Below are 72089 nucleotides of genomic sequence, written 5' to 3'. Positions count from 1 at the left end.
GTGCGTCCTTAGTGTCCAGTGAAGTCATTGCAGGACGTGACGTCGGGTTTAGCGCTGTGCTGCCTGGGACTGGAGTACGTCACATTTTCAAAGCGCTTCCTGCCGGAGCTCATCAACTTCCTGGCTGGAACGCTGCACCTGGCCGTGAAGGACAAGACGTCTCTCGGTAGCCGCCCGCTCGTCCTGAACGACCCGTTTCATGGTGCCGGCGTTGGTACGGGGCTTTTTTTACGACTTTGACTTTGTGTTGCAGGCTACACGGTGGTGCCGCCCTTCAGGCCATCGGGGAAATGCAGTGACCTGCTGGTGCTGTCGGACTCCGAGTCCTGCAAGAGCTGGACAAAGAAAAGCCTTCCGTTGTCTACGACCCAACACCTGGAACTCAGAAGTGAGCTGGAAAGAGATCACCACAGGTAGGAGGGGAGAGGAGTCCACCTGCAGGGAAATGAGCTGGTCAAAGCCCTAACGTCTTTATTTAAAGGAATACATTTCATGGAAATATGCTTGTTTGCATTTCTTGCTGCGAGTTGGATAAGATGAATCGATCCCACTCATGGCTGTATATTTAAGATGAAGCTAAAGCAGGCACACGGTTATCTAAGCTTAGCATAACATGACGAAGAAGGTTTAACCCAATGCACATTTTAGCACTTCTAAAGCTCATTAATAAAGATGTTCATTAGCACATTAACCCCATAAAACCCCCACATGTCAGTGGTAGTCTTTGGTTGTTATACTGAATAAACTAGGTCATCTAACTCATTGAAAAATTAAAAAATAATGTTCCTTAATATGAAGCACATCTACAGTCATGATTACTATTAAACAATTCTAACTTGCATTAATGGATAGGGTCAAACATGTTCCGTGAGGAAATGCACAGGAGGAATGAACAATGGGAACAAATACTTTTAATGTAATATGGGCGAGTGAGTAATGTTTTGAGAGAGAAAATGAACCTCTTCGGACTTATCCGAAAACATTGGTTGACATTTCTTTTCTTTCGTCCATCTTTGTGTGTTCACCGTTCCATAACATATCTCTAACTGAGCGCCGAAGCCCTCCCCAGACACAGTTCTGTAAACCCCTCTGCAGACGAGGCATTCAGAAACAACAGATCTCACAATGCCTTAATTGGCCGTTCAGAATAGTGACGGTAACACCGCCCTGTAAAGACCGGAGAGAACACAAAGCCCAGCTGAGAGCCAGAGAGGGAGACCAAGTGTGAGAAAACGTTTTGTCTCCTCGCAGCTTCTCGTGTTCAGAATCCGACGACCAACAAATAGTAAGACATGAAGAAGAAGTCTGACTGGATATCTTTTTATAGAAATAACACACACTAATAATAATAAAAAAGACAATGGAAGCACACAAACCAGCACGCAGACGGGTCTTTTCTTTAACCCTTGTGTTGCCTTAGGGTCATTTTGACCCGAATCAATATTACACCCTCCCCCCGCCTTAGGATTCATTTGACCCCATTCAATGTTTAATGTCGGTGTTCTTTCGGTAGTCAACAAACAAACATAAAGTGCCTCACACTTAAACTTGGAAAACAATATTAATTCTAATAATTTTCTGGAGGTTTTAATTGCTGGCGTCAAATTGAACCCAAAGGGTAAAATATGTTAGTAAATATAAAGGTAACAGGAGGGTGAAACATTGAATCGGGTCAAAATGACCCAAAGGCGGGGGGAGGGTGTAATATTGATTCGGGTCAAAATGACCCTAAGGCAACACAAGGGTTAAGTGGCTTCACAACGTTTTATAAAGAATGCAGTGCTCATAAGGAATTAATGTCTTGGTGGATGTAGGAATATGAAACCTACGATGAGCTGATACATCCACTCTTGTGATTCTGATGAGTCGCCAGTGTGGTTTCACACATCAGCCGGTGTGTGGGCACAAAGCGAGGCTTATAAACAGGCTTCAGCGGCCCGTGGTTGTGCACGGGAGGTGAGAATATACACTTTTATTTGTACTCGACCAAAATGAATACTCATAACATGCCATAAACAGCAAACCGTTATGTTGGAGATAAATTAATTTTGATTTGATTGGTTGACTGCTTTTAAAGAAAATGAAATATACCTGGAAGTGACGAAGAACAAACACTCTAATATGTTTTGTCCCTAAGATCAGTTACGAGGATTTCAAATACAAAATTCTGAAGCATTGTTTTTTCTCTCCTTTTTTTCCTTTTCTTTTTTTCAATCATTTTATTTTAAGTTCTTTACAAGTTACACCAGACAACCAAAAACAACAACGAATAAATAAAAAATTACGTAACAGCATAACAACTATACAAACAATCAGACAAGGACAAAAATAAAAACACAAATCATTCTTCTTCTTTTGAAACCAGCAGCTGTTAAACGTTACTTAAATTCTTAATGACTCGTCGTCATCTTTAAACACCTCGCCTGGAGGTCCGCACGCTGTTCTGAGCACACAGCGCCGCATGTGACTCCTGCTCCTCACACCATTCTCATCTGCCTCGCTTCGGGCCTCAGGGTGACACACACCACACCAGCAGCCGTGTGTGACGAGTCCAGCATCTGGGCGGGGAAAGGAAAGTGTGTCTCGAAGTGCAGCAATTGCGAGTAACAGTTCCTCCTGGATGCAGTCGCAGCCCGGCTCCTAAATGTATCCCCACATGTACTTCCATACACACGGGGAGGTCTGCGGTCGGGTGTGTCGGTGGTTTTGAGTCCAGGTGGACCGAGGCCAGTGACCACCAGACCAATGTCAAACCATGAACGTGAGATCTCTCTCTGCAGGTTGACGTGTCTGTCCACCTGCCTGGACCTGGTGAAGCGATGCCGTCTGCTCTACAAAGACCTCACGTCCTTCGCCTGCATCTTTCAGCCAATCGGAACGCTGCTGTTCAAACACCTCTCGGCCCAAACACTACCAGAGCTTCTACAGGTTGGCGCCAAACAGAGTTTGATACACGGCGAGGTCTCTCTCTCGCTCTCAGTGTGTCCCTAATGGGGATGACTTTGGTTTTGTTGCAGGAGCTTCACGGTGAGATCCTGGAGAGCATCGGCAGCGTTCCCGCGAGTCGCAGCCGGCTGGTTTTAGAGCGGAAGAAGCCGATTCCGCTGAAGATGCTCACACCCAAGATAGTTGAAGTGTAAGATGTAATCCAATGTGCACTAAACTCTGCTAAAAGGACTTTCCTCACCTGGACACGGAGTGAAAGCGTGCGCATTTGCTGACGGTGCATTTTGCTTCACATATTTGACAGGTTGGACTACGGGAAGAAACGTGGCAGCACCAGAGAGGAGAGGGAGAAGGAGCGCCTGAAGCACAAGTACAAGAAGGAGTTCAAGGGCGCTCTGAGGGAGATCAGGAAGGACTCTCGCTTCCTGGCCAGAGTGAAGCTCAGCGAGGTCATGGACAGGTACGGATAACACGGCGCGTCCATGTGGGAGAAATGTTTCTGTGAAGAAGAAAAAAGGCGTTAACTGGTGGCATTTTCCTGTGTTTTCAGAGATTCAGAGCGAAAGAGGAAAGTGAGGGAGCTCTTTGGCAGCTTGGCCACGCAGGAGGGAGAGTGGAAGGCCCTGAAGAGGAGGAAGAAGAAGTGAAATGCAGAATCTCACTATCGTATCTTTCCATCATCCGTTTCCTGTCAAATGGACATCATCCAGATGTGGATAGCAGCCAGTATACGGTTGAAATCTGTGGAACTATGAGACGCTTTGTGGATTTATTTTTTAATCGCGAGATAGGACAAATTCAACTCTCGTCACAGCACGCTTTTTATGGTGTTTGTTAAATAGCTGTCAGAAATGCACACCAAATATTATGATGTAGGCGTTTGATGCGAATATCAGTGACTGTTGTTGGAAGTGTCAACACAGCAGTGAATACCACCAGAACCCATCACTACCATGTGCTTCAATACAAATAAATGACAGTTTCTTCCTGTTCTGTTTTCCATGCACGTTTTTACCGTCTAGGTCAGGAAGGAGTTCTAAGTTAAATATCCGAGAGGATTGGTTATATTACATAAAACTTGTGATCTGTTCAGTGGGTGTCTTTAGAGGGAGTGAATACAGTGTTCTAGTTTTTAGTTAGCATTTTTTTTTTTATGATAACTAAACCCCGGGGTTGTTGAAAAACATCCTGGATGTGTGAGGGGGAGACGTTATGAAGCCCTGAATGAAGTCAGAAGATGACAAAATGTTGCACGCTTTTTGGGGGGGAAATAAAATGCTCCCATCATTTCCCAGCTGTTGCGCTCTCTTTCGGTTTAATGCGGCTTGGAAGAAGGTTTCCACATATTTGGGCAGTGGATCATGACTTCAGCCCAAATTAAGGCGATCAAAACATACATGGCTGCAATGTTCCTCTCCAGACAAAGCCCTTTAATGTAAACATACATGATGTGCTGAGTTAAGAGGGTATTAAAGGGATTTATGTGCGTACATTATTACATTGCATATCATTTAGCCCACTCTTTTATCTAAATGCTATATTAGGGTTGTTGTATTGCAGAGGAGTAAATGTCTGCAGAAGCAACGGTAGCGATGCGAGGACACAAACTATCAGCCACGAAAGAAGCAAAAAGTAGAAAACAAACTCCGCGGTACCGTCTCTGCATGAGCGGGAACAACAGGGAGTCACCGGCAGCTGGCAGGTGTGGACCAGTGAACGCCTCTCTGCAGGATTCATCAATAAGAAATGGAAGTGAAGGGTAGAGAATGAAATGACTGTGTTCCTGGGATGCTTCACAAAAGCCCTGTTTAGATGAAATGTGGCTCAACATTTCCCTTGGGAGACAAATTCTGCTTCTGTAACCACTGCAGTGCTCTCAAAGTAGTGCGGTTGATTAGATGTCTTGCAGTGGTGGATAAATGTGCAGTGAGCAACACGGTGCACGTGGGACATCTGTCGTGGTGGAGCTGAACTTTCTCTCGGAGGGAACAGCGCTGGAGGACGGACCTTTGAGTGCACACCTGTCTCCTCTTTCTGCGGCTGACGGCACACAACCAAGACCAGCATGTTCTATTGCGTAATAACACACTGGCTGGTTCACTGGCTGCAGGCAGGATCATTACTGCCTTTAAGTGATCATTGGCAGCTCCAATCATTGCAAGCATTTTATAATTAAAAAAAAAATCTAAAACCTCAGATTGCACAATCCCTCCCAAACTGGGTGGAGCTTTCTCGTAGTTTGTCACCGCTATAATATTTGTAGACACTTTTACTATACGTCCTTTCTTTCCATAGACCATGCAGTGTGTGGAGAACGTATTTAGTCTGAGCCGATTGACAAAACTGCAGTCAGAGGCGGACAGTACCTCTGCCTCCCTGAAGGGGGCGTGCGAGAGCCAACGCGTTTACGCTCGTTCTGCTGTTGCTCTTCTACACTTCTGGAAATGGAAGATTCTATATATCTAAAAAGGTAAAAACATCACAAAACAGGGAATTATGACCAAATCAACCTCAAATCAACATCTGGAGAGGTGAAGTGAGCTCTTGTGCATGTGTTGTTCTCTTTATCCATCCGTGGTCATCACACAGGATCTCAAACTGGGTGGAGCAAGTAAACCAACCAAATGGCAAAAGACATGAATAAAGACATGAATATACCAGTATATGACATCATGAAGCACATTTGAATACCTTAAAACAGCGACCGGTTACTCATCCCCTGTCGTCCCCCACAATGACAAAACTAGAGAGCACACACATTTTCGTACTTATTTTTATTTAACACTTAACTCCAACTAAATTCATTGTGCAGACGAGTAGTTATACATTCTCTTGGTTTTCCAAAAGTCCATTCAGTATGAGATGTATTTGTCACAGCGGTGATAAATTAGAAAATACAATATGAATCCACGAACAGCTCCGCACTTTGAAGCCCACCGCAAAATACAGCGACGACACACAAAAGTAGAGAATATCATTACACGTCCATCTCAAACCGATCACTGTCAATTCTTCATTAATATCGAGACATTTAGGCGCTTGACGTGTTATATTTCAATGTTTGAGAATTAGCCACACAGGTGAATACAACATACACACACACACACACACACACACGTTTACTCACTGTAATTACTCACTTTCAGGACTGATGTGTAAAAGGCGCACACACACACACACACACACACACACACAATATATCTCTTTCTCGACAACATGTAATACTGTTCAGACATACGTAACAACGCAAACAGAAACACACACACACATAGATGTTGGGCACAGACTCCATAGAGGACCAAAACGAGGCACAACGGGACTTGGCAGAGCGACATGGAATGTTTGGGTCGTTGGTCTTCGACCGTGAGGTTCTCCCTCAGTTGTCATCGGTGTCGTCCTGAGAGAGAAGAGGGACAAGAGGCGGGCGGTGAGTTCACTGTCCTTGAAGGAAGCGTCGCCGTGCAGCATGAGGATTGACCAACCACATGAGGGGATGTAACACCTCATAAGATGAGTCTTATGTGGCTTTGCCCTCAACAAGCTAGAAATTAATTTGTTTTTCAGCTTTGGAAGATAATTAAACATTTAATACATATTCAGTATCAGTGCCACTAAATCCTATATAACTATTGCGATTAGATTTTGTACGATGTGTTTTCTTGCTGAATGCTCCAATGCTTCCCTTTTTATATTTCAGCTGATTTAGTTAAAGAGTTTTAGGCAGATGAGACAACAAAAAGCACAGAACATCCCCCCAGATGTATTCAGATCATAGTGGCATGAATTTTAAGGCTCTACAATAAATCCACTTCTGTCCGATACTGACTGCAAACTATATAACTCCTGTGCATCCTATGAAAACGTTGATCAGAGGACAAAGAAAATAGTGAAATGCACTATTTTGTAGCCGGGGCTCTAGATTGACAGCCTGGTGTGACAGAATGCATGATTTATGCTGTAAAGGCACCGGTAACAAGATGTGTGTTGTTTATGTGTTTCAATGGGGACATGTCAGGGTCTGAGTTTTTATAAGAGCTGTGGTTGAACCTCCAAAATAAAAACAACAAACATCCTTGTAAAAAATGAGTGTCACATCAACACAGATCAAATAATTGAGAACATATCGATCTTCTCTAATTCACGAACTGTTCCTTCTTTAACTTTGAAAAGCAGCTTCATCCTATCACATCCGACCTCTGCTTGGGGAGTCTTACCTCTGTAGCCTCAGACAGGTCGGCATCAACCGGTGACTCTGCCATGTCCTGTGCTGCTGAGGCTTCTTCACTCTGGGAAAAGACACAAAGGAAATCAATGACTAGGATCCATCAGCTATATTCACGATCTTATGGGAGTGACCGTATGCTACATGTGAAAACACGGTGACCGATTTGGGAAGCCTTTATATGAACTTTTTTAGAGGTTACAATTGATAAACAATAATTAGTGAATCTGAAATGAATAGTTAGTTGCAGCCCTGACCATCAGAACAACATCTGGATGCACTATATACCATTATGCCATATTCTATGACAAGTTTGAAGGTAAATGACTCACAGAATTCCTCCCATCTTTGCTTTGTCCCTTTATACACGAAGAGGCGCTGACAACAATCATGACGGTGGTCATTTAGATTGAGACGAGACATGGACCGCTAATGAAGAAGGGGAGGTGAGTGTGTGTGTGTGTGTGTGTGTGACTTCTCCCCTGTCTGGCTGAAAGGATGCCTTGATTACGTCATGCCATTGAACTGACCTTCCTTAATGGGGAGTGGTCACGGGGCGCTGACGCACGCACGTGTGTGTGTGTGTGTGACACACCGGCGGCTGACATAACCTTAAAGCCCTGACTGCACCTTCTACTCCATGCTGTTGCATTTGACACCGCCCATCGAGCCTCCATCTGGTCCCCACGCCGAGCCAGAGACATGTGTGCTCATGTAAACACACAGACACACACACACAGCTGGACTGCCAAACAGACACCACATCGTCTTTTTACTGTGGGCAGATCACACTTTGGTCAAAAGTGAAAGATTTGTTCGCTTTTCATGACAAATCCGACCTGATTATGTTGGTAAGCCGAAGCAACACCTGGCCTCCAATCTGTATTCTTTGAGCGTAGAAATTGCCTCCCGGGGACGGGAAATGTGGCAGCCTCTTTTTATTGCATGTTGCTAAAAAGATCTGAGCAATAAGGCGTGTTGTTGTTGTTGTTGTTGACCATTTTCCATTTCCTGCCAGGTCTCCTCCTCAGGTCCCCACCACACCACCGACCACACTCCATCTCATTTCACTTTCCCCTCTCCTTCTATACCTCTCTGGCTTTGGCTGCCTCCTGATGAATTGGAGAAACAACTAGATGTGGAGATTAATCAGACTCAGCATCCCGCCATCCTCTGCTGTGTGTGTGTGTGTGTGTGTGTGTGTGTGTGTGTGTGTGGGGGGGGGCTCTTTCAACCTGGCATCAATTTTTTAATCAAATCAATATTAATGCCGTTTAATGGCTGAGCCACCTGGGAATGATGGTTAAACGAGCACAAGCTGCCGCTGTCTGCATGTCAATCTCTCGCTGGGAAACCAGGATTCTCTCTTCATCTCTAAGCTTTGTGTTTATTCCTCTCAGGTTAACCACCATATCTCCATCAGTCAGCAGCCTCTGTGTCTGTTTGTCGGAGCCGCCTGCCAGTTGGGCGTCTCGTCCTCATAACGAGGTGATCTCAATCCAGGGCGAGCTCCGTCAGTATTTTATCCCTCAGGGTGAATATTAGCCATCGAGCTGCCTCAATGACACAACCCCCGACCAGGATGCAAGGATTCAACGGGATGTTGGTCGAAAATACCGCAAGCATCTTTTGATAATGAAATAAAATGCAGCAAATGTCAGCAATGAAGGATGTCACCACTAGTGGACAAATAATGTGATTGCCTCATGAAAAGAGTCGCTCGTAGGTGTCGGTGGTTGCCATTGGCGGGAAAATAACTTGACTTCTTCGGTATCGTATGTGTTTTGTATGGTACCTTTCACGGATCACAGCCAATAGAAGCAGAGCTAAAGACGTGTGTGTGTGTGTTTTGTTAGGTGTCGAAATTAGGCTAATTGGCTTATCATTTCCTGCAATACTCACGACGCTGTTATGAGAGAGGAGGTAATAACAGGCACATGGAGTCGTCCTCTCAGAATTACATATCACAATTCTAACAGCGTATTAATCCAGGTACAAACCACAGGGTAGCGTCACTGCGATGGTTAGAAACTAAAGAACAGTGTTTGTTTCAGTGTTGGGGAAAAAACGCAGCGCATGAACACGAAGGCCATCTGCTCCTCTGGGTAAGTCTGATGGGAGGAAGTGAAGATGGAGTGATGAAGGGATATCTGCTCAAAGGTTTGTGTTGACACTGTTTCTCACCAGAAGCCACAGCAGCTATCCTTGAGGTCTCACAAGCTTGTTGAATGTTCATGGAACAAACTTCTGTATTTTTAAATGTGCGCTGTTTACTTGCAATCTTCCTTTTGGTAAACAGTCACGCTTTTTTGTTGTTGCACTCAACCAATTGTCGATCGGAGTATTGTCATGAAGTTACCGCGTCTCCTCGGGCGTGTGCATCGGTAACACAACAGGTGGAAACATTGCTCCACAAAGAACTCAAAGAATGAGAAATAATATGAGAAACACTGAAGTCATGAGTTTAATTTCCCCTTCTTGACCCCCACCCCACGTTTTTTGGTAATTATGTGATTTTTTTTTGTGTACAGATTATTTTCTTAAATGTTAAATGACATTTTCTTTGAATAAATACATTCATATTGCTGAAATACCATCCATCCATTATCAATACCGCTTCATCCTCATTAGGGTCGCGGGGGCGCTGGAGCCGATCCCAGCTGACATAGGGCGAAGGCGGGGGACACCCTGGACAGGCCACCAGTCCATCGAGGGCACATATAGAGACATTCAACCATTCACTCTCACATTCACACCTATGGGCAATTTAGAGATCAATTAACCTGATGGCATGTCTTTGGACTGTGGGAGGAAGCCGGACAACCAGGAGGGAACCCACGCTGCCACGGGGAGAACACGCAAACTCCACACAGAAGGACCGCCCAGACCGGGAATTGAACCCACGGCCCTCTTGCTGTGAGGCGACAGTGCTAGCCACTACACCACCGTGCAGCCCTAGCTACGGCCCTCCACGAACAGAGAGGACAGGGCAAGACAGAAACGGAGGAAGGAAAACCATGTTTCATGTTTAACTTGTGTCTCTGCAGTAAATGGTTGGCTGCAGTAAACTCCCCTCCCCTCCCCTCCTCTTCCTCTTCCTCCTCCTCCTCCTCCTTTGGACAAACGATGGCCAGACTGACAAGACGAACAACGCTGGAAAGCTAACAACGTGTAACGGCTTTCATTTCAGAGACGAACGACAGGCAGTAGATATGAAAAGTGATGACAAATGACTCGAGGTGCGAAGGACGGCCACTGATGTGTTATCATATATCGGGATGTGTGATCAGACTCGCACAGGTTGCACTGAATTTATTATTGTCCTTTTTGCCGAAGGAACATTTAATTATTTCCCTATTCTGCAAGTGTATTTTAACATTTTTCATAAGAGAATAAAAAATAGTTTTGGAAATGTTTCTTGGGAAGGTCCACCCTGTCGCTGGTTAGCTGCTTATAGCTGTTGGATTAAAGTAATATTATCAACTATTATGTGCAGGACACAATTTTTTAAATATTAATCACAGATCAATGGGACTCCCAACGTGAGAGTAGTGCTGTAGAGGACGCTATAATAGACAGAAAAATAGATACAACTTCATCATGTTGGTACAATCTAATAGTTTAGATATTAATACTGATTTATCAAAAAGAAGAAAAAAAACATGACTAAATAAAAAGCGTCGTCCTTACTTTGGCCGGATCCTTCTTGACCAACCCGGTGGCAACGACAATGTTGCTTGCTCCCTCCACCGTTTTGTGGGCTACTGCGGTAACCCCGGTAACCACGGCTCCACCCACCTGTGATACTCCAGACACAGCTGGAGGGACCAAAAGAAGACGGGCATTTGAGGAGGGGCCATCTCTCCAGCAACTCAGTCTGTGAGGATTAGCGTGTAGAAAATGACACATCTCAAAATACATGAATCCAGTGATGGAAAGGATTTGTTGATATTAGTGAAATATATTGACAGGAAATAAAAATGACTGCTACCTTACTTCTATGCTTAACATCATAATGCATTGACTTAACACTAACACATCGTTTACATTGATCTGCTTAAGGAACAACCATAAAGGCAGGGAACCTAAAGTTCTTTATTTTTATTTTGGCACATGAATGTGCACAACCAATGCAACACAAATCCAACAATATGATTAAGATGTCATATGTTTATACAATAATCCAACCAGTTGATTTATCCGTGCTCGTTTCTTTTGCCACAAAACCCATACATATATTGAACACGTTTTATTTCTTATTAGTCTATTTCTAGAGAAATATTGTGCTCTTACATCCTTCAAAAAGTCAGATGTTATAAATAGTGGTATTGTATATTGTAACATTTTATATTCGGGTGACAGTTGTTCTTTCGAGAGCGAGGCTACACTTGGCATTACTGTACCTGGAGAAATGTTTCCAGTTGGAACGCCCTGCAACATGTTAAAGCCTGGATCGCCACCTGTTGTGTGGGTTACCTGAAAAACCTCAGGAACCGCCTGGAGGCCTTTTCCTTTCATGGCCTTCCCAGGGATTCAACCCGCCTCTTACTGTCTGAGCCAAGCGTTGTTGTGTAATGTGTCATTTTGTACATCTGATCTTGCGTGTCCTTCTCATGACTTTTATGAACTGTTTTGGAAAGGTGTTGTTCTGTAAATGTTCTTTTGATTCATTGAGGCGTAATTCTTAATTTAAGGTCAAAAAGGTCAATCAGTTTAGATATTCTCTTGATATATATCCATTCAGAACAAAGCTGCAGTCTGCAGGTGCTAAATGTATTTACATCAGTGGTTCCCAACCTGGGGGTCGGGGCCCTAACAAGGGTTCACAAGTTAAATTTGAGGGGACACGAGATCAACAGTATAACTCCAGAAAAAAAAAATCTGCATCCGATAACATGGGGTCACAAATAAATAGCTTTATTTTAGGGGGCAACAAGCCAAAAAGGTTGGGAACCGAATGCTCTGCACTGTATGGTGGAATGCATTTACTCATAATATGTGGACCTTCAAATGCAGATTATAGGATCATAGATCTGAATGTATGCTGCTTGGTACCACTGAGAAAAAAAAGATATCTTCCTGAGTGGCTAAAACCCTCTATATAACCACAGTTTAAAAAACACTCACTTTACTCGCGGCTATGTTACAACAATACAGGCATTTCCCTGGATGCCTATAACAGGAAGCCCCCCCCACCCCTCTATCTGCTTGTTATATGTATGAGGAATGGCAGGGCCTGGCCCTTTAGGGATTAGGCATGTTGTGTGGAGTAAGGTGGTGATATATGACACCTCTCTCTTACTGACCAGTGAGGTTAACCTTTCTGCTTTTACGTCAAAAAAAATAGCAGCTGAATTTACAAAATGTGTAAATGAATAGGCCTACACAAGGGATTTTTTTTTCAAACCAACAAGAGAAATGGAACAGATGCACTAGAACCTGAATTAATTAATACTTATTACCTGTTGTGACTCCATCCTTTGTTTTGTTACCTGGAGGTATACAGGTGAATCTTCATTAGTAACACAAATATTGAAAACCATTCAAAATAAATCAATCAAATGCACTCATTCATTCAACTGAGTGCACTAGTGAAGAGTGTAACACATTCATAAATCAAAATGAATTCCCAGCACCCACCGACAAACTTGACCCCGTCCTTCGTCATCTCCGCCGCTCCGGTCACTCCCTGCTTGGTTTTCTCCGCCGCCAACACGACCCCGTCTTTGGCTTTGGAGAAACCCTTCTTGAACATGTCCATGGCTGCTCGATTGACTCCCAAATGTAGCGCGTGCGCACAGCTGCGAAGAATGTCAAGAGCAGGCGCTAAATGAGGAGGCACACCCGGATCCACGCGTGCGACCAGACGCGCACACGGTGCCACCGCCCTACTTTCCTCCCGCGACGGGTTGGTCGAGCCGACTTGGTTACACAAGCAGCTCCGAGGCGGAGGAATATGAGCCACCTGTGGGAACTGGTTACAGCCCCACGGAGAAACCATGAATGGATGTAGCCTACTATTCATCTCAATTTAAAGAAACGGTTGTAACAATGCTTTGGCTGCTATTCTCTAAATGAAGGCTGTTAAAAATATATTTATATATATACACACATATAGTAGAATAAGAAATACACGCGGTCCACGCACCTGTTCGCTCCAACTTCCTTTAAGCCGAGAATGTGTTGAGTGTTACGGGATGACAGCGGCGCTTCCCCTGAAGGGCAGTAAAACCGGTTTAATCTCTCCAAACTACACTCCAAAACGCGGTGCTGTGTGTGTGTGTGTATGTGTGTGTGTGTGTGTGTGTGTCCTCACAGACAGACAGACGCTCCACAGGTTTGATAGACGCCTCCTACGCCTCGGTGATGGAGAAAGAGCGATTAGACCCCGTGATGCTGATGCGAGAGAAGAGATGCTCACACACACACAAACACACACACGCGGATTACGTAGCTCTTTCTGTACGTGGGTTGCCCACATGCAGCATGTTGGTGCAGCAGGCTCTTAACATCGTCAGTTGGCTGAATGCATCTACTAATTAGTGACAGTGTAATTATTATGCGAGAGAACACTCCACTGGGCTGACATGTGAGTAAGATGTTAACTGCAGCTGTGCAGCGAGCCCACGAGGGACAGTAGCCTGAATCAAAAACTCATGTTCGGAGTAATCAGACTGTTTAGATTTCACTCATTGGAGTCATTGTTTTCCACTTCAGGTTTTCATATACTATTTTGGATTTAAAGAACAATGACACACGTTTTGATATGCCTATAGTCATTAATCTGGATTATTTATGATTAAAAGCCTTTGTTAATGACCCAGCGTTATAATCCCATGACACCCATGAAAACCCATTTATATCTTTTATTATCAAAAAGAAATGATGAATACAACCGGACCCAAAGTGTTCTTATTGGCCGAGTTAAAACGCGTACACAACCAAGGAAGCAGTTATACATGTTACGTCATTAATAATGTTTGTTTAATAACCGTGTTGGCATTTGTAAATTGGTGATTAATGAATTTTGGTCCAGATTGTCTTTTTTTTATAGCTAAAAACAGCTTTGTAAGTAATGTATTTATTCACCATGACGTTACATATAAATCCTCTAGAACGTGGTACCATATCATCCATCTCTCATTTTCACCAAGTCAAAAGGTCCTGCATATTTGTGGTTATTTTTTTGTCACGTGTGTTTCATAAATCTAACCATTAAGGCAAACATGTAAATTCAATCACAGCAGTGGTGGAATAAGGTTTTTGTATTTTATTCGTAATGTGACAACAAAAAAACCCAGAAACATCCACCCCTCCTTTTTCAAAGTTTCTTTATGATTCATTTCTCACCGTATGGTACATCGACTGTGGTTAAGGCCTCTGTGGAGCCACGCAGCCACACTGAGCTGCTGGAGTGATGAGTCACTGCTTTCACATTCTGGACAGCGTTACGGGCTTCCAGCTTCATCCATACATTTTAAACGGGAACCTGCTGCATTCATTTCCTTTTATTTGATTTTTTTACATTTCTTTGAGGCTAAAATATCCCAACAGCTATTGGATGGATTCTGGTCCCCAGAGGAATCTGTGACTTTGTTGATCCTGTGGTGATTCATCGATTTTGTGTCCTTGACAACAACAGTGTCATTGGTGAGGCTGTACACCTTTACTCTGTATGACCCAATGTTCACTGATATTCAATGTGGCTTTATTGGCATGATAACAATAACGTGTTAAAATACAAAAGTACATTTACTATTTTTATTTTATTGCTTCTGATTAAAGTGGGTCACACATATTTCCCCGAGCATTTCCCTCTCCCGTTGTTTGGGCACTTTTCAACTTTCCACGGGAAGTGAGGATGTGTTTTGCTGCCTTTAAGTTAAATATAACTGTGGAGTTATAATTTGCTTTATTAATAAGATGGATACATGTGGGGGTGAATTGTTACAAATAGTTTTGGTTTAGTCGAATTCGGTAAATAGTTAGGATACACATTTGGTGGAACATAGACTCACCTCGGGATGGTTGGTTTGGGTTAATTGGCAGCACATGGTGTCTATAAAAGAGCTCACTTGTGTTTGGGAAGAGGGTGGAATGGGAACAAGTGGATGACGGTTTGCCACGTGGATGGAAGAACAAAATAAAATAAAATGTCTTCCTTATGTTGACTCTGGATCATTTCTTTAGCCTCCACGGCCGCTCGGGCGCCCTGACACAGGCCAGACGGCCGTGGCGCACGGGGAGAGAAAGAGTTTGTATGACCAGGGCACCGCTCCCCAGCATTACGACAGCAAAATATTTTTCTGCATGCTACATGGTCATGTGTCCAGGCGCTGCAATGTCGTGACAAATACCAATTAAGTGTGTCGGAAAAAAAGTGTGTCCACTCAAAGTGGTGTCACAACACAAAGTAGGATGAAATAAAGTATGAAATAAAAAAGTAACTGGTGCTAAAAACAAATACACAGCCGACTGTCCGAGAGGCTTGAATGACGAGCTGAAGGATTATTTACGAGAACATTTAGAGGAGAGTTGTGAACCTGTGGAACTAATGAAGGCTTTGCTTAATACACTTGAGAAGGTAAATATACTGAAGACAGCGTTTTCTTAATCATCCCCCTGATATAGCGAATTGGTGAAAGCACTAAAAAATCCATTTCTTCCTGAATGTTGTCCGTTGAACTCCGTGCTGGAGCTGGCATCTCCTTCTTGAGAAAGCAGATGGCAGCAACACTACCGGGCTGTAGCTCTAGTAGCCCATTCTCTCCAGTCGGAGCCCCAGTCCCTCTACAGTCTGTTGCTATGTTTCCTGCCTGTGAATCACCATCAATTATGAATATCCACAGCAAATACCATGGAAATGTGGCGAGTAGGCCCAGCTGCGAAATTAATAAACTGACAAACAGGTAGGCTACACTTAGACTGAGTGACAACCACGCCTTTCTTTTCTAAATAATTAGCCAATTGACCTAGAGACGGATAAAGAATGACATAAAAACATGATCATTGTTGTTATCTAATCATACGATGTAATGATGGTAGGCTAGTTAAAAACACACACACACACACACAGTGCCCGATTGTGGTAAAACAACACTGCGCGTGCTCAAAGCTGTTGGCAAGGAAAGATGTCACATATTTTTTGCCAGGTGTGATTGATTACTTACAACCTGTTGACACGCTGCCGCGTGATTGGCTGTTTGTTAAGTTCTGTTGTCGACCTTGAGGGAAAACCGTGACTGCTGTCACGATGCACAACGTGGATTAGTGTCAATCTGCGTTTTCTAAAAAGGTTGGCATTAAACTAGCCGAAAGATATTATTATAAACCATTATTAAAAAAACAATTTTCAGCTTTTACACCTAAAAGACCACATGAGATATCAAAGTCAGCTCATGGAATATGGAGACAGTTATGGTCTGTATGTGGGAGGCCTAGCGTGATACACTTATTGACAACACGCTTTAGCTTTCTGCAATACCAGATGTAGAAACTCGACAGTGTGACACAAAGGCCCGGGAGAGCTCCCGGACTATTCCATGCTGAGTTCAGCTGCAACACGGCAATCCAACGCACGTTCCCAAGAAGACCGCAGGAGTTACACGCGTCTCTCTTTGTACTTCATAACCTATAATCACGATATGATCTTGAGCACAGCGGAGTTGATGAGTTTTATTCTGTCAGACGAAGGTCAGCGCCGCGCGAGGTCATCGATGTTCTGCACATGCTCTTTAGAAGCAGGGCTATTTAAAGCCTGCTAAACATTTATTGATTTGCTGTTTGTAGCTTGCTATGTTGCAGTGCTCCTGATGTTTCAGCATTCAAGAAAACACAGACGATCGCTTACACTTGATGAATGATACACCTAAATAATGAAACCTGAGCATGAATCATTATCAGAGAGCAAAAGCGATCAGACAATCGACTATTGATTTGAACTATTCCTCGCTGCTGTCAAACCAACGTGTCTGATTCGTATGGAAACAAAATGCCCGCTACGTCTTAAAAGTACTCCCAATGTTACAGGACCGAGTCGTCACTGTGCTGTCAATCACAGTCTGGAGAGCCGGGTCGCCATGGCCCCGTGTCATTTATCACTCGCTGCGGGGGGACAAGCCGGCTCATTACTGAGTGTGCTGCTGGGCCCCGGGATCAGCCCACAGCCTCATTTACAGGACCTGATGGATTATAGTGGCAATGTAGCGTCAACCTTTCTTCAGATTAATGCATGTAGATCTCCTGCAATCCTCCCAGTGGGCCGGATGAGAGTTCAAATCCCACACGCAGGACATTTTACGCTGGCCTTGTCTCTAATTGTTGTTACTTGCGGTACTGGAGGAGGGGGATCACTCTTTTTGATTTTCTTTGTTGATATTGATGACATTCTGTAAGCTTGTTGACATTGGATAAACCCTGTGAGGCAGCAGGAAATTCAATCTCAAAATATGAAGTATTTCAATATTGTTTTGTTGAAATGTTTTTTCTGTACTGTACAAACAGAAGAACAGGGAGGAGACGGAAAGAGACACGCAGACAGACACATAGCTCTGGGAAATGGCTTGAGTAAGGTCACACGGCTCTAAAATCAGATATAGTACTGAGGAGATTGTTGTGGAATATATATTTAAAATGACCATAGCTCAAACATGATACACACACACACACACACACTCATCTGTGTACTGAAGCTGACAGATTGTTTCACATCTGTGGGGATTTCAAACCTTTTTTCTGTCAGAGCTCCAGACAACAACCTCCACCAACAACAACAAAATGTCACGTTTCAAACGTGTGTGTTTGAATTGATCTTAAACTGGATATAATCTGGTGGAAAGTGGATGTTTCAACACTCAATGTTTTCTTTTGTCAACCAGCTATTCATCACGTTTAGCTGGGAATTTAAACCATTTATAATATAGCTGTACTTTTAGCCAACAGTTTCAACCATTTGCTTCTCGGCCAACAAATTTATCTCGGCTATCTATTTTTGTCATTTAGTCATTACTTCTATTTCCACTGTTTCCCCCATTTATATTTGGCTTAGTTGCTTTTCACACAATCTTAGTTGCATCAAGGTGTTCTAGCTGACTCTCTGTGGCCATTTAAAACAAATAAAATGTGTATTTTTTATCAAATGTATAGAGCGGCTGCATCCATCTACATTTAAACTCCCTGTCAAACCAGCCAGACACTTAGATCATAACTTTGGGCTCACCGTATGCATATCTCCTGCCATGGCCGCTGTATATTACATCTCAGATATCGTTCATAAATGGTGGTTTTCAGCAGTTGGCAGCAAGAGTTTCTTCAGCGACACCTTTTACCACTTTATATAATTGTATTTAATAAAGCACTATTATTTAAATATTTAATACTTCCCCTCGTACATGTTATGCAACAATGACTGGCAATTCTCACAGATACAGGTATATCTTTTTCCATGTTTAGGTGGGATAGGGCAGGGGTCCCAATAGAAGCAACATAATCTATCTCACTGTCATCTGGACTGCAGATCGTTACGGCCGGCTCATTTTCTCCAACATGCCATAACACCATAAATCATTTTGATGATGAAAAATGATTGGTTGGTGACTGTAATCGTTGAGCAGTGGTCAATGTAGGAGCCGAAAGACTTTCATATCCACTGCTCAGCTGTGTCGTGTAACGGCAGTTTCTCGTATCAGCGCTGTCCATCAATAATCAGGAATCCATAACAACCTGCTGCTTGTTAGTCACAACAAGCCCACTTGAAAAATGAATGGAACGTCTTAATAATTGAAAATCCTACATCAGTTTTATTCAAAAGAAAAAAAAGGATCGTGAACAGCAGAAAGTGACTCATTCCTTTTTTTTCTCTCTCTTGTATTTCTCCCTGAATGACCAGCGACCACCCTCAATGCATCACCATTGTGACAACACAACGCGAGTCATAGAAATGGCTTCTCTTTCTGAATTTTTGGCTTTACAGAAGTTGCTTTTAAAGAAGGCTCTGCCAGGTCCATAACACGGTTTGCAGATGTGACAACTGTACACAGCTATCAGGGCTCTGCATGTGCTGCTGCACAGCAGCCAGGAGGCACAAGGAATATACGGAGAAAGACACATCAAGACCCACGTATGACTGTGCAGCTCTGCCCAGTCCCCAATGGTTCACACAGTAATTGGTGTATCTATTATGTGTGTTTTTGTGTGTGTATGTGTGTGTGTGTGCGTGTGCGTGTGGACGAGTGTGCATGGAGAACCAAACCAGAATGGTGTTGATGCAGCTAAACATTTATTATTATTTCATATTTGGCCTCATTAAATATGAACTGACAGAGCTAAAGTCGCCAAATCATCGAGGCTGAAAATAATACATATAATAAAACGAATAATACCCTTTTTATTAATACATTAAAATCAAATGGTTATGCTTTAGTGTCTACTTTCTGCGACTTATCATAACGCCAATGATGCAATTGCAAGTGTGCGTCACCAAACTACCATTCAAATGTATTGTATTATTATTATTGATGGTAAATGTAGGAAAAGTGTTTCATTATATGAGTTTATAACAAGTGACGTAGTGCCACCTACTGCAGGATGCGTGCTACAGCCGCCCGAACCCACTGACCCGGGGAAAACCAGAGATATTAAAAGCCATCGATATCTCACAAACAGAGAGACGGCATTTGAATCCCTTAAGAAGTGCACGTCGTCATATTCAGACCAGCGCTCTGAAGAGGTTGAGACATGTGATGAACATGCTTGTCATTCCTGTATCACTCTGTGTTCTCTGGCTCAACGAGCAGCAGATGAATCAACACAAACATCTGGGTGAGGACATCTCGAGGAGCCTCAGGCTGCCACGAAGAAACACAAATCAACAGCTGCTCGGGATATATTTTCTTCTTCTGTGGCTTCACACATGGAGCTTTAAAGGCGTCCATCTGAACACACATCGCTGCGTTGTCCTCTTCTACGATGCTGAGTCGTTGGTTTAGGATGGGACATTTTTATGTTTTTTCTGCTATAAATTTGATCTCAACAACACATTTAGTTTCTTTCTTTTGTCTCCATGGTGGCCCGTTCACTCCAATAAAGGCTCGCAGACTCTCGTTGCCACGGCATCTGTCTGGACCGTGTCCATATTTTGAATCATCAGACACGTTGCAGACCGTTGAGGAGAGATGACTGTTTGTGTGTTTGTCACGCCTTAGTTACGTTGATATATGTCATAGATCTGAAAGTAGGTGCAGCAATATGTGAAAAATTAATCATCTGTACATTGTAGATATGTAAGTCTCGGTCACCTTGAGAAAGATGATTGATGATTTGTATTTGTAGCCCTATGGTACATTTAAGTTAAATTCATTAACATGTTGAGAACTTGCTTATTAACACCATTTTCCACACACTTCAGTTTTGTTTATTTCTAAAAAACCTTTTAAGTACTGATAGGATGCAGCGAACACTTTATTGGTAACTGATCCATACAACCAACTCACACTGTTGTAGTTTTCCCTCATCTGAATTGATGGTCTCTGACGGACTGCCCACAGATGGTAAAGCCCACGTTGTAATTTTAAGCTGTATGTATAACATTCCCTTGATTTGATATTTTAAATGAAGTCACTGGTTTCACTAGTGAGAATCTCATGCAGTTATTATTTAATCCAGATGGTATTGCTTTACCAGCTGTATTGTTACATATCCCAGGAGAAGCCCTGGCTCTTACCACCTGGACGTTCTCAGCCTCACACATTATGTCAGCTCTAAAAACTGTAAGTGTAGGATGCCTGTGTTTTTTATTGCTTTGACCCAGTTTCCTATTGAGGTCAAATGGAAATATCTCTGTTTTACACGAGTCTGACATTTATTTCATGATGCATTGCTTTCCTTGTAACATGGCATTATAAACTGCCTGCCTATACAGATACACGCTCACTAGATGGCGCCACAAGATACAAAACCAGCAGATGTGAGAAGCGTGGCGCCACATGAAGTGATCTTTGGCCTGTTTGAGATGATTGTTTGACATGCACTTGTATTTGATTCAATTAAATTGACATTGTTTTACAAAGAAAATCCTGATAATGAATGAACACATCAGAGTAATGTTACATTCTTATGTTACATACGGCACAAGTCATTTTTCTGTTGAGTTTAAATTTTAAATAAAGCTGAAATGACGTATATAAAAGTTATTCCTCGGCCTGAAGGCTAATTTATTGAAGTTAACAAAGTAAGAACACATTATGTGATGATATGGCTGCAGAGAAGAAGCTCCATAAATGATCACTGAAACCTCCTAAATAGTTGTGAGTAAAGACGGGTCACCAGTGGTGGAAATCTGCTGGTTCACAACTTAGATTCCTAGCCAGGCAAACATTAGTGAGTAGCACTTATAACATGTATACAACCTTTAAATAACACACGGGTTACTCCACAAAAAACTAAAAAAGATTAATCATACAGGACTTATTTTTGTCTTGATTACTGGACTTTATATTTGGGGAATTAAAATCCAGTTCAGTGACTACCTGCAATATGCTTGTTTGCCACTGAGGGCTTTACCCAAACTCTCAAAAATGATCATACGCAACACCACATTATTAAGTGAAAGCATTTCACGCCCACTGAGAGGATGGTTGGTGAGAGGTAAACATCTTGGTATCCAGGTAACCGCTGGATGGGAAGTGAGAGTGCGATTGGGATCGCTGATGAAGCTCCACGTAAGTGTGTCTAGTCGTCCCTCAGCGAGAACCTTCACGGTGCATCTGATAAGACTGTTTGAGGCATCGGATCAGACGTGTGGGTCACATGCTGGTCGCAATTTAGTGCGTCTGTTGAAATCCAAACACACACAACTAGAAAAACCTGCAGAACCTCTGGGTGACTCATCTGACACGCACCTGTAAAAACAGCCACGGCGGAGGGTCAGATCGAAGCGATGGCTTTTCATGTAATCTGATGTGTTCTGTCCCTCCTGAACATGAACTTTGTGTCACCGGTGTTGTCGGATGTCCATCACCTGGATCCAGACGGAAATAATCTCATCAACTATGGGATGTATTGCCATGACATTCCCAAATGCCCCATGTTGAAAGCTATCGCGCCACCGTCACTATCGGATGAATTATGCTATTGGGTACGCACTTGTACCATTGTTATTATTTATGTGAGCCTCTTTCTTCATCTCGGACGCCATCATGAGACACTTTGGTGAATATAATAAAGAAATAAGGAAAGAAATACCCACAATATGTGCATACATTAATTTGTCTTTGGAGGTTATCACTATCACTTAAATTATTGTTTTTTTAAAGTTCATGATTAAATCCTTCAGCATGAGAACATTATTCTGTTCAGTTTCACATAAAGGAAAAAAAGTGACTTAAATTGAGAGGGAGATAACACAACTTTTCTCCAAATAAGCCGTTTTAGAGGAGAGCTTTATTCACCAGTCTGTGCTCCGGTTCAAAAGGCTTCACCACAATTCGGATGCTCTGTGATTAATAATCCATATATTCACTGTAAGAGGACGCATGGCGACCGTCAACTGTGTTGAGTCCACGATGACGGGTTCAAAGGGAAGTGGGACCCGCTTGATGGATGGTTGAACATACAGTGTTTACAACTGGGATCTCATTTCTCTTGGTCGGTGGAGCCCGGCAACTCGGATCAAGAGGACGACCTCGAAGACCTAATTAGTTTAGGATGTCTTCCTCGAAAAACAATTGCATGAAGAAGGAGAGAAGACACAGAAAAGAGAGGACGGTAGAAGAAGAGATCAAGTTCAAGTTACTGTCAGGGGATGAGTTCTTGAAAATATTTGGACATTTCTGAAATCCAAAGCATGTGGAGTTTCCATCGACTTTAGGTATATCTGAATGTGTGTGTGTGTGTGTGTGTGTGTGTGTTGGCCACCTGGAGTTTTGTTTGGCGGCCAAGTTCATCAAAAGGCTCGCTAACCAATTGTAACATGGCATGGCCTTCATCAGATGTTTATTATGTTGTTAGATTATTTAGATCGGTTATTATCGGTGCTCGAGGAAGGCCGACATGGCCCTCGGCCTCGGATCGCTGGTTTCCAAAACACATCTCTTGCGTCTCACTTTTGGCATGCCGCTACACAGCATCAGTGAGACCAGAGGCGAGACACATCGATCTCACAATCAGTGTGATGGAAAACCCTTAAAGAAACACTGTTAGGAGCTGTTATTTAATTTAAAACGTGATTATAAAAAAAATAGTTGCCAGAAAGTCCTACAGGTTATCACAATGTGCAGAACATCTGCCTCGGCCCCAGATGTATACATTTACGTCGAAAGATGAGGTGCGACAACTGCTGACACCCAATTCATGATATCATGTGAAGTGTGTGTGAGTGTGTGTGTACGTGTGTATACGTGTGCACTAGTGTTGCTGTTGGAGGGAATCCAGGCATGCAGATGGCTCTGGTTTGTGTATGCACTGAACGACTACAAGCCTCTCGCCTCCCTTGTGACCATGACAAACCATGTGCGCATGCAGACACACACACACACACACACACACACACACACACACACACTCTCTGTATCACGTCCAATGACTTATTAAAGGGTCAGCTACTTTGACGCTTCGGATGATTCTTTTACAGATCTGCGGTATTCTCTGTGGATGGCTCTACGTGATGAGGCGCACGTTTAAAACGACTGCTTGTGTTTTTATTCACAAACATTCACCTCGCGTGTTGGAACATCATTTCTATCTACGATACAAACATCACAGAATCTTTTGTGTGACTGCCCACGGTGGATACCGGTAGTGACGCCCTTCAGGTGTGGCTTTACGGCCGTTTATATAAAGACCGTGTGCTATTTCTATCGGGAGTATTAGTGGAAGGTAACAGGGAGACGTCAGTACAATAGGTGTACCTGCCCTCACCTGTACACACTCGCTGGCTGGCGGCCACTACTATAGCAACAACAACAACAACACACCAGGAAAGCCTTTTGGACTGGGAGATCCTCTGGTATGCCGGCTCCACTCCGGGCCAATGTTTGTCGACTGAGGAATGTTGCCTGGGCAACCGGAGGCCGTGAATAGGGAAACCTCTTGCATGCTGACGCTGTCGTTCAACTGTTGTCACGGTTCAAAGGCCTCTTGGGCACAGAAGACACGCAGACACACACACCTTAAAGGTTGGTGTATATACAGTATGTGTGTCACCATGGAGATACTGTTTGGGTGGAGCGTACGCTGCGCAGGGCATGAATGGCTGCATATCTGAGAGAGAGAAAGAGAGAGAGAGAGAAAGAGAAATAGGGCATCCCTTGACTTTGACTCAGAGCTGGTAAACTTACACTTTCAAGCGGGAACTCCGAAGACGTAGATTCATGAATGAGCTGAAGGCCGTCGGCTTGTTTATGTCGGTGAAAGACGGAGAGGGTTGGAGTTTCACACTGAGCACTGTGATCGCCTCCGTTTCTCCTCTGAGTTGTTGTGTTTGGTGTTTTGTTGATACGATTACAACTTTAGATCGGGCCTGTTTCTTTTTTTCTTCTTTTTTAAAAATTTGTTGCACAACACAGATAAATAAATGTTGGTGTTCAATGCTGATAAAATAATACATGTCATAACAGGGTCATCTAGAATTACATCAAATAGTGGGGCGTTGTGCAGTTTTTATATGAATCTTTTTTTATGATCTAACTAAATGCTCACATTGTTTGGCACGTTTCTCTATTTTATTTTCCTCCCGTCTATACAAACATGTACAGCAATGTGAATATTTAATCTCTATGGACAGCATGTTTTGAGTAAAATAATGTCAGTGAGATAAACATGGTTTAAATACACAGGGTAGGCGCAGGTGATTGGACACAGGTGTAAACAATCAGGGACAGGGCAGATAATCACAGGGACAGGACGTGCAGGGAAACAGAGGGCACGAGAGACGGGGACTTCAAAATAAAACATGACACAAGACACAAAAACTCCAAATCCTGACAAATAACACATTGGACCTGATATTTAAAGAGCTGCATGTTGCAGAAAACAAGTGGATGAGAAAACTGAAAAGCTTAACGGCTGGTTATCAAAATATCTGAAATGTCTTTCTTCACACATGGCGGCCGACCAAACCTGCACAGATGGTGCAGATTGTGTCACCGCTCCGGCGACACTTCAGTCAGCGCCGCTCATGAGTGCCATTGTCCTCAGTTGGCCACGTTGGCTCCGTGGACCACAAACTGAAAGGCTTTTCCTCGCATTCACAGCAATCCCGTTCAGCTGGAGGGAATTCTCCAACATATGCTTATTCATTTGGCTTGATCTTCCACATCTGAGACATTTTAGGATGGGAATTTCCAGACAAAGGGGCCATCGTAGTATTGTTACGCCTCAGATTAGCCGCTCAACGCATATGCAATGCATACGATTTTAATTCAACACAACAAAATCTGTCTTTCCCTCTCGGCCAAACAGATCCCTCGTCGACATGGATGCCTAATGACCGAGGAGTGAGTTGATAAACCATAAACGGCTCCTCGGCTCGACACTTTCTCATAGAATAATAAATACTCTTTAATGCTTGTGTTTCACTCCGTAACATCATCTTACCTCCTCCTACGTGCCAAATGGAGCATTAGACAGGAATCACACACCACTACGTGTTCATTAAAAACGCTACCCCTGCCAGGATGAATAATTTAATGCTCTGTTCTCAAATTGAATCAAATGTTGTATCAACTGTAGTCGATCGGACTCGGTGAGTGAACTTGCATCAGCCTGCAGTCTTGGAAAAGAAAGAGGGAGAAGATTTTGTCTTAATTTGTTGGCTCCAACTCGCATATTTTTGCTATCGGCGTATCAGAAACGAATTCCTGGCCCATCAGCGAAATAGCTGGTCTCGTGATGGCCGGCATGCTACAAGGCTTCCTGGAGACCACACAAAAACTATTCAGAATATCCATTCAGAATCTCACCAATAACCAAAGTAACATCTCTGTGAGGTTCAGGACTTGCTGCACTTCCTAAAACCCTGCAGGACACTGCACCAGCACCAACGGAGCCGTGGATTAACACAGCTGCAGGGGTGAGACGGGGTGAACTATGAGTCATCGAGCTCTGAATATAAAATGTATGTTTTTTTTGTTGATGTGATTTTCGATTTGAATGCAGCAGTTATGATGGTTTAACTCTTTCTTGATTCATTTTGTCCTTCTCAGGTTGGACACACACACACCCACACACACACAGAGACACACACACACACACACACACTGATGTTTTCTGTATTGTCTCCCTGAAGAGATGTGTCAACATTTACTTATGAATCATTAGTGATAAGCCAAGCTAAACCATCGATCAATACTACACCGTGTCTTCCTATGGACTCCTCAGGAAGAAACTCTGTTGACAGCCAAAAACATCAAGTGACCTTTCGTTTGACAAACAACATTTAAGGATGCAGGGACTCTTAATCAATTTGGATAATGTTAATATATGCGTTGAAATATTGATTAGGGATGATCTACCTCCTATGAGGAGAAGCTCGTTAAAAAACATAATCCCCTGAGCATCCAGCCAGCAGAAAAAGATCAGACGGGGGTGTTTATGCTGAAGTTGACCTGCTGAATTAAAGATCAACAAAAAAAAATCAAATGTACCCTTAAATGAGCATCAATGATTTATGCCTGAATCCTAAATTTAAAAACATGTATTTTCTTAATATATTTATTTTTCAATGGAGGTGTGTATTTGACAACTGTGGCCGGAAATGTTGAGCATTTTCTTCCATACTTTTTTTGGGTTTTAAACCCAATGACTCATATCACCCGATGTTTTAGTTATATTGCTTTTCTTCAACTGTCAAAAACTAGACTATTAAAATAATTGTCTGGTTGGGGACATGAGAAAATAACGTACAGAAGAGAGGAAGTAAAGGTATAAAGAGACATTTTATGCCCTGATGTGTGCAGAATAAAAACTCAGCAGCTCATTGATGGCAGCAGTAAACCGTATGCTCCCTGGATATTAATGTCAGGAACATTGTTTTTAATGTTTGTTTAGTCGGGGGAAAAGCAGCACATCATGATCTCTGTAAAAGATATCCCTTTAAGTTGCAATTTATTGAGAGGGAATTGTGTCCCGACCGGTCTAGCTGGTTCCTCAAAGTCCAATGCCACAATGAAACTTGTCAATACGAGCGCAGATACTTTTCTATGCCCGCGCCCACGCCCTTGTATGCAGACATTGTTTCTATAAAGGCACACACATTAAATAGCGCGCACACAATTTCACATTCGTCTGTGCGTGTGCGGGTGGTTGTTTCTTTTCCATGATGATGGTGAGGGAATCCTGTTGTGCAGCTGACAAACCTTTTTCATTTTTTGTGAATGATGGCACTCACCGCACGAGGAGCTCAAGTTAACTCACTTGTCACGTGGCGCTGGTGCTATGAAGCTGTTAGCTTAGCTTAGCAAGAAGGCTGGAAGCTAAATGAAAAGATATCCAATCCAGAACACATCGCCGCTGGATTTGTGAATTGAACACGACAGCGAGGTTGCTGAATTAAATTAAAAGCGAACCAGAATCCAAAAGTGAATCAGTTTACTCTGAAAATCGTGAATTCACTTAAATTCACCGTGTTTTTCTGGGATTTATTTCATGATTCAACCAGTGGAGTAAAATTATCTTTTTTACCCAACTGTTGTTCTTGTGACGTGTAAAATGAATGTCTGAGTCGCCCAGGTGATGTCACTTGAGAGTGATTTTCTCAGGCCGAACAGATGACATCACACAACGGCTCTCACAGGCTTCGTTGTGCTCCCCGTGACGAGGTGACGGACTTTCACATGTCGACTGAAGGCCCGCCCCTTTTAGAGTCGACCGAGTTGAACTCCGGCTCCACTTGACCTAACTTTGCCTCTGGACCAACCCATTCATGTTCTCCCTCTGGCTGTTCTTCTAGTGTTACAGGCCTTTAGACACGATGCTGGATGCTCTGGCCTCAGGTCACAGATGGCTTACGATTACAACTTTCATTGTGTTTCCTACAGCTTCTGTACAGTATCTCCCCCTCTGGCATTTCTATCCTTATTCCCCGACTGCCTTCTGCCCCCTTAATCAAAGCAAAGTAAGATTTAGAGAGGAGGTAAACACTCTGGTTTTATGATTGGGCCCCTTCTTACAACGTGGCCTGTGTAATTGAAAAGCCCTCTGTGACTATTTTAAGACACTAGTGGGAACAGATTCCCATGTGTGCGCTATGGCTGGGAATGGGGCTCTCTCTTTTTCTCTTGCGCTCACTGTTTTAAACAAGTGTGGTGTCTTTGGCTTGTTCTTTTCTACCATACCATACCATATTGTACCGAATATAACAAATCTGTCACTGTCATAGTTTTTGTGAGAGGAAAATAAAAGCCGTAATGTCACAACTAGCTGTGTGTTTTTTGAGCTTTTAAAAAAAAAATTTACTCAGACCATCTGTTCTTCACACTGCTCTACAATCCCCGACCGCCAACATCCCGCAAACCAAAATTAACGTTGTTTCACTGTGAGTAAAAAGTTTAAACAAACTGAAATATCAACAGTCAGCGTCTTCTCTCTTCCCCTGAGTCGGCCATAATAGACTCTTTGTTCAGCTGAAATTATAAACTCTTATTTTGGACGTTGTGTGCATGTGTCGACTGTTGCCTTGTGCGTCATTATGACACATGCTTTCAGTAGAACTTCTGTGAAGAGAGAAACACGTTCTCACATAAGTTTCAAGTTTCAAGTTTTTTATTGTCACATCCCCTTTTATACAAGTATAATCGGTTCGTGAAATTCTTATGTGCAAAACACCCGACAGCAGTAGCAGACTAAAAAAAGAATAAGAATGAGAATAAACTATACAATATCCACACAAAAAAAAGAAGAAAGTATTAACAATATATATATAAAACAATGTAATAGAATATACATCATGGCAATATATATATATAAAACAATGTAATAAAATATACACTTTTTTTGAGACTATATATATATATATGTATATACATACAATATATATATACAATATATATATATATAAACAATGTAATAAAATATACACCATGGCCATAGATATTCACAGAATATGTTCTGGTGTGTAGTGTTAATGAGGGTCTCAGTCCTTGTTCAGCAGCCTGATGGCCTGACTGAAGAAGCTGTCCTCAGTCTGTTTGTCTGACACTTGATACTGCGGTATCGCCTGCCTGACGGTAGAAGGGTGAACAGTTTGTGGCCGGGGTGGTTATTGTCTTTCATCATCCGTTTGGCCCTGGCCACGCACCGCTTGGTGTATATGTCCAGGATGGAGGTAAGCTCACCTCCAACGATGTACTGTGCCGACCGCACCACCCTCTGTAGTGCCCTACGCTCCAGGGCGGTGCAGTTCCCGTACCAGACGGTGATGCAACCTGTCAGAACACTCTCGATGGTACTGGTGTAGAATGTTCTGAGGATGCGGGGGGCCATGTTGAATTTCCTCAGTCGCCTAAGGAAATACAGGCGTTGTTGGGCCCTTTTCACCACGTGAGTGGTGTGCGTGGTCCATGTGAGGTCCTCGGAGATGTGCACGCCGAGGAACTTGAAGCTGCTGACCCTCTCTACTGCAACTCCGTCTATGGAGATGGGGGTGTGCTCTCCTCTCCGCTTCCTGTAGTCCACGAGTCACAGACTATCACGCTCAAGGACATCCTTTAGATAAAAGTCATTACATCAAATTACCTTTTCAACAAGGTGAAGTGAGTCTAACCACATGTAGTGACAGATTTATGGTCTACGCATGTTCCCGAAACTTAAGTGCCCTGAACTCATTACATTGGATCCTGAAGTTGTGGAAATCGTATTCTAGATGCACCACGTGTTGGCAGAGAGTTGAGACATACGTGTTCACATGTCACTGAGAATAGAACTGACCTCACTGGCTTTAAACATCGTGAATAACTCAGACGGGAAGCACCTGTTGGTAAATTACAAAACGTTCTCCAGATTTTTTTATAATAAACAAAACCGTCATACTGTACGGCTCTATGAGGCTGTAATTCAGCACAGCGGTGCTTCGAGCTAAATGCTAACGTCAGCATGCTAATGTGCTTCAAATCTAGAGTGCTGATGCTTAGCAGGTGTAAATGTTCACCATTTAATTTAGCGGGTTTAGCGTGGTTAAACGCGCTGAACAAGCAAAACAAGTGCAGCTTAAGCTGATGGGAATGTTATTGGTTTTATAGGTATTTTATTTGGTCAAGGACGATTGGACGCACTTTGACCTGATGATGGCACTCTATGGAGAGTAAAGAGTCATTACAATCCAGGCTCAGGGGAACATGACTAGTTGTGGAGACATTTTACCCCAAACCAAAAATGTCAACCTCATGGTGGCGCTAGAGGAAACGTTAGGGGATCCCCAAAGTCAGTGGGATTTTTCCTCTGGGCATTATGAACCTGTCTCCAAAATGTTTCAATCCATCTGGTAGATGTTAAGATGTGTCTCTGGTCCAGTGAAACCTTTAACCTGCTAGTTACACTAAAGGAAAAGTCACAAGCCAGTAGGATTCATCCTCAGAGGACCATGAATATATGAACCCAGTTTTATTGCATTCATCTCACAGTTTGGATGCTTCACTCAATCAGTCACTTTTTCCCACGCCATATTAGGAATATCAGTTTATATATGACAGTTACATACAATTCACTTTTAAACGATGGTGTAGTAAACTAGAAACTAAAAACTCTATATCTGCACGACAAAATGCACCACACTCCCTTTTTATATAAAGAAATATAGTCCAATAAAGTCATTTAAGTAACATGAAGGCACAGTGCCCCAACTCCAACAAATAGGCCCATTACCACATAAAAGACGTACTCTGCTCTAATTCCATTTGCCATTATAGCTAAACATGCCTTAAGTCCCGGCTTTACTGGGCGTATTTCTTTAAACAGAGGCTCTGTTTATCAGCGTTTCCCCATATACTGTACTGCTATTTCATAATGTCTGATTATCAGGAAAAACACAATTAAGAGTAAGAAACCACTACAAACAGCAACAAAACTAAAAGTGCACAAATTAAAAATTATTCAGTGAAAAGGTCGATAAATAAATGTGGCGCAGGTTGAAGAATTGTACTATTACCAAGCGGTAATGTTGTTATCAAGTACAGACAATGCACTGCGGCAGAGGATGAAAATAGATTAGACAAGGTAGAAAGTGAGGTTGCAATCAACTGTCGCAGATTCAATCAATACACATTACTAATGCAACAGTTAAATCCAACTGTAACATTAGTGGACACGAAAAGTACATGAGGTTTTCCAGGAATATGTCATCCAACACTGCTCACACTGTGGCCCACTAATACTCAAATGCACTGCAGGGTTGCAAGTGCATAGGTTTCACCTCACCTAATCCTAACGGATGAGTTATTACGTGATGTAGCGTCAAACTATTCCTTTAATAATCTGGTGTAGTCTGTTGTCGGCACAATGAAAGACATCTGGCTCCCTCTGCATGAATGACATTCGGTGCTCAGTCGGTGGTTCATAGTTGTATCTCATCAGAACTGCCGAGCATAGTTCAAATGAATAAAACAGCAGCCGCAATGTGCCAGTGAGAACCATGAAAAGCAGCTCTGCAACGAGACACAGCAAGTGTGTTTCCAGATTTAAAAGTTGGCCACAATCATGACATTTCATTCCAGAAAAAGATCAAAGAGAGCCGAAGGGAACCCGCACATTGCAGGAAAAGCTCCTCACCAGAGGTCTATAAAAATAGATGCTCTTATTTATTTTTTTAACATTTGAACCACGTTCAAAAAACTCAGCACACACTTCCATCAATGGGTACTCCACAGTGCACTATATTGTATGTCATGAAGGAAATTGAGTGCTCGAGATGTTGCCACATTTATTGCATGCAGTCCCTGACAAACAGAGTTAGAGAATGACTTGTTTTAACAATGTTTGTGTAGCCTGCAGAACAATTTATGCTCAAGTAACATGAAAACAATTAATTGTGCTCAATAAAATCATTACTTTTACTGTGTTACATTTGAATACATTCATCTTGCTTCTTTTATTAATGAATTGTTTTATGCATTCCTATGACCTGTGAAGAGGCAAGTGGTCCCCTCCACTGGGCTGTGAAGGTCTGGGTCTATGGGACGAGTTGGTCCCAGGTCTGCTGGCGCTCCGTCGTCCCATCGCGACCACACCTCCATGTGACTCTCTGTTCAAAGCGGCCTGGAGCCACAGCAGGAGGTTTGTTATTCACAACATGTGAACGACCCCTCACGGTAAAGTTATGGCTATCAAATAGCGCTAGCAGCAGCTAATATTTACAGACAAGGTAACTGCGCAGCTGGGGTTGGGAACGCTGGTCTGAAGTCAGCACCCGAGAGAACCGTGCAGAAAGCCAGTGTGTGTGTGTTAATGCTAATAGGTTTAAATATACACAGACACAGCATATCATGTTCCAAAACTACGACACCTGCTATCTGTCATAATATGAATATATTACAGCGGGGTGCATTTAGCTAGTCAATGAAGCCGGATGAAGAGAGAGAGGCCAACATTCTTTACTAAGGTGAATACTTTCATGTGGCAGGTCATCTAATCCACAGACGATGGTCTTTGCATTTTACCTCTTTCTTTTTATGTTTGCTTCCTTTAGTTTACCTGAAAACCATCTGGGGTTTAAATTTTAAAGCTGCTGCATCACATAAAACACATACCATAGATCGATACACTCATGTATAAACATGCTGAAATACACACGGCTAGTTATGAATCATGAAACAAGTGTCAACACTAATACTGAATAGACAATATATTAGTCCCCAATAAAATTCTATCCTATAATCCTACTTATTGCTTATAAATTGTGTGCAGTCATTTCTTTCAGTAAATCCGTTTGTTCTCAAGTAATTTTTTCATTCTACTTTGCAATACTTTTACTTGAGTACATGTGTGGCTACTCTAGCTCCATTAATCATATCGTGCCCTTTGACCCCTCACATGATGTAAGTCCACTATATATGTGTATGTATTTTACTATCTATCATCCATCTTTATAAACCCCAACATGAAACGATGCATTTAAAACAAATACTGCGAGGCAAGCGCTCCCTCTTTCACACAGGCAATCTCCAAGACTACTGTTGAAGAGTATTCCATGATTCCAAGCTCTACTGGCTCTTTATTATAGTTAATTTAAATTAACAGTCACTTCAATAACAATAAAGCAACAGTAGGCAAACTAATGAAACACTGAGCTGTTTCCAGCGTGTGACTGTGACCCAGACTTCACTCACACCCACCAGAATACTTTCCCCTTATATCAGCAAACAAGAAAACGGCTACGCTTTTTTATTATTCATAAAACAAGATAATATAAACTGTCACTGGCTTTGCAGACAACATGGAGTTTTTTTCAACTGTGCATTACGCTCTTGTAAAATCCCCACTCTTTATTCAACACAGCATGTCTAGACTATATTTTTATTATCATTATTGCCAGTAGCTAATTAAGATTTTATTGTCCAACTCCATTGAGGTTTTGGTGGGCCTTTTGTTTTTCGAAGTTTTTGTCATTCCTTGTGTGTCTGAGGGGAATGCCAGTCGACCAGCTAGTCAGCCACCCACTCCAGTTCAGAGCTGATGGAGGAACCGCAAGGAACCAGAGACCATCTGCGTGTCTCGAGCATCACACTGAAATAGAAAAGGAACTGTGAAAGGAAACACTGACAGGAAACTATGCAGCCAAGATGGTTACCAGCAGATACGACAGGACAGTGTCGCACTCAAGTCTAAAACCCTTAAAACATGCGGGCCTACGCTCTGAATGTTGTCCCGAGTGTGTTTCATGCACATACCTTCATTGCAGTCAGGTCAACAAAAACGTCAACAGTCATTGCCAGAGAAACAGCCTGTGTGATACTATTCTACTGTTCAATGTCTTCAATGGCTCTGTGGATGGAAATGTCCCCGATATCCAGGCTCTCAAACTATCTCAAAGTATGGGATGGATTTTACAGGAAGGCCGTGCAGAGCAGTTAAAACAGGAGTAATGCGATCTATTTTTTTAGATTTAGAGAGTACACAAGCTGCAGCATTCTGGATCAACTGGAGGGACTTAAGAGACTTATTAGAGCAGCCTGAAGGAGTTGCAGTCATCCAGTCTAGAAGTAACAAACATGTGAACCAGTTTTTATGTATCTTTTTGGGACAAGATGTGCCTGATGTTACGTAGATGAAAAGATGCAGTCCTTGAGATTTGCTTAACGTGGGAGTTAAAAGACAAGTCCTGATCAAAGATAACGCCGAGATTCTTTACGGTGGTGTTGGATGCCAGGGCAATGCAGTCTACAGACACTACATCACCAGATAATTGATCTCTGAGGTGTTCAGGGCCGAGTAAAGAAACTTTAGTTTTGTCAGAGTTTAACATCAAGAAGTTGCAGGTCATCCATGTTTTTAAGACATGCTTGAAGTTTAGCAAGCTGGTCGATTTCCTCTGGTTTGATCGATAGGTATAATTGAGTATCATCTGCATAACAATGAAAGTTTATGGAGTGTTTCCTGATAATATTGCTCAAAGGAAGCATGTATAAAGTAAATAAAATTGGGCCAAGCACAGCACCTTGTGGAACTCCGTGACTAACGTTGGTGGTCATCGAGGCTTCATCGTTTACAAATACAAACTGAGATCGATCTGATAAATACGATTTAAACCAACTTCGACTTATCCAGTCTCTGTAATAGGATTTTCATCGTCAAAGATGTCGAACGCAGCACTAAGATCAAACAAAAAGTGCTATTGAATGCAGAAGGAATCCCTTCTTTAATTATAGCTTTGATCGTGACTTGTCCTTTAACTCCCACGTGAAGCAAATCTCAAGGACTGCATTTTTTAAATCTACGTAACATTAAAAAAATCAGGCACATCTTATCTCACACAGATGCAGAAAAACTGGTTCACATGTTTGTTACTTCTAGACTAGATTACTGCAACTCCTTATTATCAGGCTGCTCTAATAAGTCTCAGTTGATCCAGAATACTGCAGCTTGTGTACTCAGAAACACTAAGAATTGCTCTGCACTGGCTCCCTGTAACATCAAAAGTCATATTTAAATTATTCTCCTAACCTACAAAGCCTTGATTGGTGATGCGCCATCATATCTTAAGGAGCTTGTAGTACCATATTGCCCCACTAGAGAGCTGCGCTCACTAAATGCGGGTCTACTTGTGGTTATTAGAGTCCTAAAAAGTAGGATGGGAGCCAGAGCCTTTAGTTATCAAGCTCCTCTTTTATGGAACCAGCTTCCACCTTCAGTCCGGGAGGCAGACACAGTCACCTCATGAATCAGGTTCACCTGGTCCAGCCCCTAGAGATGCTGCTATAGGCTTATAGGCTGCTGGGGGATGTTTTGGAATACACTGAGCTCCTCTCTCCTATTTATTCTCTACTTATAGATGAATTTCCATCTCTCCATTGCACATTACTAACTCTGCTTCTTCCCCGGAGTCCTTGTGACTTCACGTCTCATAGTGTCCAGTGGACCTGGCTGGGTCTGAAGCTGGTCCTGGGTCCTGACTCCTTGTCCCTGCTTCCTGCATCCAGCCTCTGGCCTGGACCTGGCCTCCTTCCAAATGGCCCTGCCTCCTTCTTTGTGCCTCCTGCCTCAAGGACCTGGCCTCTCATTGAAAAAATGAGAACATTGTAATACAGTACATTTCTCTCAGAATTCTATCAATGTAATTATCGCTCCCAATGTGCACGAACCTTGAGCTCGTTCAATTAAATGTAGGTCTGCATTATAACACTGCTGTCAGATTGACAGATAGTACGTGTGAAAAGGCTGCAGGAGGGTGGAATCTGTGTAGAAAAGAGTCTCACAGACACAAAGAGAGAGAGAGAAAGAGAGAGAGAACTGAAACTGAAAGCAGCCCACAAGCTATATATAGAGCAGATGTGGTGCTACTTATAATAGAGGTAGTGGTTGGTGTCACATTATGCCCCTTCCCCCCCCCCCTCCATCTATCTCCCTCTCTTTTCTATTGCTCTCTCCCTCTCCGTTGCAACTTTAGTCCTGGCCTACAGCTCGTTATTCACCTCCTTAGACCTTGCAGCACAATTACCCCCTGACTACTCCACTCCACAGCTGTTGGTGAGAAATGGACAGGAAGGGAGGGGGGGGGGGGGCTGAAGATGTTACCCACCATGTGCCGCATCGAGATTCGAGGCTTTCATCGAAGCTGTTTGTGTCCAGATGACAACAGGTGTTACATATGGGATGCCCGGGGTGATAATCTGAGAAGGGATTAGCTAAAATAGCATACAGTAGATTGGGTGACAAACAAACTTGAAGTATTGTTCGTGATGTCGGCGAAGCCGAGCTGGCCCCCTGACACACATGCGTGCCACTGGAGGCTGCTTGTGTGTATATTTTACATCTCTTCTCTGATTGTATATTTGTTTCTTTCCTCTGAAGCCCCTCCACCCGCCATCTTCATGTTCCTGTCACTGGATGCACAGAAATCCATTACATCTTGTATTTTTTAAGGCTGCAGTGAACTCCACGTATCATCATCTATTGAGATAAATACACAGACATACGATTATCTTTTTCATTTCACACAGGGCTCTGTGGGTTTAACCTCTCGTCCAAGCAGATCCATGCATTAACATAACACACGCTTAGTCAGCTGACTCCTTAAGAAGGGGAGGTTACAATAATGTACAACTACTACCAATATAACAAATGAACACATCAGATGATATATTGAATTCAGTTTGCATTGATATTCACAGATTTCTACATAGATCGGTAGCTTTCCCAAGCTGCTGGTATTGGATCTCAGGACCAGACTTGGAGAACCAGGACAACCTGTTCAGGGAGAATGTATAATCTGAAAAGCACCAATAGTACCTCGTCCTCTCGTACTCTATTATTATTCTTCCAGTCACGCGTTACCACCTCCACTAACAAGTTACCTGGTGGTAAACCTTATCGTTCTACCACAAGTACAGTATATGAGCGTACTGTTTACAAACTATGTATATTATAACAGATGACCGACATGAAAGACAGAAAGATGCTCTAACGTGCACCGAAAAACAATAAGAAATGGGTGTACCAACAATATATTTCAAAAGGAATTCACATAAAATTCATCTACGTTATTAAGATTAGTAAATTCTCTGAATTACTGCTCTCTGTTACTATGTTGCTCCAGTACATGCTGAACTTGACATTTTGGATTATTGACTTAATATGATCTAAATCTATTTACTTGGATGAGAGGTTAAACCCATAGGGACTTGAAAGACACACACACACACACACGCACTGACTCACACACACAGCCGTGCAGCTGCATGCCGAGCACTAATCTGACGGGCAAAGCAGTGCCCAGATGGTTTGATTCATATTCCTGCTGTTAGTAGCTGATGTTAAACAGGTGCTGCCTGACCTTCATTCCACCGCCGCTCTGCTCTCCTTCGCTCCTCCATATTTCCTCTGCGTAAAAATGACTGCATTATTTCTTTTCCCAGCCTCGCTGTTTTTACTGGCGGTGGTGTTAACAATGAAGTGCTGTAATTCCTGGATGGCCAATTGTATTTTAGGGACATACTGACGCCTTTTTTATTTTGCCATTTTTCTAATCGGAAGCCAATCACTGTTTTGTATAAACTCCGCCTGAAGCCTCTGTCTCCCAGACAGCCGTTTGGTGCCTCCCGTTATTATGGTCTGTTATTGAGAGCTTCTTTCAACTGAATTATAAAGCACTGTTCTGTATGTACCATTATAGCTGTTAAAGTAATCACGTTGGCATTTCGAGGCGTGTGCCGTTTTTACCAAATGATCCATGCTGTGTGATGATTGTTTGGGGTTTTCTCGAAGGGAAACCATTGATTAGGAAAATATTTTGACTGGAAACACATCTGACTAAAATTTAAAGGCCATGCATGAAAAAGTTAATTTCTCAGAATTTCCCGACTGAATTCTGCATTTTTCTTCATGCAATACAAATCAAGACTTACAGTAACCTTATCTTATCTAACCGATGCCGATATGATTCAAAGCAGCGTGGAACAAAAAAAAGTCTCTTTTAATTACCGGGCTTGCGGTAAAGCTGATTCTCTCTATTCATTTGGCCAAACACAGTTCCGGTTCGGACAGATGAAATACACTCCTGCCATCAGTCTTTGGTTAAGTCCTCCAAGTGTTTAATTATCGCAGACATTTATGTTCTGAGAAAGTGGTTCATTCAGATTCAAGTTTGTTTCCCAGGCCAGAGAAAAGAAATCCATGTACATCCTCCCCCACGCAACATGTACGTGCATGCAAACTGGTTTAGGATGGACTTAGTGTTTCCCTCGTGAGAGTACAGCAGATATTAGGAAGCAATGAACTGCTAACTAACTTTATAAAGTGTTTTTGAAATGTTTCAAGTCAACAAAGGTTTTTAAAAGTCCTTCCTGTTTAATTCAGAGACGGTCCCAACGAGCCAAAAAGCCGTAAATCGCACCTCAGGGCATTAAACTGCCTTAGTTATCTTTTCCTCTGCTCAATGGAGAGATGAACAAAGAGAAGAGCGTAAGATGGTAACCCGAGCTTTGTGCCTGTGTTGCTGGATAGCGTGCTGACTGTGAGAGGCCGAGATGGCGTCCTGTGTTTCCCGTGGCTTGGAGAAAAGAACTCCTTGGGGGTGTCCGATGTCACTGGATCCACTAGTTGCTCTGGTTACCTGTGTGTAGTGGGGGAAAGCTGAGTGAAAGAGTTTGTTCAATTGAAATTGGTGTAAAATAAAATCTACATCACAATTATCCCAATGCATTGCAATCTGCAACAACGTAACCTGTTGTGAGTGATGACATCGATTTCGAAAGCAAATAGTGACGATAATAAGTGTTCGAACATAAAAAACACATCTTAATATAGTTGTTTTATGATGAGTTGCCTGCTGTTTTGGAGTGCTTGGCAATCAACCTGCCAGTCATCCTACACTTGTCTCTGGGAAGTGCCGGGATAAGGTGTCCAGAGAGGATATTCTGGGATAAAGTGACACAAAGCAACAGGTGTGGGAAGAAATGGCTCAGTCTATTCTGCCCAAACGCTGCATTTCCCAAGGTAACCATCAATAGCTTAGATTTCCAACCGTCTATTTGACCTGCGTGTGCATTGACATTATATGTGTGTGCGTGTGTGAGTGTGTGAGGGAGAGAGAAAGAGAGGGAGAGAGTCAGGGCAAAGCAAATGTGCAGAAGTGTTACATCTCAAACACTGAAACAAGTGGAAAAGCAACAAGGGGCTACGCTAAGCTATGCTAACCACCTCCTGACTGTATCAGCTTCAACACACTGACATAAGGGCTCTTCTCTCAGAAAGAAAGTTCATTAATGTATGAATAAAACTCGATGGAACAAAAAGAGGAACTTGTATGTCATAGGTTTAAGTAAACCCTTTTTTGTCTTCACTCTTCCTTCGCTAGAAGTATTCAGCATAACGCAGATCCAACATAAACAAGTTGAAGCCTGCACACTGAAGTCAGAAGTACTCTGACTATTGTGTCTCATTATTTGGCTCACATTTCACTTGAGCTCTCTTTACAGTATATTAGCAGCTTGTGGTTTGAGGATGCACACAGCGCATTCTCGAGGCTTTGAAGAGCAGAAGCATTCTTTTCTCTGATGTGTGTGTGAGGCTCTTTGGTTCAGCTTGTACCCCCTCTGGCCTGTAATTACTCCAAATCTGGGAGAAGCCTCTCTCAATACAAACCGTCGGGTCGTGCATTTGCTCTTGAAAACCCGCTCTCATTTCTCACATTGCTCATGAAACGTACCTTGTATCTGGATGAGACGGAGAGGCCGAGTGGGACAAGACAAGCCTGCGACTGACAGATGACTCGTCACACACAAGTTTCAACTCAAACCTTTTATAAGCCTCATCTTCAGGTTCACCGCAATGCACGCTGAACACGCTCCAGAGAGAAAAGCAAATATGCTTATTCAGTGTCACTGGATTCCCTCTGAAGTGTTTCCTGCTGTTTGCTGCCAAAACAACAGCATGATTTTGTCATTATTTCTTATCCTTGTTCCCCCCCCTCCCTCCCCCCACCCCGTTGCTGTGATATGCTGCTTTGTTTATGTGTCATCCAAATCTTGTCTCCGTCCCAAGTGAACGCATCATCCTCGTGCGTTCGGTGAACCTAATGGGAACGCCGTGTAAACGTCCCGGAAGGTGCTCTGACATCGAAGAAGGAGTGCGTACGGTATACGGAGAAGTAGAGTGAGGCAAGAGGGAGAGTGAGAGAGTTTGGATGCAAATCGTCACAAACATCTGTTCCGCGATGACGCAACGGCATCGGTTTTGCAACTGCTGCACGGAGCGGGAGCGTCACGGCTTCACAAAAATGGACCGAACCCTTTTACCTAGATATTGCTCGTGGAGGTCAAGTTTGAACTTGTTGTCTGGAAACCTGAAAAGGAGGTCATACCTTTTTCATTGTTGTTGTTTTAAAAGCTCACATGAATCATCGAGGGTAAATACGCACGCTGCTTTTTTACACACCCTTCCCTACGCAGTTGAGGGAAGCCATCGGTGTCAAAAGTATGTGCGCTGAAGCTCGCCGCTCTGCGTTTACACAAGTGCGACACCGACGTCACATGGCGCGATGCCCAGTCATACCAGATCCTCGCTCCTGCCCTGATGCCAAAAGAAGACTCCCCACGCCTTGATCCTGCCTGAGTCAGCAGAGCGCGGACGGTGCCCTGCAGATTTAGTCCATGTTTGTGTGAGCAGGGCAGAGAAGGCATGGAAAGGGAATGGGGGGGGGGGGGGGGTAATTTCATACACAAGAAACGCAAGAGCTGAGCTATGGCTGAGGCAACTTTAATGACAGATGACCGTGTGAAAGGGAGTCAAACGGTATTTAAGAGGTAATTACGTCATCATAGGAAAGCATCACGCACCAAAAGAAATTAAAGGAGCTGAAGTTGATTAATTACTGCTCACACAATAGGAATGTATCTGTCGCATAACAAAATGCCTCGTCTCTGACATGAGCGCTTGGACCCCTCTTCTCTCCCATTGTGGGGTTTGGAAACATTGACATTAGCATCATTTTATTACAGTATTTATTGCGCCCTGTGAGACATGCATTAAATGTCGCCTGTGTTTTAAGAGGCTGCATTTGTTACTCTGATCCCTTTAAGCTGCTGCTCAGCCTCTCACGAGCAACACAAGGCATTTCATGGGATGTTTCAAAGCATTGGTTGGAGATATGACATTTTGTATCCGTCATATTTTGGAATAGAGAATGGAAAATGAATTTCGGGGTCTGTTGTTGAGTTCATGGCTAATATATGGACAGTTTGGGTGCTCTACCTGTTTATTGATGGATTTCTGGAAACTTTGGAGTCGATCAGCAAAGATGTGCATTTACACAGCGAGACTGCATTCAAATCTGAACTAATCTGGGCATAAATAACTGGAAAAATACGTTTACAAGCAGCTATAGAGTCACATTCATAACCGCTATTTTACGGTGTGAGATTGGCCCGTATACAATACTGTGAGAAGTGATGACATGCAAGCCGTGTTGTAAATCAAGCGCATCTGTCTTAAACTTTTTATGAACATGTTTAAGTAATGTAATTTATAAATATGCTTTCAATTAAAATAAATGCAATGGCCCAATGTAAAATGGTCATTAAAGGAAAATGAATAGTTCAACAATTTGTGAATTGTACTCCTATGTGTTGCCACACCAAGGAGACTCTTAGCTTAGCATAAAGACAGTTAGCCTGGCTTTGTCCAAAAGTTACACAATTTGCCTACCAATACCTCTAAAGGCGCACAACATAATTATCTTGTTTATTTACAAGAACACTTTAGCTGTAGCTGAGATCAGATGCATTATCGTGTGCTATTTATTACATGTTTCAACCCTGATTAAAATGCTAAACGTTGGCGCTTAAAGACAAAAACAAAAACATTGAAACACCATCCGAATAGCTATAAATCATATTATTATAAAGGTGGACCTTCATTGCTCGTAGCATGAGGCTTCAGTTATCTGCTGTAACGCTATCTAAATGACATAGCAGTTGAACTCAAAACATTTTGCGGGGTGTCATGAGCAGCACCTGATTTTATTCATAAACACCATATCATAGAGCATCGGAGCAAAAAGGTGTTTATTTTCCCCCCCAGATTGCAACATACGAACAGAATAGTTACTTTAATTATCTGCAAATGTTTGCGATGTACTGGAGTTCGGCCACATCCCGAACCTGATGTGTCACTTGGCTACACATTTTTTTGTTTTATATCATGTAACATATCCAACTGTCTGAGGTCAGAGCTGTTTGTTAGTCCGCAGAGAAAGAGAGAGAGAGATGATTGTGAACGAGAGGAAAGAGAGAAGCAGATGCTCCCTCAGGAGGAGGGTTGAGCTGCCCACCTCTTCTCTCACTCCCCCCCCCCCCTTTAATTCTAACAGCATATGGACGCTAGAGAGAGACCACGGGACAGGACACAAGCTGGATAGCACAAACAGAGAGGAGGCAAAGGGGGTAGGAAACACACGGGGGGAGAAAGAGAAAGACAAGAATGTCAGCGGAGGCCAGGAGAGAGAAAGGGAGGAAGACAAAAAAAAGTGGTAGAAGCGAAGAGAAAGGTGTGAGGGGCCGAATGTTCCCATTATGTAAACATTTGTACACACACACACATTCTTCTAGTGGTTTGGTTAAGTAACATATTTTTCTTGTCAGCATGTTATTGTTTTGTGTCTTCAGTCTTGACAGCAGAGCAGATTTTACTTCCAGTGTTCATGTTTGCATCCTACTGATGGTTTCTGTTTGGCAATTTGACATGTAGAATATTTGTAGAGTTGAAATATTTGGGGGATTCTTTTTTTTCAGTTTTTGGGGATTTTCTCCTGATCCGATGTGAGGTCCTGGGACAGGGATGTTGTGTAAAGACTGTAAAGCCCTCTGAGCCAAATCTGGAATTTGCGATTTTGGGCTATACAAAATAAACTGAATTTAATTGAATGATCTTTCCGAATAGCATTAGTAACAGGTTTTTACTTTCTGTTTTTGTGATTCAGGAGAATACATGTTTATTGTCGACTATGCAACAATGAGTGTTGCAAAAAAAAAAAAAGAATGTCAGTAGAGGTGAGGAGAAAGAAAGGGAGGAAGAAAAAAGTGGTGATAGCAGAGCATAAAGGTGTGAGAAGGACCGAATGTTTTAAATAAATGTGTTTTCTTTTCTGAAATTAGAGCTGGATTGAGACCGGACGATGGAAAACAGCGAGCACTGTAGCGCGCGAGGCAGCACGCCTGCTGGGCCGGGGTGCGGTGAGGATATGCTTGACTTATAGTTTGCACCGTTTTCTGGCACGAATCTAATCACTGTCAACCTGTAGGAAGTCTCTGAGGCTTATCGGTTTCATAAAACCATGTGCTCCCATTGGGTCAGCGGACATTTTCTCCACAATGGACGGTTTTGCTTCACAGAGATAATTCAAAGTATACGTTTGAATTTGTGGATAAACGTTCTGGCGGCGATATCTGAAATCCATCCAGATCAAATGTTCTGTCCAATGAATTTATTTATTAATAAGACTGATGGCTTGTCACAAGGTGATGTCTTATGAATAGACTACAGTTCAGAGGAATTATGGACTTCCAGTCCACCTAACATGTGTTTGGCTCTATACAACCAGTGCCTGTGAGAGTAACTTCCAAACTGCTTCTCGACATTTCAACTTTATCATCAACTTTCACCTTGTGTAGAAAATAGACATGCAACTGCAACACCTGCTGCAGCTGGAGACCCTGTGCAGAGGTGCTGCCTGGATTCACAAACAATGATCTAATAACTTTGGAAATGCCTCTAAAGCCACGCAAATAAAGACGATATAACAATATATGTATGATAGGTTTACGGTCCTTGTGTAAGGCTATGCAAAGTCATCCTGAAATTGTTATTGATATTCTTTGCAGAACAAGACAAAAAACACTTTATAGGCTACAATGTTCCGCTCAATCCTAAATATGTCACTGCTACCCCGTAATGAAGTATCTATGGTCATAAACGCATGGCGACACAAGAGCCAATCGTTATGTAACACTTGTGAGGTCATCCTCCGAGGGCCACACCGTGAATTGCCCCGATAGTCAACCTCGGTTTGCGTACCAAACTCCGCAGGACGTCTGAAGTCGTAAAAAACAAATTATGGTTTATTTAGTTCTATCACAATAATCAAGTCGGGTTTTATTATCTGGCAGGGGAATAAAAAGGAACATATATTTATTTTAGCACCGGGGTGTAATGAAAAGCATATGACACCTCAAAAACACATGGCACATGTTTGTTTTCATCGCCGCTTGTAAAACAATCGATGGCGTCCTCTTTATCTCACCGTCCGTCTCCTTTGTCTTTCACACTAAAACATTATTCTTGGGATTTGGTGAAATTGTTTTTGGGAATGCAACGATCTTACCAAATAGCATTAGCAACAGGTTTTTGCTTTGTGTTTATTTTTTGGTCCGATATACAGATCGTGGGATTCAGCAGAATAAATGATGACATCATCAATGTTGCTACAATTGTCTACTTTCAGACTCTTTCAGTGATATGGGAATGCTGTTCTTGTCTCCATAGGACGTCCATGTCAAAAGGCCCTGACACCCTCAGTCCTCACAAATTAATTAAGCATAGTCATGACTAATGTATTTCTTTTTGGAAAGGTGAAAGGACTTTCTCAATCAAGAGTGCAGTTGGTGAATGCACCCCAGATGTTGCCTCCAGATGAGCTCATAGGTTCAACGACAAATCGAGCTCCTTCCCGGTCGCAATCGTCTCAGTTCAGTGCAAGAATCACTTGTTAGATGAGACTTTTCAACCTCTGAACTTGGCACAAAATATCACGAGAGGAGCATGCACTCATTTCACAAGAGGTATGTCTCTTCCGAGCGGCCTCAAGGTGACGCTTCGAGCCAAGAATGTGCGGATTTCAGATGTGGCGAACGGCGATGATGATTGTCAAATCGTTACAGCGCTGTTATTGAAACCATGTTTCACTCGGCGGGAGAGACTCGACCCAATTGTTTTTTTGTTTTTTTAAGAAAGTCAGTCAACCACAGCAAACATAACGGTCTCATGTTTCAGAAAGGTAGTATTTACACCTGAATATTTCTTCAATCAGTTACAATATAAGTGCAACAGACATAACATCCCTCAAGGAACACTATAGGTCACTTGATACCTCCCACCACAAGAACAAATCTTCTCAAATGTAGTTATTTTGTGTGCAATTACTGCTTGAAATGTACTACCTCATCATATATCTCTTACAGGTAATACTTTGTTATTTAAATCACAATTAAATGCGCACCTTAGGACATTCATCACTTTACATTAACTACTTGACATCTGATCTTTCTTTGAATACATTTCTGATGCACTGCACAATATTCATTCTTCTTCTTCTGTTTGTACTATTTGTAACTGTTTGTTTCACGTGATGTTTTGCATGTTTGTCTGTATTATGTGTTGTTAGCTAAGGCGTCAGCTCATGGGGATCCAGTTAATAAACTAAACTAAACAGTGAATAATTGTTAGATTTGAGTGCTGATTTGAATCCGTGTGATGAGTCAGATCAACATCTGGATCAAGCAGCAGTGGCATTTGATCACAAGAGGACTCCTCTTGGCTGTTGCAATTAAAGCTTTTAATCAGCTTTTGGATTAAACTACTGCATTTCATACTGTAAACAATCTTTTATTCAGTGTGGGATGTGACGTTTTCTAGGATTCCCTTGTTTTGTTTAACTGCTGGTGTTGATCTGACTCAACTCCTGAGAGGTCCAATAAAACGAAGACTCACTCAAAGCAAATACTCAACATCTTTAATTCCTTTAAAGCGCAAAGACCTTGTGTTTACATTGCTCAGTCCTTCAAACGGCTCTACTGTGAAACCCAGCTGAGACTTTATATTGGCTTGAAGTGATATTTCTGCCGTCTGAAGTTTGGTATGTAACCAGGATTAATAGCTGGAGTTTGATAAATTCCTGTGGTTAAAGCCCCCGGAGAAAATCTTTGTTTGCACTTGTTAATTAATTAAGTAAAATACATTAGTGTAGTGTAACTGCTTAAAATGGAACGGATTGTTCTGAAATTATCGCAGCCTATAAGGAATTAGGAATGTACCCCTCGAAAGGCAATAAATCAGTTTATATACTTAATCATTTAGCTTATTTTATAAAAGTCAAAATGAATCTTTGTTATATCAACACTGTTGCAGGTTACAAAGGATTCTCCGGGGAACGTTCTGACCGGTCTACCATCAATCTCTCTGTGTCGAGGGGGAAAAATTGGAGGAGTGGTTAGCACATTATATCATTATAGTAATCATAACTTCACCCAGGCAGAGTGTTTGTGGGTAAACTCGGTGATCCTACAAAAGTGTTTTCAATAGCCATCCTAAACATAATGTGAGATAATGTTGCTGACTGCTCAATCTACAATGTTTTGCTATTATTAATTCATCATAATTACTGTTATTTGTCGCACTCAATCTACTGCGAATTTATGCGTCTCAGTATTGCCCAATAGAATATGTAAATGTGTTTTACCCAAGTAAATGTAGATATAACAACGCCAACTTCCATAATATCATTCTATCTATACGGCACATAGGCTGTTGGCATGTTCATGCATGTTTATGTAGGAGAGTGTGTGTGTAGCTGTGTGAGTTTAACCGCGGCAGACTAATAGAATGGTTGCATCTCACCGAGTAGCTGCCATCAGCACCGAACGCATGTTTATGAGCTGCTTTTCCTCCCTGGCCCGAATCCATCGCATCATCTTTAACTTAATTCCAGTTTGTGTTTGTGGCGCTTCATTGTCATGAAAACAACTAAAGATTGTCTCTAAAGATTGTGTGTGTGTGTGGGGTGTGTGTGTGTGTGTGAGTGTGCGGGTGGGGGTGTCTCTCTGTGTGTGTGTGTGTGTGGTTTCTGTTGAAAACACATCATAAATTACAGCAGCGGTTATTGTCAACAGAACACTGTGTTGCAATTTTTTTTATACAGCAGGCAAACAAACACTTTTCTTTCAGCTTTTGAAACACTTTTTCTTTTAATTAAATCGTGATTAAAACTAAATGTAATAAGTATCCACAGTCACGCGAGCGACTCTGCGATGCTGTAATTCTAAATGGATAAATGCTAATGGTAGCATGCTAACATTTAGCAATTCATCAGGTAGCATTATAGTTGAGGCTGATTAGCTTTGAGGGATATTTGGTAATTAAATAAATTATTGGACAAATTGGACGGTCCAACGGTTGTCGAGACATTTCACTAAAAAAACAGAATGTCAGCATCAGTTTAGTAGCAATCCATTCAGTAGTTGTTGAGATATTTTGGTCTTGATCGAAGTGGGAGTTCAAGAACATCATTGACACCAACATCCACAGAGCCACGCTGCTGCTCTGGTATGAGTTCGTGATGGAGCTGGATAAAGATGCAAATTCCTTCCATTTGTTTGGATTGAAGATGATTCATAATCCACTTTCCTCAGATGTATTGCATAATATATGAACACTATAAAAACATGTACTGTATATGTCTTTACATATCTTGTCATCACCTAGAGTTTGTAATTGAGGACAGAAATTATTTTTAAAGATTCACTTTCCTCATGTATTGCATAATATATGAAAAAAACGAAAACATTTATATGTTTTTAAATATGTTGTCATCACCTCATGTTTGTAATTGGGGACAGACATTTTTTTTTTTAAAGATTAAGTGCTGTTTCCTCACGATACTAATGATGTGCACATGATCCAACGAAGTTAGATGAACTCTGAAATTCAGATTGCGTGTTGGAAAGATGAATTAAATAATCATATATATTTCAATGCTCAAGAAAAGGAGGATTACGGTTTGGCATGGAAAAACTATTTGGTTCGGAATATGGTTGGCATTGAGAAGCTAACGTTGAGATATGGCTTTGATAACGGTTCAGGAAGAACTGTGTTTCCTAAAAAGGGAACCTCTCCCTGTAGGAAAGTGCTCGGTATGAGCTGGGGATTAAACCTGGGTCACCAGAGTTTAAGGCCGAGCACAGCGCTCTCACTTTCCACCCCGCTATCCGGATGTGGAACCCACTCGCTGTTATCTTCAATTGATACTCGTGTGGTGGAAAAGTCCCCTTTCACAAACACATTTGCAATTTTTAAGATAATTGATGGACATGAGCGGCTCATATAAAATCGACTTGCTTGAAGACATATCAAGAGTTTTATCGGTGATGAAAAGTTGACTTATGCTGACAGCTCATATCTGGCTCTAATTAGGAGCCAGATATGAGCTGCCAAATTCTTCTCAATGGTTAACTATGTGCTGATGTCAGAGATGCAGCGGAGGTGAAAGTTGAGGCCAATGATTCAGTTTACTTCCTCTTGTTTTTGACAGTCTGCTGTACTTTGTGTTGTTTAAAAAGTTAGCATGAATTTACATACAGTAGCTGCTCCTTCATTGAGATTAATCATTTTGAATTGACACTTAATATAAGTCCAATTCACATTTAGCCTTTAATTTGGACTTTTACGACGTAATTTGAATACAACATTTTAGCCGTGTCCAATTTATCAGCATCTTTGCATGTGATTTGTTTATTACGATATTTCGCACCTCATAAGGAAAGATTGAGCTTAAAGCTTCGATGAGCCCGGCGACATCAATAGAAGATAGAGAGATAAAAGGCCGACAGAGAGGGGATTTCACACAACTTCCATCGGCCTCCATGCTGACACAGGGTTGAATGAAAGCTCATCAGAGTTGTGTTAGTGTGGTTTTTTTGGCCACACGTGGTTTAGATTTTGTAGAGGTCAAAAGAGGTCAATAATAAGTATCAGCATGAACTCTCACCTCAATCATCTTTAGCCTATTGCTCTAGAAGGGATTGAATCTGACTGTTCTGCTTTTTAACTGTTTTGCTTTTTAACTGTTCTGCTTTTTAATTGTGTCCATTTTTTTAAATATGTTGTACGGCGACCTTGAGTGCCTTGAAAGGCGCCTTATAAAATTAATGTATTATTATTATTATTATTAAATTATCTTCCATTGAAGTTTCACATTTGCGCCATCCTCCTCCAGTCTGTTTTCTTTACTCCACTAATCCCAAACGCACCCCTTTAACCACGATGCTCTCGCCTAGCGTGTTGTCTTCAGCAGCGCCTTCATTAAAGTGGTATACACTGAGGGAGATAACAAAGAAACAAGAATATTTTATTTCCATTTTTTGCCAGGTTTCTATGAAAATTAAGAGGTCAAAGAAATAGATGCTCTTCTCAATATATATACATATATATACTGTATATATGTATATATATGAAAAAATATAGTCTCTTCTCAATATATATATATTTATTTATTTTTTGACAGAAAGCTGGCAAAAAACAGAAAATAAAATGGTCTTGTTTCTTTGTTATCTCCCTTAGTGTGTTGCTTCTCTCTCTCTCTATATATATATATATATACTGTATATATGCATATTGAGAAGAGCCTCACACATGATGCACGAGTGAGACGGAAAGGACAGAGCAAACGTGACACCCTCAGGAGAGATAAGGAGGACCGACCCCCCCAGACGTCTGTATGTTCAGCAAATGTAATTAAGGGTCAATTAGGGGAGAAAAATTTTCACACATGTCTTATATTTGGAGTGAGAAGAGTGAGTTATCAGCAGAGGAAGGTCAAGATTGTATGTTTGATATTCAATACACTGCTGATGTTAGAGAGGCCAGATGGTACCGAGGTGCATTTAAATCCGAAGTGAATCTCACCTCACATTCACTAAACTAAATAAAATGGAATAAAATTGTGTTTCATACTTTAAAGCTTTGCAGTCAACATGTTCCCTCCCCTTACTGTTTGGAGCAAAGTTGTCTAAGCAATTATACTTTTGAGCCATTGCAGGACCGGGGCTTTAATTCTCTTTGGGAATCGCTCCACAACGCAGCACAATCTGGTGAGAAGGTACACTTACAAGGTTGACATGACCTCACATTTCTACATGCGTACATAAAGTCAGTTATATGTCGAGGTTCCCTGCGTCACTGCAGCCCTGTGAAACCGCTAAAGCCGAGCTGGAAGTCTTGTTTTGGTAAACACTTCTCTAGAAACCACCCCGATCAGAATGTGGCTCGACGGCTGCAGCCAGAATTAATCTGCAGTTAATGACATGGTTTGGCAAGCTGCCCGGCGCTATTGATCCAATGTGGATTCTTCCAGTCCACTTTATTACTCTAATGTGAAACATACATCGCTCGTAATTTCTGCTGTCCAGCTAAGCTGAACACTGTATGCAAGCAGTTTTTTCCCCATTTGGCAGCCGCATAGTTCTCCCGCACAAACTGCATATTTGAGATCATCAAATTTGCTTCAGATTTACATACTTTGTTTCTCCTCTCCGGCCTTTAGTGAGTTAAAGGCCACAGCTGCAGTTGTACAGTAAGATATGCAACATCTTCACAAGTAACACGATTTTACGATTTGTGTTATCTGTAAAAAAAAAAAAAACCTGCAGAACCAGTAAAAGCAAACAGATAAAGGCAGTTAATGTATTTCATTATGTGCCTGGCTAAAGAGTATTTTGCTTTCGTGAATGTAAACTATACGTGACAACATCTGGAGGTGATCTGTGCAGCACGATGTTTGCACTAACGCTTGACAGCCTGCAGGATGGAGAGAGAGAGTCCTTAAAAGCAGCATGGCCTGCTCCGAATTTAGTGATGAATCCAGCTGCTGACTTCATTTCCAGAGAGAGAAGAGCTGCATGGAGAGTCGGCACGTTGTCCCAGGCTCATCCATCCGTCGCCGTCTCTCTGTCCCTGTGTGTTGCGAGTGTGGTTGTTTCTACTTTGTTCACTCATTGCACAGTGCTGCGGTTCCTCACGTGAGATTCCATGAGCAGTTTGTTCGGTCGAGCCAACTTCCAGTGACGCAAAGTCAGAGTAGCAAAGTCGTAGCTCACTGTCATCAAGGCATTTCTGGGTTTAGCGTGTCGGTCTCGTGCCGGATGATCAGGCTCATCAGGTTCATCCGCCGAGCCGTGGGAAATAGCCAATGAACTTGTTGATCTTCAATTCGGGTCACTGAATGACAATTACTTGATTTGAAATAAGTATTAGCCGCGATGAAGGTTGTACCTTTATGCCTTTGTGCTCCAGAGCTCCTCTTTTATTAAATAAACAATACCAAAGACACACCAATAAGCCACATCGTCCTCACATCCTCCTTCCTCGCTATGTACAAGGCAAACACTCCTGTTTGAATGACTGTTCATGAACAGTGCTCAGGTGTTACTTATATTTGTGACCAGTTCTTTAAGATCCACGCTTCAGGGCTCTGGGCCGAGTGCAACAGGCGGCACACATTGTTGGTTGGATATGTTCTTTCGAAGGGATTTGTTCACAATAATAAAAATATAGAATGTCGCTAGCCTTTTCATTTGTCATTTTTTTTCTATGTTCCTCACTTTTGGCAATTGAACCCGAACCCCTGCGTAGTAATTGTAATAAAGCACTGTTTGTGAAAATCACCACAGATCACAGAATAAATTCAATTGTCCTCAAACTCTTCTCTCATTTTCTTCCTTTTAAAAAGATCTTATTTCCCTCCATTCACCTGTCCCATCCCCCTTGAACACCTGTCATGATATCTTTGCACCACTGTTCTCATCTCAGCATGTGACTCCTCACCTCCCCCGTTCCCTGTCCTGCCTCGTCCCATCCCGTCATGTCCTGGCAGGCTTCGCCTTTCCCTACCATCCCATCCGGTCCATGCCATCTTCTTCCTTTCCTCTGACTATTTCCTCTTTCCTCCCTGCCTCGCCGCTGCCTCACCATCCTCTCTTCTGTTCTTCTTCAATAAGGGCTGTCACCGTAATATTTACCTCGCAATTGAAATATTGACAAGCACGATGCGTATCGGCCCAGAAAGCCCTTTTATAAACAAGACGAAGAAGCCAAAGAAAGCCAAGATGCATCTGGCCCAAATTGTTTGAATTAGAGACCTTGCGTCTTTCAGCCTCCCCTCTGCTCTCTCTCCCCACACACACACACACACACGTGCGAAGGGCGAAGAAGGAATTATTACAATCCAGCTGCCTCCCATTCGAGGCTCGTCCACCACTGCCAAGGGATGATGATGATGACGCTGATGATGATGAAGTTGCACTGGACAGAATGCCAGCGTTGGTCCCATGATGACGACAGGCTGATGTCAATAAGTCGGGTGTGGTGATTGGACAGGGAGCTGAGAGGGGTTGTGTTTGTGTGTGTGTGTGTGTGTGTGGCGTGCACGTGGTAGGGCAGGGTGAAAATATGCACTGTTCTCTGGGGCTCTCTGCAGTCATTCAGAGTTTTGGACGGACACTATTGGATGAAATTAGTGACGTGAAGATGGAAGTGGAAAAAGACATTGAGGAATAGGAAATAAAAGACTGAGAGCACACAGCCAAGCCAGCAGCTGTGTGAGGATGTACTGTGGACAGCGCTGCTTTGATCCACCACGCTAACACACTCAATGGGACCGTGATAACATGCTGATGTCTCGCACACATACTGTTTACAATGTTCGCCATCATAGTTTGGTGTGCTAGCATGCGACCATTTGTTAACTAGCATTAAACACAAAGCAAAACTGAGGCTTATGGGATTAGCTTTGCAGAAATATGGCAATAATACTAAAAGGTGCTGGATCGAAAGTAAAGGGAGCACTAAAGTAAAATCCCATGGCGACCGGCTGTGAAGACATTTCAATAAAAACTACAAATGTCAACCCCAAGAATGAAAATAATTGGGTGATGAATAAAGTCATTAAGTCTCATCCTCTAGGGACCATGAATGTTTGCACCTGAAATCCATCCAATAGTTTCAGTTCATTTCAGACAGACCAATCAACTGACCGAGCAACATTACATATGATGTTAGGATGTCAACAAACAAAAAAAAGGAAAAAACTCGCAACACAACAGAAATCCCTCTGAAACAGTTAGCAGAGTTGAGAGTTATTACACTTGAAGAAAAAAAAGATCTGCCTGAGGAATGCAGGTCACTGGAATCCTTTGTCAGTGTTTATGCTCAAAGGGAATCCAGAGTGCCTCAGACCTGTGATAGCACGTTTAATCTAATCTCCTGCCGTCTCCCATCAGGGACTCCGCACCGGAGCGGTGGGTTTTCCTTATATTCTCCGACTTAGAGGTACAACTGGTGTCATTTCTTGGACTTTGGTTGGCCTCCTTGTGGCAGTAAATTGCACCACAAACCTCCCACACAGTTGACAAGCGATAAGAGCGTATCAGCAGCGGTGGCTGAGAAAGAGACACACAGTTATACTGTCCTGACCGCATGTAAAGGCAAATATATTATTTTAAGATCTGTGGAAGGAGTAACAGTAGACAACCAAGGAAGACAAACTTGTTTCCTTAAGTGAGAGGAATAGACAATGAGTCATTATCAGTTCCAGGTCGATGATGACTCATGTGTGGGTGAAAGTAGGCCAACCTGAGAATGCTAAACACAGTTATTTAGGTATGGGATGTAACCATGGAGTGTTGCAAAGTCCACAACCTCATCCATGTAGTTGTGTATTTGTAAATGACAGGACATAAATACAAAATCAGACATCTGTGCATAAGTTTTGATACCAGTTGGTCCAGGAGACATTTATTTACCAATGGTCTGCTGGTACCTGATGTATAGACAACACTTTACTAGGTTGCCCTTTTTTCACTGGAAGAGCTCAAACTCAAAGCTCGCTACCAAACTGTGCACTCGTGTTCCTTGGTTTTATTTCTACTTGGAAAAGGTTGATGTTAAAGTATCAGGAAGTTGCTCGGTAGGGAGCACTGAGACAAATAGGCCAGGTTAACGCACAAACTACATGCACACATGCGAGGGTCCAAGGACAGAGGGTGTCGTATGTTGTACAGATTGTAAAGTTCGCTGAGGCAAGTTTATGAGTGGTGATATTGGGCTATACTGATAAAAACAGTTGTCGCTATATAACGGTATCAGGATCACGTCCCCAATCGGGAACATGTTTGAAATGGATGACTATTCACACAGGTTACTGTATGAAGCGTGGGCCCATGCACGTGTGGTGGGAGGGGCTTATGGCAGAGAGGGGAAAGCTATAGGAGGAGAGTTAATTCTTTCAAAATCTGTTTTTAAAAAAAAAAATTTTTTTAACCTTTTCCAGAAAACTGCCTCCACCAGCTTTAACGCACACAGCTGCTGAGCTGAGAGTACCATGACTATGTGTTACATAATTTAGAGTTTGTTTTGCTGCTATGACGCAACTTCAAATATGGCCCGACAAACCCAGGAGGTTAGTTTATAGACATGTAATTTACTTTTATAAGCCCAGCTTTAGTAGTTGGGAGTCAAAGATGAAGCAAGAAAAATAACTGCCAATGTTTGCATGGTCCGCTTGTGCAACACTGAAGAATGATTAAAGATTATGAGAAAATATGGACCCAGCTCTTCAGTGTGCTTCCTTGCAGTTCAAAAATGTTCATGAATATATTCTCTACGAGATGTTCAGCAACGTGGAAATTGATACGTTACAGTAAACGTACAGATTTACGTGATTCTGTCTAAGTATTTGGAGAGTGATAAGACTGTCATTGTGTTGGCTCTGCTCCAGTGTATGTTTAGGCCCTAGTGTATCCCTCCAGCTGACGGGAGCTTCCTGTTGTCGTAATTTACTTTTTATAGCCAGACTGAGGAGCCCCTTGGCCCAGGGCAGACCAACAGACAAGCACTTAAAAATCACCTGCTCGCCGGTGAAGAAGGAGCTCGCTAAAATACAGCAAAGGAAAGTGAAAGAGACGGGACGCTTGAGGATGAATTTTACGAACGTTAAAATGTCATAAAGCACCAACACTTTAAATGGCAGCAGGCAATCACAATGTTATATATACTGTATCTTTTGCTTCTTGCACTTTCTCTCTAACTACACGTATCTGGAGCTCTGTATTGTTTCTGGAAAGAATAGTAACAAGATTAGACCTGGCACGGCTTTGTGTGTTTACTAACTCCACCTATATGGCATTCATAACACAGGCCTTGGTCGCTGGTAAGAGGGAGAAATGATAAAATAAAGCAACGGCAGCACTCTTATCCAACGCTCCCCTCCCTTCTCCTTTCCTTCCTGAGAAATCAGATCCTAGCCCTGGCCTGTCTCTCCACCCGGCCCCCCGAGAGGGAGGCTGTCTGTCCTTAGTGCTTCCTCTCCAGCCTATGCAACACGGTTGGCGCTGGGTCTATTGCATAAGTAAACGCTGAAGGCACGACGTTATGAGGTCATCGCCCTGTGACCGACATTATGCCTCCTTACTCCTCTCCAGCCGGGCTCAAGCTCCAGCCGGTTCCTCCCATCCTGAGTGCATCCTGTGATGTAGTGAAAGTAGGTCTGAGTCTGAGGATAAGCCGTGCGCCTGTTACAGAGGGCGCACAGGGGTGGAAACAATTACATTTAAACTGTTATTATTTCATAATTCAACACAACAAATATACCGTAAATGTAACAGTTTAGCTCCAATTCAATTCAATTCAGTTTATTTGTATAGCCCAATTTCACAAATTTGTCTCGGAGTGCTTTACAATCTGTACACATAGACATCCCTGCCCCAAAACCTCACATCGGAGCAGGAAAAACTCCCAAATAACTCTTCACGGGGGAAAAAAAGGGAAGAAACCTTCAGGAGAGCAACAGAGGAGGATCCCTCTCCAGGATGGACAGATGCAATAGATGTAATGTGTACAGAAGGACAGATTTAGAGTTAAAATACATTCAATGAATATGACAGAGTGTATGAATAGTTCATAGTAGGCATATTCCACGATGGAGACCTCCACGATCCATCAGGCAGATGGCGGTGGGGAGGAGGAGTGGGCGGAGTCTCAACAGGACAGTGGCGTTGTAAGAGCCAAATGTTGTGTAGGTGCATGTATGTTTATGTATACACTGGGTGGCACTGTTGCTGTTATTTTGTTCGCCTACATTAATCACCAGATAATTGGCGACGGCAGGTGTTTTGACCCCGGAACGGGAAAATAGGTTTTGACCGTATCACGGTGAGCTTGTAAACTGTTTGTACCGGACTTCACACAATTAAAACCCTATGAACAACATTCAGAGTGTCGGAGGCAAGTTGTCTGAAACAAACAGCAAGCAGCAGAACCACAGAGCGCGTCAATCAGCTAGCCGGAGGAACCAAAATGCCTCAGTAGCCCATGTAAAGGACAGGGCTCCTTTAACAGGCGTAGTCGGTAGCAGGATTTCCACGACCCAGACCTCGATGATCCATCAGGCAGATAGGATCTATGTCGTCTCATAGGGTCCGATGACCCCATGAGACGTGAAGTCAAAAGGACTCCGGGGAGAAAGCAGAGTTAGTAACGTGTGATTGAGAGATGAAAATTCATCCCGAAGGAGCGAAAAGAGGAGAGGTGCTCAGTGCATCCTAAAACGTCCCCCGGCAGCTATAAGCCTATAGCAACATATCAAGGGGCTGGACCAGGGCAAACCTGATTCAGCCCTAACTATAAGCTCTGTCAAAGAGGAAGGTCTTAAGTCTACTCTTAAACGAGGTGACTGTCTGCTTCCCGGACTGAAATTGGAAGCTGGTTCCATAAAAGAGGAGCTTGATAACTAAAGGCTCTGGCTCCCATTCTACTTTTTAAGACTCTAGGAACTACAAGTAGTCCCGCATTTAGTGAGCGCAGCTCTCTAGTGGGGCAATATGGTACTACAAGCTCCTTAAGATATGATGGTGCATCACCAATCAAGGCTTTGTACGTTAAGAGAAGAATTTTAAAAATGATTCTTGATTTTACTGGGAGCCAGTGCAGAGCAGCTAGTGCAGGAGTGATGTGATCTCTTTTCTTAGTTTTAGTGAGAATACGAGCTGCAGCATTCTGGATCAACTGGAGGGACCTAAGAGACTTATTAGAGCAGCCTGATAATAAGGAGTTGCAGTAATCCAGTCTCAAGTAACGACGCGTGAACCAATTTTTCTGCATCTTTTTGAGACAAGATGTGCCTGATTTTTGAAATATTATGTAGATGAAAGAATGCAGTCCTTGAGATTTGCTTTACGTGGGAGTTAAAGGACAAGTCCCGATCAAAGATAACGCCAAGATTCTTTACAGTGGTGTTGGATGCCAGGGCAATGCCGTCTACAGAATCCACATCACCAGATAATTGATCTCTGAGGTGCTCAGGGCCGAGTAAAATTACTTCGGTTTTGTCTGAGTTTAACATCAAGAAGTTGCAGGTCATCCATGTTTTTATGTCTTGCTTGAATTTTACTTAGTTGGTTGGTTACCTCTGGTTTTATCGATAGATATAGTTGAGTATCATCTGCATAGCAATGAAAGTTTATGGATTGTTTCCTGATAATATTGCCCAAAGGAAGCATGTATAAGGTAAATAAAATTGGTCCAAGCACAGAACCTTGTGGAACTCCGTGATTAACGTTGGTGGTTATCGAGGCGTCATCGTTTACAAATACAAACTGAGATCGATCTGATAAATAGGATTTAAACCAACTTAGTGCCGTGCCTGCAATGCCAATCGACTGCTCCAGTCTCTGTAACAGGATGTCATGGTCAATGGTGTCGAATGCAGCACTAAGGTCTAACAAGACCAGGACAGAGAGGAGTCCTTTATCTGCTGCCATTAAGAGGTCATTTGTAATTTTCACCAGTGCTGTCTCGGTGCTGTGGTGTTTTCTAAATCCTGACTGATACTCCTCAAATAAACAATTATGATGTAGAAAGTCACACAACTGATTTGCGACCACTTTCTCAAGGATCTTGGAGAGGAAGGGGCGGTTAGAGATCGGTCTGTAGTTAGCCAACACCTCTGGATCCAGAGTGGGCTTCTTCAGGAGAGGTTGAATAACAGCCACTTTGAAGGAGTGTGGTACGTGGCCTGTTAGCAGAGACACATTGATAATATCTAATAGAGAGCTGCCAATTAAAGGCAAAACGTCTTTAAGCAGCCTCGTCGGGATGGGGTCCAAGAGACAGGTAGACGTGTTCTAAGTAGAAACCGTTGAAGATAATTGGTCACGGTTGATGTGAGAAAAGCCCTCCAAATATACACCAGGGCATACAGCAGTTTCCAAGGCCATTCCACTTGAGGACAGAGTGGCACTGGTTAAGGGCAAGAGATTATTAATCTTGTCCCTAATAGTTACAATCTTTTCATTAAAGAAGTTCATAAAGTCATTACCACTGAGGTCTATAGGAATACTCGGCTCCACAGAGCTGTGACTCTCTGTCAGCCTGGCTACAGTGCTGAAGAGAAACCTGGGGTTGTTCTTATTTTTCTCTATTACTGACGAGTAATAGGCTGCTCTGGCATTACGGAGGGCCTTCTTATAAGTTTTAAGACTATCTCGCCAAACTACGCGGGATTCTTCCAGATTAGTTGAACGCCATATGCGTTCAAGCTTTCGTGACGTTTGCTTCAGTTTGCGGGTCTGAGGGTTATACCAGGGAGCAAACCTCCTCTTCCTCACTGTCTTCTTCTTCAGAGGGGCTATCGAGTCCAGTGTCATTCTCAGAGAGCCTGTGGCACTGTCAACAAGATGATCAATCTGGGACGGACTAAAGTTAGACCAGGAGTCCTCTGTTATATTGAGACGTGGTATCGAATCAAATGCAGAAGGAATCGCTTCTTTAAATTTAGCTACAGCACTGTCAGTTAGACATCTAGTGTAAAAACTTTTGACTAACGGAGTACACTCCGGTAGTATAAATTCAAAAGTTATGAGGTTGTGGTCTGACAGAAGAGGATTCTGTGGGAAGACGTTCAAATGCTCAATGTCAACGCCATAAGTAAGAACAAGATCAAGCGTGTGGCCAAAGCTCTGAGTGGGTTTCTGTACTCTCTGGCAGAAGCCAATCGAGTCCAACAAGGAGATGAATGCAGCACTAAGGCAATCATTATCAACATCCACATGGATATTAAAATCTCCTACAATTATAACTTTATCAGTTTTAAGAACCAAACTTGATATAAATTCTGAGAATTCAGATATAAACTCTGAATATGGACCTGATGGCCGGTACAGAATCACAAATAGAATTGGCTGTAGTGTTTTCCAGGTTGTATGTGAAAGACAAAGAACAAGGCTTTCAAATGAGTTGTAGTGTAATTTAGGTTTAGGATTTATGAATAGGCTCGAGTCAAAGATGGCTGCTACTCCACCTCCTCGACCGGTGCCTCGAGGAATGTGAGTATTAATATGACTTGGAGGAGTCGATTCATTTAGGCAGACATATTCTTCATGGCTCAGCCAGGTTTCAGTTAAACATAAATCAATGTGATTATCTGATATTAAATCATTTAGTCACACAGCTTTAGATGACAGATCTAATATTTAGGAGACCACATTTAATAGTCCTGTTTTGTTGCACTGCTGAAATAATGGTGTTAACTTATATAAGGTTATTGTGTACGACTCCTCTTCTGCTTTCTTTTGATAGAATTAATTTAAGTTTAAGTGGCCGTGGGACAGACACAGGCTGTGTCTACTACTGGACACTTGAGCACTTCAAGCACTGACTTTCAGTGCTCAGGGCGCCACACTGACAAAACCAGCAGAATTCAGTGCACTGAAAGTACCCGGATGGCGCACTGCAAACGGGCAAAAAATTCAGTGTAAAACGATGGACACTACTGGCCCTAAACGGGCGCCATCTTGGCTACGTAGCGGAAGAGGAGGAGCCCTTTCGCCAGCTTTTCATTTTATTTCTAAAACAATGGCGGACGAGATGGCTACGGTAGCACAAGCGGTAGAGCACGGAGGCTCCTGCCGCGATTGTGGAGGTATCGCAGTTTCCACATGGGGTGGAGAAAGGGGTAAACAAGGGACACAAAGAGGGCAAGAAGTGCATTCATTTTGTCAGTTTAAGTTTCGAGGTTATCGCAAGCAGATTTGCGTACGTCACTCCCGGCTTAATTTCAAGGGTGCCGTGAACAGATTTGCTTCCGTCACTTCCGCCAAGTGGTTAACGTAAGTGTTCCATTTGATACAGCACTTATCAGCGACGGAGTGCACTACAGATGTCAGTGCACTGTATTGCAGTGTACTTCGTAAAGTGTCCGGTAGTAGACACAGCCACAGTCTCTATGGAGCTCTGGGAGGGACTGGGTGAGAGGGGGCGGAGGCTCCGGGGGAGGGATGTGCTATGGGGGACACTGGGTGACAGGGATGACAGGGGCGTGGGGCTACTCTGTTTCTGCTTTATGACATTAACCCTGCGTTGTCACAGATATGGCTGTCCATTGATCAACTTGGTCATATTTGCAGAAATGAGATGCGCTCCGTCCAACGTGGGATGGATGCCGTCTCTCCTCATCAGATCAGGCTTTCCCCAGAAAGTCTTCCAGTTGTCTACGTAGCCCACATTATTCGCTGGGCACCACCTCGAAAGCCAGCGGTTGAAAGACGACATTCGGCTAAACAATTCGTCTGTCTGCAAATTTGGGAGAGGGCCAGAGAAAATTACGGTGTCCGACAACGTCTTGGCATAAGCACACACCGATTCCACATTAATTTTAGTGACTTCCGACCGGCGGGCTCAGGCGTCATTACCACCGGCGTGTATTACAATCTGACTGTATCTCCGCTTGTCCTTAGCCAGCAGTTTCAAACAAGACTCCACGTCGCCCACTCTGGCCCCCGGGAGGCACACGACTCTGGTCCGCGGCTTCGCTATTTTCACATTCCTGACTATCGAGCTCCCAATAACCAGGGTGTGTTCCTCAGCGGGTGTGTCGCTGAGCAGGGAAAACCGGTTGGAAACGTGAAGTGGTTGGTGCACAGCGAGCTTCTGTGTAGACTTACGACTCCTGCGAACAGTTACCCACGATCCCGGCTGCTCGGGGACTACCGGAGAACAGCTAGCAGATGACTGTAGCTCCGCGCCAGCTACGGGAGAGGGCGGGCTAACTAGCATAGCTGTCTGAGCTTCGATAGCGCGGAGCCGTGCATCTAACCCACTTAGACCTGCCTCCAACCTAGCAAATAAACTACACTTGTTGCATGTATCGTTATCATTAAGGGAGGCAGAGGGATAACTATACATGATACACACTGAGCGGGAGGGAGAGAAGAAGAAGTCATGCTCGCTGCTGAGCTGGCAACTGGAGCTTACCGGAAGAGTGAGATGATGCGTTCAGGAGCAGCTGGGGAACCTGTCTCACTAACTATCATGTCATTCCAGATCCTGCTTCCCATCGTGTCAATCCAACTCCCTTCACCTGCCTCTGATCACTCCCTCGTTAGTCCCTCATTACCTTCACCTGGTCTTCATGCCCATCTTGAATCGAGCCTATTAATTAATCCTCAACCAAAATTACACTACACCTCATTTGAAAGCCTTGTTCTTAGTCTTTCACATCCAACCTGGAAAACACTACAGCCAATTCGATTTGTGATTCTGTACCGGCCACCAGGTCCATATTCAGAGTTTATATCTGAATTCTCAGAATTTATATCAAGTTTGGTTCTTAAAACCGATAAAGTTATTATTGTTGGAGATTTTAATATCCATGTGGATGTTGATAATGATTGCCTTAGTGCTGCATTCATCTCCTTGTTGGACTCGATTGGCTTCTGTCAGAGTACAGAAACCCACTCACAGCTTTGGCCACACGCTTGATCTTGTTCTTACTTATGGCGTTGACATTGAGCATTTGAACGTCTTCCCACAGAATCCTCTTCTGTCAGACCACAACCTCATAACTTTTGAATTTATACTACGGTGTACTCCGTTAGTCAAAAGTTTCTACACCAGATGTCTAACTGATAGTGCTGTAGCTAAATTTAAAGCGATTCCTTCTGTATTTGATTCGATACCACGTCTCAATATAACAGAGGACTCCTGGTCTAACTTTAGTCCGTCCCAGATTGATCATCTTGTTGATAGTGCCATAGGCTCTCTGAGAATGACACTGGACTCGATAGCCCCTCTGAAGAAGAAGACAGTGAGGAAGAGGAGGTTTGCTCCTGGTATAACCCTCAGACCCGCAAACTGAAGCAAGCGTCACGAAGCTTGAACGCATATGGCGTTCAACTAATCTCGAAGAATCCCGCTTAGTTTGGCGAGATAGTCTTAAAACATATAAGAAGGCCCTCCGTAATGCCAGAGCAGCCTATTACTCATCAATAATAGAAAAATAAAAACAACCCCAGGTTTCTCTTCAGCACTGTAGCCAGGCTGACAGAGAGTCACAGCTCTGTGGAGCCGAGCATTCCTATAAACCTTAGTGGTAATGACTTTATGAACTTCTTTAATGAAAAGATTTTAACTATTAGGGACAAGATTAATAATCTCTTGCCCATAACCAGTGCCAATCTGTCCTCAAGTGGAATGGCCTTGGAAACCGCTGTATGCCCTGGTGTATATTTGGAGGATTTTCTCCTATCAACCGTGACCAATTATTTTCAACGGTTTCTACTTGAACACGTCTACCTGTCTCTTGGACCCCATCCCGACGAGGCTGCTTAAAGACGTTTTGCCTTTAATTGGCGGCTCTCTATTAGATATTATCAATGTGTCTCTGCTAACAGGCCACGTACCACACTCCTTCAAGGTGGCTGTTATTAAACCTCTCCTGAAGAAGCCCACTCTGGATCCAGAGGTATTGGCTAACTACAGACCGATCTCTAACCTCCCCTTCCTCTCCAAGATCCTTGAGAAAGTGGTCGCAAATCAGTTGTGCGACTTTCTACATCATAATAGTTTATTTGAGAAATTTCAATCAGGATTTAGAAAACACCACAGCACCGAGACGGCACTGGTGAAAATTACAAATGACCTCTTAATGGCAGCAGATAAAGGACTCCTCTCTGTCCTGGTCTTGTTAGACCTTAGTGCTGCATTCGACACCATTGACCATGACATCCTGTTACAGAGACTGGAGCAGTCGATTGGCATTTCAGGCACGGCACTAATTTGGTTTAAATCCTATTTATCAGATCGATCTCAGTTTGTATTTGTAAACGATGACGCTCGATAACCACCAACGTTAATCACGGAGTTCCACAAGGTTCTGTGCTTGGACCAATTTTATTTACCTTATACATGCTTCCTTTGGGCAATATTATCAGGAAACACTCCATAAACTTTCATTGTTATGCAGATGACACTCAACTATATTTATCGATAAAACCAGAGGAGAGCAACCAACTCTGTAAAATTCAAGCATGTCTTAAAGACATAAAAACATGGATGACCTGCAACTTCTTGATGTTAAACTCAGACAAAACCGATGTAATTTTAATCGGCCCTGAGCACCTCAGAGATCAATTATCTGGTGATGTGGATTCTGTAGACGGCATTGCCCTGGCATCCAACACCACTGTAAAGAATCTTGGCGTTATCTTTGATCGGACTTGTCCTTTAACTCCCACGTAAAGCAAATCTCAAGGACTGCATTCTTTCATCTACGTAATATTTCAAAATCAGGCACATCTTGTCTCAAAAGATGCAGAAAAATTGGTTCACGCGTTCACTTGAGACTGGATTACTGCAACTCCTTATTAGCAGGCTGCTCTAATAAATCTCTTAGGTCGCTCCAGTTGATCCAGGATGCTGCAGCTCGTGTTCTCACTAAAACTAAGAAAGAGATCACATCACTCCTGCACTAGCTGCTCTGCACTGGCTCCCAGTAAAATCAAGAATCACTTTTAAAATTCTTCTCTTAACCTACAAAGCCTTGATTGGTGATGCTCCATCATATCTTAAGGAGCTTGTCGTACCATATTGCCCCACTAGAGAGCTACGCTCACTAAATGCGGGACTACTTGTAGTTCCTAGAGTCTTAAAAGTAGAATGGGAGCCAGAGCCTTTGGTTATCAAGCTCCTCTTTTATGGAACCAGCTTCCAATTTCAGTCCGGGAGGCAGACACAGTCACCTCGTTTAAGAGTAGACTGAAGACTTTCCTCTTTGACAGAGCTTATAGTTAGGGCTGAATCAGGTTTGCCCTGGTCCAGCCCCTTGATATGCTGCTATAGGCTTATAGCTGCCGGGGACGTTTTAGGATGCACTGAGTACCTATCTCCTCTTTTTCTCTCCTTAAGGATGAATTTTCATCTCTCAATCACACGTTACTAACTCTGCTTTCTCCCCGGAAGTCCTTTTGACTTTACGTCTCATGGGGTCATCGGACCCTATGAGACGGCATAGATCCTATCTGCCTGATGGATCGTCTGGGTCGTGGAATTCCTGCTCATGACTACGCCACTGTCCTGTTGAGACTCCGCCCACTCCTCCTCCCCACCGCCATCTGCCTGATGGATCGTGGAGGTCTCCATCGTGGAATATGCCTACTATGAACTATTCATACACTCTGTCATATTCATTGAATGTATTTTAACTCTAAATCTGTCCTTCTGTACACATTACATCTATTGCATCTGTCCATCCTAGGAGAGGGATCCTCCTCTGTTGCTCTCCTGCAGGTTTCTTCCCTTTTCTTCCCCCCTGAAGGGTTATTTGGGAGTTTTTCCTGGTCCGATGTGAGGTTTTGGGGCAGGGATGTCTATGTGTACAGATTGTAAAGCACTCCGAAACAAATTAGTAATTTGTGAAATTGGGCTATACAAATAAACTGAATTGAATTGAATTGAATCTCACCTGTTGCCCATTCCCTGATTAGTCTCTGTCCACTTAGGCCACATTTACACATAGCCGGGTATTTACAGAAACGAATATTTCTGCCCCTCCGTTTTCAAAAATAACGTTGTACACACAAGGTCGTTTTCAAAAAAGTTTCTGTTTATATGAACCCGCATAAATCGCCCGGCGCCATCATAACTATGCCAAACCTGTAGTCGGCAGTGTAACGAGAAGGATAAAGACATGCAAACCAATCAGAATTCTCAAAACCAACAACAACTATGAAAAACACGACCAACTTCCTTTTCCTTTAGAGAGTAAATATGGCGCGAGGTTCATTTGTATGGACAGACAGCGAAGTGGAGCTGCTGCTTCGAGTCGCCTTAGATTATAAGGCAAATAAAGCACTCGATAATGTGGATTGGGAATCATGCCAAACTAAATATAGGGATATGTTGGCATTGTTCTTAGAACAGTACCCGTCCGAGACCTCCGAGGAGTATCCTCATGTCAAGGAGGAAATAACTCGGGCGCACCGAAGCAAACTAACTGTAAACATAGGACGCTCAAATGACGTGAAGCATTTTTAGTCGCATACTGTGACGTTTGACAACCTAAAACTCCGTTTGACTTAGTTCACACGCAAACACAAAAACTGAGTTTTCAGAAATCTCCACTTCGGCCGGAGTTTTTAGAAATGATCGTTTTCCGTGATAAAATTTTGTGTAAATGAAAGGCCAAAACGCATGAAAATATATGCGTTTTCCCATCGTGTAAACGGGGTCTTAGGTTCCCTCACTTGCACTTGTCCTCTGCCAGATTGTCTTGTGTTTTTCTGACCAAGCCCTCGAGCGTTCCACAGTGTGTTTGATTATTCTGTCTGACGGCGCTCTCAGTAAAGGATCTTTATTTGCATTATTGTCTCCTGAGTCGTGCATTTGGGTCCACCCTAATCCCCCCGTGACAATAAAGGTGACCTTTTGACACTGCCTTTGGATATAGCTCCGTGGGCAGAGGGGTCATCCCGTAAACCACAAGGTACCCGGTTCAATCGGCGCTCTACTCATCGTTGCATGTTGAAGTGTCCTTGAGCAAGACCCTGAACCCCCTGTTGCTCCCCGGGCGCTTCACAGCAGCCCACTGCTCCTTAATAACCAAGAATGGGTCAAATGCAGAGAAGAATTTCCCCATGAGGATCAATAAAAGTGTACATTTTTCTTCTTTCTTTTCTAATGCAAATGAAAAATGATAAGCGTCACAAATGTAGCATTAAATTGGGTTGCAGTAGATGACAGATAAGTACATGTATGCTCGCTGTCATATCAATATGTTTCAAGCACACCTCCCACCACACTGTGGGGGCTCCCGCATATTCTTATATCTAATAAAACCAACAATGCGACAAGCATGCCCACAACATGCACTTTGAGGTGTGCAAAGAGAGGAAAGATGGGAGCATCTTCTCTCAAGTTCTTTTTTCTCACGTGTCGGCCCGTCAGTCATTCTGTCCGTAACTTTGAGCCTATTTGACTTTTCCTTAAGTGCCACAAGGAATTTGACATTTTAGTTTGAGGGGAATAATCGTTGCCAGAAGTTGAATCCTAGTTTCTTTGGTTTTCCTATGGCTGCTTTGTGGTGCTTTACTCCTGATGATGCAAGACTCTTAATCTATGCTATAATCCATGTTTGTGTTATTCCCTGCCTTGAGATCACATTTAACAGACAGCAGATACAGAGTTCCTGTCTGTGAGCGCAGGCTTTTCGCCCCGCCTTCAAGTGTAGCCATTTGGAGACGGGTATAACCCCTTTAGCCTTTAGATGTGGTGGGACAACACGTCGCACCAACTAGTTCATTTCCATCACATTGAACCCAACTGTCAAACCCACAGAAAGCTCAATTATCTTGAACCATTTTGAATCGAGAACAAGTCTTGCTTCAACAGGCCCTATACGAGCAACTATTACATTGTGACACATTCCCAAAACTATCCCTCTATTATAAATGAATTATTTATACAGAACTTCTCCGCTTTTGGATCGGCGCATGCCATCTCTGACGATATGTCTTTGTGCTTATCAATCAAAGCATCCAACAGGAAATGTTTTTTAAATGACCACGCTGCCTCTGTACCGTAACGCTGTGCGAGCCAATTAGCTGCCGATAATTATATGCTCGTGTGTGTTTTAGAAATGGACCCTGGCTCTAAGTACAGTTATTCGTTTGGTTTGGACAGAGGTGGGGGGGGGGGGGACAAAGTCACAAAAGGTCTCTTTGAGAAGCTCCTCAGGTGCATTTTGTCCCTGCGCTCTGCGGCCTTATCTGATGAACTGTGAGATGAAGCCAGCACTCTGTGGTCCACTTTATTTCCCACAGCACCAACTACAACATGTTGTGCTGTCGACGGTCACGTCGTGGAGCGGAGACCAAGTGGCGCACGGTAATGGCGATAAGCATCAAATTACTCCAGTCGCCAACAAAAACTGTCTCTGTTCCTCACATTTTGTGGCTCAGGCTATGCTCCTCAGAAAAAAGGGCACCTTTTAAAATGGAGCTGAATAAGAGACATTATGGCAGCAGGGAACAGCGAAAAGGCTTTTGCAGCATTTAGGTGGCCAATCCATTTAACATCTATCTTAGTATGCAGGTTTAATGTATGAGTGGAGGGGTTTTATAACTTTTGCTTGCCCTCTTTTTTTGCCATATTTTCACACTGATGAATGAGTTTTTATCGGGATTCTAAAAATGAAAAATTCAGTAATGTGTGAGCAAATAGCTAAAATCACTTCAACATCCAAGGTGAAGAGAGAAGCCCCGCAGACGCTCTCGTATGGTTGGACAATGTGGAAAAGGATGTAAGCAATGTCAGTCACTCAGTGCATCTTTTCCATATTCACTGAAGATGCTCCATCAGCATTTTCTCATTTCTCAGTACTGTTGTGTTTCTGTCCCGTCACTGTTACTGAGCCAGTGTGTGTACAGTTGAAGATAAAAGGCTGCTCCTATCTGTGGGCAGAGGGTGTGTACGCCAGATCAGCACGCACACTATCCAAGTGAATATTTACTCTCTGGCCCCGTTCCCTGGCTTCTCTCTCACGATGGCGTCCGACGTGGTTTCTCTTGCCTCCGTGCTTGGTGAACGTGTCCTGACGCTTTGATCCGTCAAAATTCCTGTTGAGTTTTTAAGAACATTACCAGAACTTTGGATTGTCATTTGGACAAACGGATTCGGTGACAGCATTGATACTTCGTGGAGCCAAGTGTAATAGTATTGCTGGCAGTGTCCGCTGTGACATTATACTTTTAGGTAACACCCTCATTATGGCTTAATGGGGCTGTAAGAGTGACATAATACTTCAGAGACCCTCAGCTCGATGGAAAACCCCCTCGACAATGATCTGTCTTTGACCCACAGTTGCGTTACTCCGTCCCCGACACCTGCTGCTGGCCATTCTGCTGCTTCGTTCACTCCAAACTCCCATCGTCCCCTTTTTCCACATCCCTCTTTTCTCTTTGTGCTTTTCTGCTTCTCGATTCTTTCAATGCCTGCATTTCCCCCCTTTTCTATAAGTTTATTTTCAATTTTTTTAAACTTCAGTTTCACTGTCGCAGAGAAAGAGACTCAACCGCTGAACCTTTCCATGCCGATGCATTATCTACATTCACATCCGAGCCTGTCCGCCACGGTGAGTTGATCTCTCGTTTTTTTTTTACACCAGCCTGGCAGAGGGAGCCAACAGTACAGCGACGGGGATGATGAGGATGACGAAGACAATAATAATGGTAAGAGTAATGGAATACTACTCTCAGGTCTGCAGCGGCTGCTTACGTATCCGAATGAGTCACAGGGAGGGGAGGGTCCTCCCTCCCTCTGCAACTTTGTGGTTGAGTATTGAAATAGTGAGGAGAACCAAAAACTGGTTTGACAGACGGTTGTACAATCTGGATTCTTTGTTATGGAACGCAATGCAAGGCATGGTGGATGTGTTGATGGGGGGCATGTGTGCACATTATTTTACTGTATGAAGCATATAAAAGGGGTTTAAACTAAGTGAAAACGAAGAAAAAGGAAAAAGTTAAATCAATATAGTATTTTAAAGAGATGCAATCTTAATCTCTTCCATCCGCCATAACATGATCGCATGTGTCCTTTACATTAAAGGAGGGTTTTGTAATTTTGACCGTGGTCTAACTTTGTACTCACCAAAGTAATCCCTGAGATCTGTGAATACTGTTGACATCTCCACGATTAATTCAGTTGAGGCAACACACTGTTAGAGGATTGGGTTATGGACGAGCCAACAGCGAAGCCAAATGATCTAAAGCACTTTATTCGGAGGTAAAACACAAACGGCTGTTGTCAGTAATCCGTTGTGGAACAAGAACACTTGAGAGCGCTCATCGCTGACTGAGTTGCTGTGTTTTATGTATTGTTGGACAGTTGAAGCAGGACGTTGGCCTTTAAACTGAGTTGGATGTTTACCATGCACAATTGACTAATCCTATCCCATATCGTCTCTTCCCAATGAGTTTGGCTGACATGAAGGTTTGTTAAAAGCCATTGTTACAGTGTTGTGTGTTTCTCCCCTCCCCCCTTGTGTTTCCCTTCAGGTGCCAATCTGGTGAATAGCTGCCACCACCTGTGCAGCCCAATTCTGCTGCACCCGGGTTCCTGAAGGCAAGCTGCCCAATCAGCTGAGCGGGCCCAGTTTTAAAAAGGAGGAGGCCTGGAGAGTCAGGGGACGGTTTTTCTTTGATGCCATTTTCACGCTGCCACTTTTAGGTGTAAAGGTTTGTGGTAAGGAGTTGAGGACATAAGTATGTTTGTGGTACCCTGCACATTTGAGTCTGAAAACACAAGGTTATTGGCCGGTGCTCCCTCTGTATTTGTTTTGGCAGAATACTGTTAGAGAAGCATGAGAAGCCATTTTGTTTGTTTCTTTGGGTAGTTAGCCAGGCCTAGTTGTGTTATCTCCGTTTCTATTCGTTTGGCACAACCACAACTATCCCAACCGTTCCCACTTCACGGAGAACCTTCTGGTTTTTGTGTTGGCTACAACCACATGTGAATAAATCTTGTTTAACCCTTGTGTTGCCTTAGGGTCAATTTGACCCCATTCAATGTTTAATGTCGGTGTTCTTTCGGTAGTCAACAAACAAACATAAAGTGCCTCACACTTAAACTTGGAAAACAATATTAATTCTAATAATTTTCTGGAGGTTTTAATTGCTGGCATCAAATTGAACCCAACGGGTAAAATATGTTAGTAAATATAAAGGTAACAGGAGGGTTAAACATTGAATCGGGTCAAAATGACCCTAAGGTGACAGGAGGGTGAAATATTTAATCGGGTCAAAATGACCCTAAGGCGACAGGAGGGTTAAAAACATTAGTCCTACTTTTGACTTTTTTTTCACGTATTCTTTGACTGCCATGTGTTTGTCTCCCCCACTTGTCCCCTAGACTGAAAAGGGGACATAACTGCATGTGTTGTTTTAACTCTTTAAATAACCATGAATATTTGCAAAACATCTTCCTTGAGACATTTGTTTATTGATTAGTTTGTTACAACTCCTCTGGGGCATCCTGAATCCTCTCGAACCCAGATAGAGAAACAGAGATGAGCTGCTCCAAAAACAGCCTAATGTCATCCCTGCGGTGGTTCCCAGGTCTGTGACACAGGAGGGAAACTAACACACTAAGCTATAATTTTCTATGGTAATAAATACACTGCGCCTCTATTCAAATGTCTTCTTCAGACATGCACATTCAGAATGTGGAAATAAGGATACTCATAGCTCCTGGGTATGTGTGAGCACAATAACACAACCATTTAGTCCTGATGACACTTCAGTCACCGCAGGAACACACACACACACACACACCTACACACACACACACACACACACACTGTGGATTGTTCTTCACTCTGGAGTCATGCACTTGTTTGCCCTGTGCAGGAAGGCTCCTTCCTTATTTCACAAGAAAACACTAAAACAAGGCCCGCTGAATGAGCCCTTTATTGTGAACACGGCTGTGCTTTAAATAGCTTAATGACTTCTTCTTGCTATATGTGAATGTGGTGAAGGCTGAAGCCTCCAAGACTCACAAAAAGTTGTATTTTCCCCTCAGTATTCAGAGTGGAGGTGTGTGTGCACGCATACGCTATACATGGTGTTTGCATGCGCACATCTCACTGGCTTTTTAAAAATATTCCATAATGGGTCGACATTTCAGCATCCCGCATCACATTTTCCTCGCTACAGATGTAGCTCACGTCTGCCACGTATGTGAGCAGGCATACATACTGTAACTTGGCATTGTGCGGCAGTGGAATAAGTCCTCGCACACTCTCACACCGTCAGCAAGCTGGAGAGCGTCCACCCTGGCTGTCAGGTCTATAAACCAGCACAGGGCAGCGAGGTCACGCAGTTAGAGACATGACCGCTGCCTGAGCCACACGGCTCTCTTAAAAAAACCTCTTGTGGCTTTGAGGTACGGTTGGAAAAGTTCACAAAACATTTATGTTGTAATGAAGTGAAAGAAAAGTTTGATACGGTTCAAGATAATTATCAATATTATTTCAAATCTGTCAACTCATTGAAAAGAATTGCATAAGAGGTGATTCCCGCAACAAAACTGGCATCTCCTCACGTTCCTATTCGGCGTGTTCACACAGGAAAAATTGGCAACTTTGCAGCAAGTTATGTTTTAAAAGCTTGTGGCTTTGTTTTGTCAAAATATTTCTCATCCACCATCTCACCATGGACCATCAACTGACATTTGTCAACAATGGCGTCTGATTGCTTGTCTTTCTGGACACCGGATCCTCATTTAGTTCTTGGATTTATGAAAAAAAGAAAGGGAGAAAAAAAATGGTCACAGTTGAATTAGTGCCTCTACATGATCTGCAACAATCACAGCTCACAATCTCCTCCAACAGCAAATACACCACTTCACGGACATACCTCAAGTCACAATGAGTGAATTGGCCTTTGCATGCAAATACAAAAGCACAAAGAGAATGAAAACTGACGTAAGTCACAGCAAATCAATGTGTGGTTCAGTAAAAGATGTGTCCATCCCTCAAAGAGTGACCTTGATAAGAGTTGGTGTGAGTAAATATGTGTTAAAGCCGATACTATCACCATGCACGTACAACAGTCTTCCTGTAGCAGTATCT

General features: G+C 42.8%; 3 protein-coding genes across 4 annotated transcripts in view; 1 reads left to right on the top strand and 2 right to left on the bottom strand.

Annotated features, from left to right (window-relative positions):
- nop14 (NOP14 nucleolar protein homolog (yeast)) overlaps positions 1 to 4235 on the top strand; it is a 10210-nt gene extending 5975 nt beyond the window's left edge. The window contains exons 14-19 of the mRNA XM_056433245.1: positions 13 to 166; positions 254 to 413; positions 2781 to 2928; positions 3018 to 3136; positions 3251 to 3406; positions 3497 to 4235. Of these exons, the coding sequence (XP_056289220.1) occupies positions 13 to 166; positions 254 to 413; positions 2781 to 2928; positions 3018 to 3136; positions 3251 to 3406; positions 3497 to 3593 (834 nt within the window). The 3' untranslated portion in view covers positions 3594 to 4235. The remainder of the gene's footprint in view (positions 1 to 12; positions 167 to 253; positions 414 to 2780; positions 2929 to 3017; positions 3137 to 3250; positions 3407 to 3496) is intronic.
- A 1466-nt stretch (positions 4236 to 5701) lies between these two features.
- Positions 5702 to 13574, bottom strand: LOC130205427 (alpha-synuclein-like). The gene is made up of 7 exons (XM_056432796.1): positions 13485 to 13574; positions 13317 to 13383; positions 12809 to 12969; positions 12631 to 12660; positions 10859 to 10986; positions 7161 to 7232; positions 5702 to 6343 (listed from the first exon to the last, which is right to left on the bottom strand). The coding sequence occupies exons 3-7, from the start codon at positions 12927 to 12929 to the stop codon at positions 6323 to 6325; spliced, it is 372 nt and encodes a 123-aa protein (XP_056288771.1). The 5' UTR covers positions 12930 to 12969; positions 13317 to 13383; positions 13485 to 13574; the 3' UTR covers positions 5702 to 6322.
- A 15338-nt stretch (positions 13575 to 28912) lies between these two features.
- Positions 28913 to 34331, bottom strand: LOC130205388 (uncharacterized). Of its 2 annotated transcripts, none has more exons than XR_008833905.1 (2): positions 32277 to 34331; positions 28913 to 29866 (listed from the first exon to the last, which is right to left on the bottom strand). XR_008833905.1 is itself a non-coding variant. In XM_056432716.1 (2 exons), the coding sequence occupies exons 1-2, from the start codon at positions 32369 to 32371 to the stop codon at positions 29306 to 29308; spliced, it is 615 nt and encodes a 204-aa protein (XP_056288691.1). In that variant the 5' UTR covers positions 32372 to 34331; the 3' UTR covers positions 28913 to 29305. The 2 variants fall into 2 exon arrangements, 1 of the variants encoding a protein (XP_056288691.1); XM_056432716.1 differs by having other exon boundaries at positions 28913 to 29825.
- Between the last annotated feature and the right edge of the window lie 37758 nt (positions 34332 to 72089).

Source organism: Pseudoliparis swirei, chromosome 15, assembly GCF_029220125.1.
Source record: "Pseudoliparis swirei isolate HS2019 ecotype Mariana Trench chromosome 15, NWPU_hadal_v1, whole genome shotgun sequence".
Taxonomy (NCBI): domain Eukaryota; kingdom Metazoa; phylum Chordata; class Actinopteri; order Perciformes; family Liparidae; genus Pseudoliparis; species Pseudoliparis swirei.
Note: the sequence above shows the minus strand (reverse complement) of the source record. Positions and strands in the feature narration are given on the sequence as shown.

Bases quoted from the DNA above. Each gene is read 5' to 3' on its own strand.
- LOC130205388 (XM_056432716.1), bottom strand. From the start codon at position 32,371: ATGGGACGACGGAGCGCCAGCAGACCTGGGACCAACTCGTCCCATAGA. The intron at 29,826-32,276 runs GTCATAGGAATG...CGTGGACTACAG, and splicing joins GACCACTTGCCTCTTCACAG to GAAGCGGAGAGGAGAGCACA.
- LOC130205427 (XM_056432796.1), bottom strand. From the start codon at position 12,929: ATGGACATGTTCAAGAAGGGTTTCTCCAAAGCCAAAGACGGGGTCGTG. The intron at 12,661-12,808 runs GTGGGTGCTGGG...GTATACCTCCAG, and splicing joins GGACGGGGTCAAGTTTGTCG to GTAACAAAACAAAGGATGGA. The intron at 6,344-7,160 runs GTAAGACTCCCC...CTTCTCTCTCAG, and splicing joins ACCTGTCTGAGGCTACAGAG to GACGACACCGATGACAACTG.